This window comes from Oncorhynchus tshawytscha, linkage group LG24, assembly GCF_018296145.1.
Source record: "Oncorhynchus tshawytscha isolate Ot180627B linkage group LG24, Otsh_v2.0, whole genome shotgun sequence".
Lineage (NCBI taxonomy): Eukaryota > Metazoa > Chordata > Actinopteri > Salmoniformes > Salmonidae > Oncorhynchus > Oncorhynchus tshawytscha.
This window is the reverse complement of record NC_056452.1, coordinates 8,228,520-8,300,608: the sequence shown is the minus strand read 5'-3', so window position 1 is coordinate 8,300,608 and position 72,089 is coordinate 8,228,520. Positions and strand designations below refer to the sequence as shown.

Genomic DNA, 72,089 nt, shown 5'->3' with positions numbered 1-72,089 from the left:
GTCAGCAGATTGCCACCAACCGAGTAATTTACTTGTTGCACTGTGACAGCTCCATGTTGGTTAATGCCCCTTTGCCCTTCATCTGAGTCAGGTGTATGGAGTTGCTGATCAGAGATGCTGGAGTTAGCTAGAAGTTAGCTAGAAGCTTTAGGGTTAACATTAGGGTTGAATGTTGTCCGGTGTACCACACATCAAAGAAACAGATGATATTTGAAATTGTACTTAGTTTCACCAATAGTTCTATTTAAGTGTTTTGTTCCTATTTATCATCGATTATTTTCACATTAACCCAGCTTTAGAGTCATTATGGCTAAAATGATCGAATAGCCTAATGGACAGTATAGTATGACTTTGGTCCGTGTTTCGTCCGTTCATTAAATTATTGTTTTATCCAGAGAACAAAAAAATGCTAGCTAGCTACTTACTTGTTCCGGTGGTGCTTGGCTTTCCTCCGGTGGCTGTTCGTCTGTTCAGGTGCAATCAAGTAGGTGTTGAAGGTGGTTTCTCTTTACATGATGGAAGGAATTGTACACTCTAAATACCTCAGTGCATCCGTAAATACCACAGAGCAAGCAGAAATCAGGGCTGCGACTGTGCAAACTATTGATATGGCTCAATAACAGTTTCAATGAAAAAGTAATAAAAACGCAGCAGATAACGCACCGTCAAAGCATCTTGAACGTTACTAAAAGCAAACGCAAGTAAAATGCTCACACTGCTTCCGATGAAAAGGGCGGAAAGAAATGAAAATGATGTTCACAAGTATTTATAATACAACCAGTAATTTGATTGGAGTAGAGAACAACAGCACTGGGACTTTTAACTATACATGTATCACTCCGCTGTACAGGTATTCTAATAACCGTAAATTACATTAACGATCGTTATCTATCTTAAATTGTAACAAACTTCGCACAGCAAAGATGAACATATTTCCACAAATAACATTTGAGTTAAATTATGAATGGTCGCAGGAGAGGACGGTAACGTCTAGACCTACACAAAGTAGCATTAGCAAGCTAGTGTGTAGGAAAATGTATATGTGGTGCTTGGCAACAATCCAGTCCCAGACCAGTTGGGGAACTATGTGTGTTGGCGGAGCCAAATAAATGATTAAATAAATAAACAAATCATAATCTGTTGTCGCTTATTACTGTTAACCAATAAATTGTGCCTGTAGAACTGTTGTATAAAAGCAATATCACACTCGAGGTCGTGCTGTTATACTGAATATTATTATCTACCTACGACCGAATCACAGCCTTGTTGATATTCAGCTCTCATGTGATATTGCTGAACTGACGTACGTTCATCCCATTATCTAGCTAAATAAGGGAGGCCTAAAAAACTCAAATACGGTCCAAATCTTTGAGTCATCTAGCAACACCATGAATGAAGATGGAATGGATGACACATATCCAGGCATGGACCATATATCAACCGCAGTATTAAAAGGTAGTGTTCATTTGTTTATACCCATCTACCTTTCTCCTTAGCAAGTTAACGTTAATTTGAATTGGAAAGTTGTCAAACCAAGTTAGCATGCTAATTTTAACAAGGTAACGTTGACTTTTAGCAGTTAATAACTGCACGAACGGCCAATCTTTGAAAAAACTTGAACTTTGGGTAGATTGAGAGTGCTTTTTTTGCCAGAAATAGTGTTAATGAGGTGTAAATGTGCCCTAATGACTGACACCGTAGATGATTTAGCTTCGCAGTCTTTGGCGCCCTTTCTATTGACAATAGAAAATAAATAGAAATGGCGCCAAGGACAGCGAAGCTAAATTATCGATGGTGTCAGTAGGCAATCTAGGCAAGTAAAGATTAACTAAGATTTTCAATATGGGAGACAATTTAGCGTTAATTTTAGTTTCATTAGTTTGCAGTATCTTTTGGTTTAAAGTAATTGATGTCAACGATATACTGGTAGTGATGTCAACGATATACTGTTAATTATATACTGGTAGTCTAATGTTGTTAGCTAACATTAGCTAGCTAGGTAAATCATTCCTGCATTAACTGGAAAGGGAAGACAGTATGCTAATGTCTCATAACCTATATCAACCTGACACTGCATCTATAAACTATGATTTAGTTGCTAATTACTTTCAGCTGCTAATATAAGCACAGACATGCTGCCCAGCCTCTCTACAGAGGATTTACGTGATCTCTTTCCTGGGCCAGAGCACTTCTTCAGAAGGAGAACCATTTTGAGATGTACTCATGGTGAAAATGAGGTAATGTTAGGTTTTGACATTTGGGAGACATTTAATCTAACCATGCAGACAGTGTGTCCTGTTATCAAAGTAGCATTTCCTGGCCATCATTACAATCAATATATGTATCTGTAGATGTACTTGTTTTGGTGTTTGCTGTTAGGTTGGTTTTATAGTGTGTTGTTCTTTGCCTTTATAATTACTATTGAATAAATGTATGTCTTTATACAGGGTCAAGAATCAGACCTGTGTAGACCAGGCACCTCCTCTGGGACCTGTGATTTCAATGGCGAGACAGCTCTGCAACCAGTGGAGCTGAGTGGGTAAGTCACTACTCAGGTATTCAACACATGCACCCAAATGCAGCACTGTTGGATACCTGGCAGCCAAAGTGCAAACATCTGACACTCAAAATAGGAGGGATGTGCTTCATCCAGATCAATCAGGGCAACATGTGTCTGCTTGTATCGTTTCATTTCTGGATTCGATATTTTTTAATGTGATTTATAACACAAACAATTAGTTGTTTATTAGGAGTCTGTGAAGAAACAGCTTTTGAAAAGGATTCAGAATGTGACAACCCCCAAAAAGAAGCAGGGAGCGACCCCTTCAAGAAAGAGGCCATGAAGCCTTAGATTTCAGAGCAGCCAGGAAATGTCCACTGATGAGACTGACGAATCCACCTTCTCAACCCTGATCTTGGAGAGATCCCCACTATCTAGATGCAGCACCCCAGTTGGGTGGTAAGTACACAAATTCAAATAGTGGATAGTGTTTAGGGAAACATGCTAGTTCTACTACTACTCTAAATGAGGGACTAGAAACAAAGTGACTATTTAGTCTTCAGTGTTTCCTGTGGAATGAGAGGTTTGGGGGGGTAGTACCAGCGGAATCACTGGTCTTAATTTCAGTCTACATTTTTAAACGTTAATTGGTCGGGTGTGTTATGTTTTCTGGCATCAGAAACTACTGAGAGCCTACAGAACCAGTCGAGACATAATACAACTCTACAGGAGATGTACAACACCAAGGCGAGACCCAACCAGAAGGATGTTTCCCAGCTCCTTGAGCTTGAATTCCAAGCAAGACGGGCCTTCATCGACTCTGAAGCTACTAAGGAGCAGGACAGGCCTACCAAGATGCTTCAGAGAACTGGATCATGTAAGCAAATGTATTCATTCTAAGTAGGCCAATGCTTCTTTAGCCTGGTTAACACCAGACCGAATCTCAAATGAGATACGGTGTGGGAACTGAGCAGCATGAGAAGCCATAGCAGGGACGGGGGTAAACTACTGCGGGCAAATGTAAAACAGTGAGCTCGCGACAATTCAGTCTGGTAGTAACCAGGCTAATGCTTCCTACGCCTCCAGCTAGACAGACAGAGTTTTACACTGTCTGTCTGTCTGTCAGGTTATGGATGAATTCCGGTGGATCCTCAATCGAGGGAACTCCTGCTTCATACCTGAACTAAAAACAACAAGGCACACAGTTTTATGGAGTGTTCAAAAAGATCATGAAGCCACCGCTGCTGGACAAAGGTAATTACTGGCTCTGTAGACAGTGGAGAATCCCATGAACAGATTCATTTTTGTTTAAATAACTGGCTGCAGTAAATCAAATAAAACGTCTTTTTTTTAACGGTGAAGCACTCAATTGCTATGATGAAGGCTTTACCAGATATATTCCCATCACCTGTGGCTCCACCGATTAAGTTAGGACATGTAAGTGAGGCTATGCTTCACATCCTTGAGGTAAGAAATGTGTGCATGTATTAGAATTTTCATTGCTTAACCATAACATATAAAAAGTGTGAATTGTCTTTGTGGTCATATTTGTTTTTCTCTTTTTGTTTGTGTCAGTCTGCAGAAGACCCCAACACCTTTCTTCAGGCGAGACCACTCTTCAGCCCTCTCGTGATTGCCTGTGAAACCAACTGCTTACTGGCTATTGGAACGATGCCTGTGATGACCTTCCCAAAAGAGGACATCTATGCCAGCGTGACGTATCTCAAGGCATGTTATTACGCCTTTCACCTTACATATCCCAAGTGCATTGTTACACTCTCTGTGCTTGTGCATTGTTACACTCCTCTCTGTGCTGCAGACAGAAGTCCTCTCGGACGCCATCCACGACCGGGACATGACTTCTTCATATAAAAAGGCTATGGCCAAGTGGAAAAAGTTACTGACTAGGGTTGCACAATAAAAAAATAAAAATTCCAATCCCGATTACAGAACTGTGTGTATTGGCCCATCCGAGAACCGATCCGATAACCTTTAATAAATCGGCAGGGTGTTTGTCGTTTATTATAAGAAGGTTTAAAGTACTGTTATGTTTGTTATCTTCCCATTGGTATTACATTTTCACCTTGACCACCAATGGCCTTTGTTGTTGTTTATGCATCCTTTGTTCTGCCCATATCAGCCTCTGGATATACTGAGTCCTCAATAAAGTAGTGAAAATAAATTAGATTAATTCTTTCTTTAACCAAGCCAATCTTGTTTCTAGTAGTATTACAAGTACATTTATCTATTTTAAGCACAATATGGTATTTTTCTGTAAATTCCTGGGCATATTGCCTAATTTCAAGATGATTGCAATAGCATTGGATTCTAAATTTAAGCACATTTTCCAACATATTGAGAAAATGATTCTTAAATATTTTCTTTGTATCCAGACAAATTACTTGTTTTTAGTCTGAACGCACTAGGTTTAAGATATCTGTGCGTTCTTTGAGACTAGATATTTTTACTTGTTTAAAAAATCTTGGCGAGTAAAATTTTCTTTTCTGTTGGCAGATAATTTGGCTTATTTTAAGTAACATTTCCCTAATTGTATTGCTTTTTTTTCTTGATTTTCAGAGCAGACTTTTTGCAGTGTATATGTTGATTTGTTTAACACTTTTTGGGTTACTACATGATTCCAAATGTGTTATTTCATAGTTTTGATGTGTAGACTATTATTCTACAATGTAGAAAATAGTTTAAAAAAAGAAAAGCCCTTGAATGAGTAGTGTGTCCAAATTTTTACCTGGTTCTGTGTGTGTATCTACCTATCTATCTATTAGGGGATTGGAAATGATGCAGACAATTACATTGATGGAATCCACAATCTATATGCAATATCAAAGCTGATCTACCCCCTAAAAAACAAATAAACATCTCACTTCGGTGCCTTTATCTCTCTCCATCAGGCCTTCTTCCGCCGCTACCTGGCCAACCGCAAGGAGGAGCGCATCAACGTGCTGCAGCTGGCCCAAGACCCCTTCCTCATGCCCCCCTTCCGCAAGGCCCTGGCCACCGGACCTGGGCCGTTGGTGTCGGGCTCCACTCCCTCCAGCGCATACAACAGCAGTGCCTCGAACTGAAGTGCCCAACATCAACCCAAAGGGACACTGTGGGGGCCACATTACTCTAACGCCCTCCCTTCTGGATAGGGGGATGGGGGAAGGAAGATGGGAGGGGCTAAAAACAGACTAAATGATGGAGGAGTAATATCTGAAGTGCCCTCCCTATCCTCACCCCTCCTAAGACATGAATTGGCAATGACAGTTTATGTCTTGTCTGTAGGACCCAATGGCTGCATGTACATGTACACACACACACCCCTACCACAAAGAAGAGAAAGACCTTGCTTGGCCTGTCCAGTGGGCTGCATCACAGGGTCAAAGGAAAACGGACTAAAGTCACAATGTGTTGTGTTGTGTGTGTGCATTCCTGTTTTCGGGAAAACCAAACAGCTCAAATTGTATTTGTCACATATGTGTTTAGCAGATGTTGTTTTTAATTTAATTTTTATTTTACCTTTATTTAACCAGGTAGGCTAGTTGAGAACAAGTTCTCATTTACAACTGCGACCTGGCCAAGATAAAGCGTAGCAGTGTGGACAGACAACACAGAGTTACACATGGAGTAAACAATTAACAAGTCAATTACACAGTAAAAAAAAAAGATAGTCTATATACATTGTGTGCAAAAGGCATGAGGATGTAGGTGAATAATTACAATTTTGCAGATTAACACTGGAGTGATAAATGATCAGATGGTCATGTACAGGTAGAGATACTGGTGTGTAAAAGAGCAGAAAAGTAAATAAATATAAACAGTATGGGGATGAGGTAGGTAAATTGGGTGGGCTATTTACCGATAGACTATGTACAGCTGCAGCGATCGGTTAGCTGCTCAGATAGCAGATGTTTGAAGTTGGTGAGGGAGATAAAAGTCTCCAACTTCAGCGATTTTTGGAATTCGTTCCAGTCACAGGCTGCAGAGAACTGGAACGAAAAGCGGCCAAATGAGGTGTTGGCTTTAGGGATGATCAGTGAGATACACCTGCTGGAGCGCGTGCTACAAGTGGGTGTTGCCATCGTGACCAGTGAACTGAGATAAGGCAGAGCTTTACCTAGCATGGACTTGTAGATGACCTGGAGCCAGTGGGTCTGGTGACAAATATGTAGCGAGGGCCAGCCGACTAGAGCATACAGGTCGCAGTGGTGGGTGGTATAAGGTGCTTTAGTAACAAAACGGATGGCACTGTGATAAACTGCATCCAGTTTGCTGAGTAGAGTATTGGAAGCTATTTTGTAGATGACATCACCGAAGTCGAGGATCGGCAGGATAGTCAGTTTTACTAGGGTAAGTTTGGCGGCGTGAGTGAAGGAGGCTTTGTTGCGGAATAGAAAGCCGACTCTAGATTTGATTTTAGATTGGAGATGTTTGATATGAGTCTGGAAGGAGAGTTTAGTCTAGCCAGACACCTAGGTACTTATAGATGTCCACATATTCTAGGTCGGAACCATCCAGGGTGGTGATGCTAGTCGGGCGTGCGGGTGCAGGCAGCGAACGGTTGAAAAGCATGCATTTGGTTTTTACTAGCGTTTAAGAGCAGTTGGAGGCCACGGAAGGAGTGTTGTATGGCATTGAAACTCGTTTGGAGGTTAGATAGCACAGTGTCCAAGGAAGGGCCGGAAGTATACAGAATGGTGTCGTCTGCGTAGAGGTGGATCAGGGAATCGCCTGCAGCAAGAGCAACATCATTGATATATACAGAGAAAAGAGGCAGCCCGAGAATTGAACCCTGTGGCACCCCCATAGAGACTGCCAGAGGACCGGACAACATGCCCTCCGATTTGACACACTGAACTCTGTCTGCAAAGCAGTTGGTGAACCAGGCAAGGCAGTCATTAGAAAAACCGAGGCTACTGAGTCTGCCGATAAGAATATGGTGATTGACAGAGTCGAAGCCTTGGCCAGGTCGATGAAGACGGCTGCACAGTACTGTCTTTTATCGATGGCGGTTATGATATCGTTTAGTACCTTGAGCGTGGCTGAGGTGCACCCGTGACCGGCTTGGAAACCAGATTGCACAGCGGAGAAGGTACGGTGGGATTCGAGATGGTCAGTGACCTGTTTGTTGACTTGGCTTTCGAAGACCTTAGATAGGCAGGGCAGGATTGATATAGGTCTATAACAGTTTGGGTCCAGGGTGTCTCCCCCTTTGAAGAGGGGGATGACTGCGGCAGCTTTCCAATCCTTGGGGGATCTCAGACGATATGAAAGAGAGGTTGAACAGGCTGGTAATAGGGGTTGCGACAATGGCGGCGGATAGTTTCAGAAATAGAGGGTCCAGATTGTCAAGCCCAGCTGATTTGTACGGGTCCAGGTTTTGCAGCTCTTTCAGAACATCTGCTATCTGGATTTGGGTAAAGGAGAACCTGGAGAGGCTTGGGCGAGTAGCTGCGGGTGGGGGGCGGAGCTGTTGGCCGAGGTTGGAGTAGCCAGGAGGAAGGCATGGCCAGCCATTGAGAAATGCTTGTTGAAGTTTTCGATAATCATGGATTTATCGGTGGTGACCGTGTTACCTAGCCTCAGTGCAGTGGGCAGCTGGGAGGAGGTGCTCTTGTTCTCCATGGACTTTACAGTGTCCCAGAACTTTTTGGAGTTAGAGCTACAGGATGCAAATTTCTGCCTGAAAACCTGGCCGTGGCTTTCCTGACTGACTGCGTGTATTGGTTCCTGACTTCCCTGAACAGTTGCATATCGCGGGGACTATTTGATGCTATTGCAGTCCGCCACAGGATGTTTTTGTGCTGGTCGAGGGCAGTCAGGTCTGGAGTGAACCAAGGGCTATATCTGTTCTTAGTTCTGCATTTTTTGAACGGAGCATGCTTATCTAAAATGGTGAGGAAGCTACGTTAAGTTTCTCGGGCCGCCTCTTTTCTCTGTATATATCCTTCCAGGATACTCGGGCCAGGTCGATTAGGGTGTAGCGAAATTCTTGTAAGCTAGAAGCATGGCAGCCCTATCTGTCAGCACCATTTTCCTACATATCCATTCCATTAGATGTTTTGAGAGAAAGGCTTTTTTATAAATTCTTGCTTGAGTTGTATCATCAGTTGAACTCTATATATTTCCCAATAACATAATCAATTGCCTCCCCCCTTGGAAGGGCTAAAATGAAGGGGGAGTATCTATTTTTGATGACCAAAGTTGAAGGCATGCCTGGCTGATACATCACTGTTACGTTTTATACACGTCTAACTGTCACGTGAATGAAATAAGTATTTTTCACTTAGGATCATCACTTTTGACTGATTTGATCAGATTTAAATATTTTCTTGGATATTGGACTGGGAGTTTACTTTGTTATTTGGATGGTTGACCATATGTTTTCATGAGGCTTTCCCCCAAAATGGAGAGGGAGACAGACTTAATAGAGATGCATAGAAACCATTCACCGACTTTTGGTATGACTTTGTGTTTTGTTAGCAAGGAGTTACGTCAAAGATCATTCTCATTCATTGCAAATTGTGCAGTATAAAAATCCTAAAGTCTTCAGACTAAGCTGTTTTGGCTCTGGGAGTGTATTGTCCACAGGTGAACATGTCATGGAAAGTCATAGAAAATGCAAGAACAGAAAGACAGCGTATTGAAAGAAGGTGAACATTAAAGCATCGCTTTAATGGGTACATTTCCCCAGAGAACCAGGCCTTCATTCCAAATGATACAGTCAACGAAATCTGAACTAGGCATCCCCTCCAAAAGATATATTGTACAAGACCTCGTGGTGCAAAGGTAGTGCATCTGACTCCAGATCAGAAGGTTGCGTGTTCAAATCATGTTGTGGTTAGGGTTCTTCACACAGGAATATCAATGAATCGTCACAAGTACCAATCATGCACAAAAACAACCAAACCAATGCTTAAGATGACAATTGTCTCTCACAAAAGCCTGGCACAATGCAAATTCCTAAATCAGATGAAGCTGTGTGATTGACAGACTTAAATCAGTCTTCAAACAGGGTTTTGGACTTCTTATGGCTTGGAGGCAGTATTTTGACGTCTGGATGAGCAGCTTGCCCAAAGTAAACTGCCTGTTACTCAGGCCCAGAAGCTAGGATTTGCATATAATTGGTGGATTTGGATATAAAACACTCTAACTACTCTCGCAATAACATCTGCTAAACACATATCTGTGACAAATACAATTTTTATGAGGTGTTTGGTTGTCCCGAAAACAGGTATGCACACACACACAACACACTGTGACTTCAGTCCGTTTTCTTATGACCCTGTGATGCAGCCCAATGGACAGGCAAAGTGTAACAGGGTTATACTGGTGATTCTCCTTGTCACTTTATTGTTAAGCCAATGGGTTTTTGATTTTATTTTTTGTCTTGCCTTCACCTACTCATGATTGCATCTTATTGGCTGGTTTGCATAGCTCGCTTACGAGGGAGGATGTTTCAGTTAGAATCGTCCCAGTGAACAAGTAAGTAACAAGTAAGTTGTTGGTTACAAAGCACTGTATGTCAAAAGTGATTTTTATACACCCAAGTAATGATTTAAATATACAATTTATATCCATTTGTTTGTAAACGTTATTAGAACACCACACATAAGATGCAGCGTTTTTTGGTGAATATTTGTTGTGCATTTTATTGTAGAGAATTCCAGCTAATACTAACTAGCAACTTACTGTGTCTGGTGGGGGGGTTCGTATATTTTGTACAGTGCGTGAGTGCAGAGTTGGACGGTGAGTCGTGCAATGCATGACGTGCAATTATGTGCTGTTCCTATCAGAATAAATCTTCACGACAGGTGCTACAAATTGGAGTTCGTGTCGATGATTGATTGTACACAACGCAAGCAGAGTACTGTTACACATGCAAGGTCTTTCTCTTCTTTGTGGCAGGGGTGTGTGTATATGTACGTGGACAGCCATTGGGTCTTACAGACAAGCCATAGACTGGCACTGCCCCTTCATGTCTTAGGAGGGGTGGGGATAGGGAGGGCACTTCAGATATTAAGTAAAATGTTTAAATGTTTCTTTAGTAACACGATTGCAACGTTGTTTATAGACACATTACTACTCTCAACTAAACTTTCCAAAATGTTCTTTGGATATTCAGAATGTAGTCTGACATTCTGTACATTTGAGGAACTTTTTGGGAACATAACAAATACTACTACAATGTCACCAAAGTGTCCTGATATTAAGAACCTCCAAAGTACTTACTGAAAACGTAACTAATATCCATATGTAGTCAGATATACCCCCACTTGACATACTGAAAATATTCCATGTCTATGTATAATTCTCTCTGCAACTTCAGATGTTACTATGCATGGCTCTATGCCAAATGCTCTGAATTGTAATATCCCAACATTGACCTGACATTTAGAAAATTGAAAGGACTAACTGGGAATGTTGTGAAGGTTCCCAAAATGTCACCAAAATCATCATATTGTTAAGTAATTTTAGAATTTGAATATTTAACATTTAGGTACATATAAGTGTCTTATATTGGTTGAAAGCTTAAATTCTTGCTAATCTAACTGCACTGTCCGATTTCCAGTAACTATTTCAGCGAAAACATGCAATGCGATTGTTTGAAGACGGCACCCCACATCAAAATATTTTTCCACCGGCACAGGTTTACGTACTTTTTGAAAATCTTCCTCTGATTTGTCATCCAAAGGGTCCCAGCTACAACATGTAGTGTTGTTTTGTTAGATAACATTCTTCTTTTATTTCCTAAAAGGTCAGTTTAGTTGGCGCCATCGATTTGAGTAATCCACTCGTTCAACTTTTTTAATTTAATTTTATTTCACCTTTATTAACCAGGTAGGCTAGTTGAGAACAAGTTCTCATTTGCAACTGCGACCTGGCCAAGATAAAGCATAGCAGTGTGAACAGACAACACAGAGTTACACATGGAGTAAACAATTAACAAGTCAATAACACAGTAGAAAAAAGGGAGTCTATATACATTGTGTGCAAAAGGCATGAAGAGGTAGGCGAATAATTTCAATTTTGCAGATTAACACTGGAGTGATAAATGATCAGATGGTCATGTACAGGTAGAGAGATATTGGTGTGCAAAAGAGCAGAAAAGTAAATAAATATAAACAGTATGGGGATGAGGTAGGTAAAAATGGGTGGGCTATTTACCGATAGACTATGTACAGCTGCAGCGATCGGTTAGCTGCTCAGATAGCAGATGTTTGAAGTTGGTGAGGGAGATAAAAGTCTCCAACTTCAGCGATTTTTGCAATTCATTCCAGTCACAGGCAGCAGAGAACTGGATCGAAAGGCAGCCAACTTGCAGAGAAAGGAATCCAAAAATCTACCCCTAAACTTTGTTTCAAGTCAAAATGTGTTTATATTTACTCCTCAGATACCCTAAAATGTAATGAAACTATAATATTTCTTAGAGAAAGAAGTATGTTGAATAGGAAACCAATTTTAGCAGGTGCATTCTGTCTTCATGGCGCACGCAAACAAGAATTTCCAAGATGTGTCTCTGTACTAAAACTGATATTTCTTATTCATTTTGGAAGTGACAAGCGCGAAACCTTGAACATAGACTGCTGACAGCCTGTGGAAGCCATGGAAATTGCATCCTGGGAGCTAATTTTCAGTATGCCCGTATACTATCCATTGTAAGAGCATTGTCTCTCAAAACAAATACAATACTGGATGGTTTTATTTTGGATCGTCTGCTACCATATCTATTGTGTTATATTCTCCTACATTATTTTAACATTTCTACAAACTTCAAACTGTTTTCTTTCCAATGGTACCAATTATATGCATATCCTGGCTTCAGGGCCTGAGCAACAGGCAGTTTACTTCGGGCACTTCATTCAGGCGGAAATTGAGATAAAAAGGGGCTTAGCCCTAAGAAGAAAAAACACATTTCTAATGTCCCCTTATGCTCAGAAAGAAAATGTGACATATAGATCTCTAAGGGACATGCTACAAATAAATATTTTCCTAAGTACTTTTGAGTAAAACAAATGCAATGTTGTTTGTAGACACACCAGGGCTCTCAAAGGAACATTCCTAAATGTTCTTTGAATATCCCAAAAGTGATCTGACATTCACTGGACTCATTGGGAATGTTATGTAGAATATTGCCAAAGTGACCTGACAATCAGTACATTTCAGGAACCTTCTGTGAACGTTACAAATACTATTAAAATGTCACCAAATTGTCCTGACATTCATTACCTTCAAAGTACATACTGAAAATGTAACTGACACTCATATGTAGTCAGAAATACAGCGTTACAAGTACACCACCACTTGACTAACTGACAATGATCCATAATGTCTATTTATAATTGTCATTGTAATGTCAAATAACTACACACGGCTCTTAAGCAAACATTCTGAAATTATATATGAAAACATTATTTTTAGGTCAACCTACAAACGTTACTAAATGTCAAAGTACATTGAGAGCCCCACAAAATGCAGTTTCTGGTAACCACTGGGAACGTAACTTTCGTCAGTGGGTACCTACAGTACCAATAAGGCATGTAACAGTGTGCACATTCAGGGAAGATTCAAGGACATCTCTTATGACGTTATTGAACAACAATATTCAGCTATTCAGGGTCCCCCACATGTCAATGTCCTGAAGAGACTTGGGACGTAACTTTTGTCAACTGATACCACAGGTACATCTAGGAGATGTTTCATGAATACATTATTTTTATGTCAACTGCATAACGTTACTAAACGTCAGAAAGTACATTGAGAGCCCCACAAAATGCAGTTTCTGCTATCCACTGGGAACGTAACTTTCATCGGTGGGTTCCTGCAGTAGCAATGAGGTACGTAACGGTGTGCAGGTTCAGGGAAGATTCAAGGACATCTCTTGTAACGTTACTAAATAGCGTCATTTAGCTATTTAAGTTCCATGAAAAGACTTGGGTTGTAACTTTTGTCAGTTGACTCCACAGCTACGTACAAGGCACATTTCGCAATAACGCTCTCATGACTTATGTGGGGACTAAAATAACTTTGTGGTCACGTCCTCAAACATAATTTTCTTAGCTGGGTAACAATGATATCCCAAAATTGACCTGACATTTAGGGATCTGACATTCACAACATCTACTAGACTCATTGGGAACGTTATGTAAAATATTGCCAAAGTGACCAGACATTCAGTACATTTCAGGAACCTTCTGTGAACCTTACAAATACTACTACAATGTCACCAAAGTGTCCTGACATTCAGTACTTATTTTGAACATAACAAATGATCCTACACACTTAGAAAAACAAGGTTACAAGTGTACCACCACTTGACTGACAGACAACATTCTAAAATGTATTTCTATCATTCGATTGTAACGTTATATGAAGACAAACCATAGCTCTAAATATAACATAATGAAATGTTCCTAGGATTTCTCCAAAATAACATGATATTCAGAACCTTTCATGGACTACCAAGGAATGTTTTTAATGTTCCCATGATGTCTGTAAAGCGACCGGATGTTTATAACCTCTATAATACTTATTGGAAACATTATGAATGTGCCTATAATGTTCCAAACGGGCTATGACATTCAGTACCTTTAGAAGACTTAAGGGGAACGTTACAAATGTCTCAGATATGTTCCTTGTTAGCAGGGAAACTATTACATATAAGACTTCCACACAGGCCAGTGCAATAGCCTACACATGGAGAGGAACCTAAAGGCACATACAGTACCAACCAATATTACTCACCCGACTGACAGGGTAAGTGTGGACCAGTGCTGCCTTGGCTGCAGTCTTCTGGTTGCTCCCTTCTTAGCACCCACCGCCTTGGTATCAGTCGACAAGCAGACAGATAGGGCTGCCATGCTTCTAGCTTACAAGCATTTAGCTACACCCGCAATAACATCTGCTAAACACGTATATATGACAAATACAATTTGATTTGAGTTGTTTGGTTTTCCCGAAAACAGGTATGCACACACACAACACACTGTGACTTTAGTCTGTTTTCCTATGACCCTGTGATGCAGCCCACTGGACAGGCCAAGCAAGGTCTTTCTCTTCTTTGTGGCAGGGGTGTGTACATGTATGTGGTCAGCCATTGGGTCCTACAGACAAGCCATAGACTGGCACTGCCCCTTCATGTCTTGGCAGGGGTGGGGATAGGAAGGTCACTTCAGATAATCCTCCTCCATCCTTTAGTCTGTTTTTACCCCCTCCATCCTCCTTCGCCCTATCCAGAAGGGAGGGCGTTTGAGTAATGTGGCCCTCTGGGGTGGCATTGGGCACCTCAGTTCGAGGCACTGCTGTTGTATGCGCTGGAGGTGGAGGGCGTGGACCCCGATGCCAACGGCCCAGGTCCGGTGGCCAGGGCCTTGCGGAAGGGGGGCATGAGGAAGGGGTCTTGGGCCAACTGCAGCATGTCGATGCGCTCCTCCTTGTGGTATTCACCTGGAATGCATTTAATTAACAGGTGTACCTTGTTAATAGTTCATTTGTGGAACTTCTTTTCTTCTTAATGTGTTTGAGCCAATCAGTTGTGTTGTGACAAGGTAGGGGTGGTATACAGAAGATAGCCCTATTTGGTAAAATACCAAGTGGGGTGGCAGGAAGCCAAGTGGGTAGAGCATTGAGCTAGTAACAGAAAGGTTGCTGGCTCGAATCCTTGAGCTGACGATAAATATTTCTCATTTGGCTGCTGAATAAGGCAATTAACTCACTGTTCCACGTTAGGCTGTCATTGTAAGTAACAATTTGTCCGTAACTGACTTGCCTTGTTAAATAAAGGTTTTTAAAAAACAATTATGGCAAGAACAGTTCAATTAAGGAAAGAGAAACAACGGTCCATCATTACTTTTAGACACTAAAGTCAGTCAGTACAGAACATTCAAAGTTTCTTGAAGTGCAGTCGCAAAACCCATCAAGTTCTATGATGAAACTGGCTCTTATGAGGATCCCCACAGGAAAGGAAGAGTTACTTCTGCTGCACAGGATAAGTTCATTAGAGTAAACTGCACCTCATATAGCAGCCCAAATAAATGCTTCACAGAGTTCAAGTAACAGACACATCTTAACATCAACTGTTCAGAGGAGACTGTGTGAATCATGCCTTCATGGTCGAATTGCTGCAAAGAAACCACTACTAAAGGACACCAATAAGAAGAAGAGACTTGCTTGGGCCAAGAAACACGAGCAACGGACATTAGTCCTTCTGTCTGATGAGTCCAAATTTGAGATTTGGTTGCAACTGCCGTGTCTTTGTGAGACGCAGAGTAGGTGAACGAATGATCTCCGCATGTGTGGTTCCCACCGTGAAGAATGGATGAAGAGGCGTGATGGTTGTTACCAACAAGTGAGGTCTCGAACTAAAACGTACAGTACATGAACACACTTACCGCTGGCTACTATATGGAGACAAACAACAAATATTTTTTAATTAGCTTTTATTTTCCAATGCTCATTAGACTGGCCCAAGCCAACCCTAGTGAATAGGCCATGTTGTATATGGTACATTCCACTCTCTCTTTAGTCTTGTGTGTAGGAGCTACCACTGTACTGTATAAGGGGCTTGCGCTTCTTCTGGGACAACAAGTTTGATCATGCCATGGTGGCCTTCCTGGACTGTAACTGAATTATAATTGTAATCATCTATGGATTATTCCGAGACACCAAGGATTAAGCTGTCAAAAGCTGACCAAGTTCAGTTATTTGTGTAAATAAGTTATACAACAAAATTAATTAGTTTCTTTCTTCATTTATCCAATTCATTTTTTTAAAATCCCTCCTTTTCATATTCAGTTTTGACAAATACTTTCCCTTGTTTCTTAATATTTCATTTATTCTACTTTCCTGCACTTGTAACACATCTGACAGAATGACATAGATGAGTGTTTGTATTTTATTTCATTGAGGTGTTTTATACAGGTGTTTCTGTAGATTTGAGGAACTGCTGAACACTGTTCGTTTAGACCTTTCTGGATAAAATATTGCCTCCTAGTAGTACTGCCTCTTATTGGAACCCTCACAGATTCCAAGGTAGAAGTCCTAATTTGGGCAGCAGGTGGTTTAGCAGTCAGTGTATGTCTGTCTGTTCAATCCAAAATCCAATATAGAGACAGACTCAGGTCCCTTGGTGCATCACACCACAGATCGCTTCACGTAGCCAGCCAGTACAGTGCCTTTGAGCCGGTGCTTGGTACAGTCATAAACCCCCCGTCTAGAGCAATTGGAGGAAAGCTTGGCACAGATCTCACTGTGTTTCTCCAGGCGACTAATATCAAAGCACCGGCCACAGTGCTCACACTGCTTCAGCTTGGAGTTGGCTGCACTCATCCCAAATCGACGTTTCAACACCACCTGAATGAATGGATGTTATCAGATAGGCCAAATAATGGTCAGCTGGGCAACAAAGACAAGATATACAATATGTACAAACCAGATGAGGCTGGTGGGAGGAGCTCATTGTAATGGGCTCATTGTAATGGCTGGAATAGAATAAAAGGAACGGTATCACACATATCAGTCACATCAATCACAATCACATTCAAGCCATTACAACATTCCAGCCTCCTACAACTCCTCCCATCAGCCTCCTCTGATACAAACGCACGTGATCACCAACACTACACCAGATCAACAGTTAGCATGGCTTTGGAATGTCAAGCTACTTTACCTGTCTGTCCTCCTTTTTCTCTTCAATGTTCAAACCCTTCTTGACTTCCTTTGGCTTGCTCACAGTGTATCTCTTGGCTGTCTGCTTTGGCTTACTTGCCACACTGCTTTCTTCTCCATTTCTCCTCACATCTTTGCTCCTTTCTTCCTCTTCTTCATTATCTCTTATCATCTCCCATAGGTCAGAATCCACCTTCATCAGGCAGATCTCCTGGATGAACTTCTCCATCTTTTTTCTCAACCGTTCTTTTGCGTTTTTCTCCTCCAAAGCCTGAGCATCCATCTTGGCCCCACTCTTAATCAGTTTCAATTCTTGGGTGACACTGATCAGCTTGGCCTTCATATATGCCATCACCTGCTCAGCCTCTGAGTTAAAGACGTCCCATACCATCTCATCGGGGCATGGTGGTAGATCCTGTACAGTTACGGTCTGAGTCTTGAACTGAACATGTTTCTTCACAACCTGCCTTCTGTACTTTGAAGCAGCAGGACGAGGGCTGCCCTCTGGTCTCACTGGCTGGAATGGCTTCTTCTTGGCATCATTGTTTGACACAGTGACTCTGGCTCTAATGGGAGGCAGTGGCATCTTGGCGACTATATTGGCTCCATGGACTGCCTTCAATGGCTTGGCACAATGGAGGTAGATGTCTTTCACCACGCAGGTTTGATCCCTCTTGGTCCGGATGGGTTGCAGTGGCTTCCGGATGGGAGGAACAGTAGCCTTCCCTGACTGCTGAGATGTTGGAGCTACATGCAGTCCTTGACTCTTCCCATTGCAGATGGACCTCTTTTTCTGCAGTACTGGGATTCTGGAGGGAGGATGTGGTTTCTTTTCCACAGCCTTCAAACTGGCAAGTCGCTGCAGAGCACCCTTTCTTTCTTCAGTCAACTCCAGTACTGGGATTCTGGAGGTGTTAAAACTGTTTTGTTTGAGCGCTGGAAGCTTCTCAGTGGCCTTGAGTTGAGATGGCAGGGCATGCTGAATGGAGTTGCTACTGGCAGCTCCAAGGTTCCCTGTTAAAGTATTATCTTCCTGTAGCGGCTGCAAGAATCTCCTCATCGTCAAGGAGATTGACAGTTATATTTTTCTAACCTCGTTCTGCAACTAAATTTTCGTCTAGTAGCACTTTCTGTATTTTATGGTGGTCTACTTTGTTAACTATATCTCAGGAGGAATTTGCTAGATTGTCTTGGAAACTAGTGTTCTATTTTCAGCAATCAGACGCCAGACTGTTCAAACAGAACATTTGGAATTTATTGATCAGTTGTGACATCATAATTGGTTCACAAATAATGCGACTTCTAGAATCTCACACACTTATGTGGATGTGATGTCATAATAGACCATAATATGCTGTCCAAAATGGTGAATGTGACCTACCTGTGTTGAACTGCTTGCCCTCATCTCATATTTAACCATGCCACTTTAACCATGCCACTCTCTGAATTGTCAATTTAAAGGCATTTTGCCTATTAATTCATGACTAAATTTAGCTAACATAGTTAATTCAGAGATTCTTACCTTTGCCTCAGCAGTCTCGTCCAGATCATCATGGCGTTTGTAGTTCTTTACGATAGCCACATTAACAGCTTATTTGCATTTTATTTTGGGGGCTAAATACAGGCAAATATATAGTCACCTTGTCCTACAGATATTTACATGGTTATTGAAAAGTCACACAAGGGTATGCCTACATGAAACACATCCCTTATTTTAAGTGTTTCTAAAATTCTCTATGGGGAAAAATGAATGGTGGAAAAACGGTTGGAACCATTTCCTTGTTTGACCGCTATGTTTTATGGTTATTATGACTAATGACTATACTGGCCTTAGATTAAAAATGTTTTTGGGTTGTTAGCAGCTGTAGATGTTGCAGTTTCTTTCATAGCCCTCAAGAAATAAACACTTGGGGGTTTGAGTTTTAACGCACCTTTTTCTGTTATGGGTCAGGATGGATGTCGAGAAGGGCAAGATTGAGGACACGGGAGGCAGCGGCGGCTCCTACTCCATCAAGACCCAGTTCAACTCAGAGGAGCAGTGGACCAAGGCGCTCAAGTTCATGTTGACCAACCTCAAGTGGGGTCTGGCGTGGGTGTCGTCTCAGTTTTACAACCGATAGAGGAGGAAAATGAGGACTCACCCTGGGTGTTCCCTTTGACCCTTCTAAAACCACCATTTCGTCACAATGTATGACTCTCTAAAGTTCTTCTTCTACAATGCTCTCCTTGCTTCCCTGTGATGTTTTGAGAGGGTGGGGAGAAGACTGGAGGAAGGACTTTTGAGATTCACCACTGGTGTGAGTTCCAATCCAATAAGCCTTGTTTCCTTGTTTGATTTCTATATTGACCATTTGAAAGGACAAGATAAAAACTGTTAAATTGTACACATTCAAATCCATCTAGAGTCGTAGGTGTTATGAAGGGAGCTATCTGAGACTTTTGGAGCACTTTCCAGGATGGAGTCCTAATAGTAGGTAAGTGGCATCTGATTGTGTATTTTCCTTCAAATGCACATATCTTATGACACTGGATAAGTGAAAGCTGTTGTTTCCAACTGACCTGTTCAATTCTTATAGATCAGGACACATGAAGGGAAGGAGAGAAGGACACATTGAACTACTGAGATGCAGCACTGTAATGGGTTCTTATGTATCACATGCTTCTTACTGTGCTCCAGAAGCAATACTGGAGAGTCACGTATCTGGTTTTGTGCCTATTTTTCTTCAATTGGTTTGTGTCTTTCTGGTTCAACTCCACTAGCCCCAGAAAAATGTAGATTTATTATGTTTTAATAGTTTTTCTCTTACTGTACTGACAAGGTAAAGATGGTTTAATTTCACCATGCGTTGGAACAGCATTGGATCGTTTGCACCAAGTGTCTACCGAAAGCTTTGGCGTCGAGATTATGCTGGCTTTTGTTCATTGGCAAATTCAACAAGGCAATCCTTTTACTACAAGTGACTTCTTGGTGTAGATTTAAATGTAGACAAGGAGGGTTGTGGCAGTATTTAATGCCCATATCACTATATGATTTGGTTTTTCAGGTTCATTACACATATGAAAATGCCAATAATGGACCCACACAGAACGCCTTATGTAAAAGGATGTTTCTAATTCTAACATTTGTATAAAAACAGGTAATCAAAATGTAGAGACAGATTGATTGATTGTTTACGTAAGTATTCAACCTCCTGAGTCAATACATGTTAAAATCACCCATGGCAGCGATGACAGCTGAGAGTCTTTCTGGGTAAGTCTCGAAATGCTTTGCACACCAGGATTGCATGATAGTCTTCAAGCTCTGTCAAGTTGGTTGTTGATCATTGCTACAAAGCCACTTATGTCTTGCCATAGAATTTCAAGCCAATTTAACTTTTTTGGGATAAGGGGCAGCATTCGGAATTTTGGATGAAAAGCGTGCGCAAAGTAAACTGCCTGCTACTCAGGCCCAGAAGCTAGGATATGCATATAATTGGTAGATGTGGATAGAAAACACTCTAAAGTTTCCAAAACTGTTCAAATAATATCTGTGGGCATTTCAGAACTGAAATGGCAGGCAAAAATCGGAGGAAAATCCATCCGGTAAGTGCTACTATTTTGAAATGGGTGTTTTTCCATTGAAAGCCTATCCACCATTTAAAGGGATATGACCCAGATTCCATTCCTTATGGCTTCCACTAGCTGTGAACAGTCTTTAGACATTGTCTCAGGCCTTTATTCTGAAAAATTTGGGAAAATGAGCAGTTTCAATGAGAGGCCAACGAGAGCTCTCCAACCTGTTTGGTGCACATTCCCGAGAGCGTGCCTTAATTGTTTTTCTTTTATGTTGACGACGCTATTGTCCGGTTGAAATATGATCGATTATTTGGGCTACAAACAACCTGAGGATTGATTATAAACATTGTTTGACATGTTTCTACGAACTTTACGGATACTATTTGGAATTTTCGTCTGCCTCTTGTGACTGCATTTCAGCCATTGAATTACAGAACAAAACGCGCCAACAAAATTGAGTTTTTTGGCTATAAAGAGGAACTTTATTGAACAAAACAAACATTTATTGTGTAACTGGGAGTCTTGTGAGTGCAACCATATGAAGATCATCAAAGGTAAGTGATTAATTTTATTGCTATTTCAGACTTTTGTGACTAATCTACTTGGCTGCAAACTGTTTGCAATTGTTTTGTGTGCTGAGCACTGTCATCAGATAATCGCATGGTTTGCCCACATTGGTTCTTGTGCTGATTCATTGACTTCGCTGTGTAAAGAAGGCAGAGATTGCACACATAAAATCCCTGACGACGACGTGATTTGAACACGCAACCTTCTGATCTGGAGTCAGATGTGCTACCTTTGCCCCACAAGGTCTTGTACAATGTGTTTTTTGGAGGGGATGCCTAGTTCAGATTTTGTTGACTGTATCATTTGGAATGAAGACCTGGTTCTCTGGGGAACTGTACCATCTGACAATGCCCCCTCATCAGCACGTGCCTCTGCCCGGCAGGTTAGGTGTATGAAAATAAGCAAAAGCAGAGCCCGGATAGCTCAGTCGGTAGAGCATCAGACTTTTAATCTGAGTGTCCAGGGTTCAAGTCCTTGTTCAGGCAATACTTTAATGTTCACATTTCTTCACTACGCTGTCTGTCTGAACTTGCATTTTCCATGACATGTTCGACCTGTGGACAAAACACTCCCAGAGCCAAAACAGCTTAGTCTGAAGACATCCTCATAGTACCGATAAAGTTTGTCGAAACATGTCAAACGATGTTAAAATAAATCCTCAGGTTGTCGATTGTCTTAATAATCAATCATATTTCAACCAGACAATAGCGTATTCAATAGAAAGGAAAAACAACGAAGGGTGCGCACTCGGTCACGCTCGCAAACCAGCACTGCATGCTTCCGAAGCACTGACAGAAAGGTCTCGTTCTTCTTAATTTTTCAGAAAAGAAGCCTGAAACAATGTCTAAAGACTGTTGACATCTAGTGGAAGCCATAGGAACTGCAATCTGGGTCCGAACCCATTAGAAACTCAATAGGCATTCAATTGAAAACGACCCACATCAAAAAAAAATCCCACTTCCTGGATTGATTTTCCATACATTAAGGGAACATTTTGACATTTCGTGTATAGTTAGTGAGAAAGTCCATATTGGAAATGTACGGTCCCTTACTAGACGTCCGAAAACGTTTGTAAAATTGGCGGACGGCGTCGGGCCGAGCGGCAGGGCTGGACCTACCGCGAAGTCATCAAATGAACTTTGTCGGACATTCGGTTTCCGTTTTATAAAATAATCAAATTTTGGTCATTTTTCCGCTGTACCGGAAAATCCCACAAGAGGGCATAAGCAATCATATTGCTATTGGACAAAACATCACGAATCACGACGGGGCCTTATCTCGAAAACGGAAAATATTTCGAAGCCGAAACTCGGTGAGCGTAGGTTTGGCATAATGGGCAGTTGGCCCCGAACAAGATGGCGTCTAGGCCTCAACGGTTTTTGAGTTATGGCCATTTTTCTGGGATTAAAGGTCCAAAATGAAAATAGAGAAATTATTTTTCCACTTCACGTCAAAGTCAAGGAGCCTCCGGTGTCAATAAAAAAAGAACCAGCCATTTATCTATCGTCTTTTAAGAGAAATCGTACAATGACAGATCGGTGATGTTCAAAGATAGGTGGGGTTTTTTTTCAACGGTTACAGATCCAGTTGCAGGGTGTTCATACGTATCTTTTTAAATTGTGCTGCGGAGCTCTGCGAGATTTCTGTGATTTTCTATGATTTTCTGAAATAACACACACTCACTAAACCCTCCGTAAATAACTCAGTTCTTAACGTAAAGACTTAAAACTCAGGATTCTGTAAAGGCATACCCCAATCAGGATATGAGTTTATTTATAGCTTCCTGTGCCAACCGGAAGTGCCTTAAATGGTGTCATAGTGGCAGTTTCCAAGGGTTAAAAAGGTCAGATCTTTTCAAAACTTCATATGTGTGATTAGGCAACCCCCATAAACTGTTAGTCAGTCATTTCTCCCAACAGATGTCAAAGAAAAGCTCTCACACACACACACAGCAAGGATGGAGTGACAAAGTGCGGTGCTTAAAGACACAGAGAGCAGGCAATGGCATTACCATAATCCCTAGGCCGTGCCGAGTTCAACGAGATATCCCGCTTGACCGTAGCTCGCTCGGTCTGAGCGCAGCGACCATTAGAAAAGTAGGCCCAAAATGAAGCCTGCCCCACAACGTCATTTGCTTTTGGGTGACAGCGGCAGAACCGTTAGGTTTAGAAGGAAAATTCAACCACAGGAATGTTCCTAAGGTCCTTCCGATCCGTGCAAGCCTAACCTTGACCGTGTGGCATTAACCCTTAACAGTTAAAAGAAGGTGTTTACATCAAACAGTTTGCATTGACTTCTCTCCCCATAGGAATACATTGCCTGCACCCCTAAATTCAACCTGAAGCCTATATGGGTTATGAATGCCGTATGAACCTGTCTTTGGTAACAGTCCATCAGGCCACTATGAGGTCTACCTGTGTTGATTCTAAGCTTCCTGGACCAACCGGAAGTGGTTAAAATCACCCTAAAAGTGTATATCCATACCCTGCCTGCAGTTTGATAGACATAGTGCATTCAACCCTGTGTAAATCAGTCAATTCTTAACGTAACGACTTAAAACTCAGGATTCTATAAAAGCATATCACAATGAGGATATGTGTTGATTTATAGCTTCCTGTGCCAACCGGAAGTGCCATAATTGGTGTCTCAGGGGCTGTTTCGAAGGGTTAAAAAAGTCAGATCTGTCCAAAACTTCATATATGTGATTAGGCAACCCCCATGAACTGTAAATCAGTCATTTTTCCCATAAAATTTCAAAGGAAAACTAAATCACACTAAAACACAACTTGGAAGGAGGGACGTGTTGGGGTGCGTAGAGACAGACAGTGGCTGCAATAGTTAGCTTTGTTCGAGCTAAAAAAGAACCTTCAGACCTAGAGTTCCGAAACTTTAGAAACCTGTTCTAGACCTACGGTCGATAGTGCGTGGTGAGTTAGGTGGCTCTAGAAGGTTCTCGGACCGAGAAACAGCCTCGTACATTTGCAATGATTTCAATTCATTTTGACCATTACGAAAATGACGACATTTAGAAAAGTCTCAGAGACACAAGACTAGGTGCATTGAAACCGGCTCGGCCCATAGAGACGGACCCCAACGTTTCTGTCCGATAGCTCATTCAAGGACCCCATAGCAAGGCATGGAAAAAAGTGGATTTTCAGCACCAATTAGGGTTTTACTCGGGCACCGAATGACCTATCGAGCCGAAACTCGGGATTCGGGGTCGCCTCACATAGACCTACACATAATGTCCGAACTGGACCCGCAGCTAGAACGTAACTATGTGTTTTATGTTTTTATTATGTTTTAAACTAAAGGCGCTGTTAATTATGGGCCTGCTCTGACATATGTGATAGTTGGCTTCTAAATTAGTTGGAAAAAGTGGGTTTGGTGTCAATTGGTATCAGTTTGGTGTCAGAATCACATCTAATTGACTGATGGACACTGACTTGCTAGTTGACTTTTGTACATTTGCAATATGTTTAAACGGAGAGGGACCATCACCAAAATGGCATTCTGAAATCAACACAAAAAATGGCATCACCATAGTCTCCAGACTGTGCCGAGTTCAACGAGACGCCCCGCTTGACCGTAGCTCGTTCTGAGTGCAGCGACCTTGAAAAAAGAAGGCCCAAAATGCAGCCTGCCCCACAATGTCATTTGATTTTGGGTGGCAGTGAGAGAACCGTTAGGGTGAGAAGCACAATTCGACCTCAGGTACGTTCCTGAGGTCCTCCCGATCCATGCAAGCCTAACCTTGACTATGTGGCATTAACCCTTAACAGTTAAAATAAGGTGTTTACTTCAAACAGTTTGCATTGACTTCTCTCCCCATAGGAATACATTGCCTGCACCTCTACATTCAACCTGAAGCCTATGTGGGTTATGAATGCCTTATGAACCTGTCTTCTATGACAGTCAATCAGACCACTATGAGGTCTACCTGTGTCAATTCTAAGCTTCCTGAAGCAACCGGAAGTGGTTAAAATCACCCTAAAAGTGTTTTGAAAAACATAACCTGTCATTATGAAAATCACTGTATTCAAACCTGTGTAGATCAGTCAATTCTTAACTTAAAGACTTAAAACTCAGGATTCTGTAAGTGGCTATGTCAATTAAGACATGTGTTTACTTATAGCTTCCTGTGCCAACCGGAAGTGCCATAATTGGTGTCTCAGGGGCTATTTCGAGGGGTTAAAAAAGTCTGATCTCTCCAAAATTTCATATGTGTGACTAGGTAACCCTCCTGAACTGTAAATCAGTCATTTCTCCCAACAGATGTCAAAGAAAACCTCTCACACACACACACACACAGCAAGGATGGAGTGAAAAAGTGCGGTGCTTAGACACAGAGAGCAGGCAATGGCATTACCATAATCTCTAGGCCGTGCCGAGTTCAACGAGATATCCCGCTTGACCGTAGCTCGCTCGGTCTAAGCGCAGCGACCATTAGAAAAGTAGGCCCAAAATGAAGCCTGCACCACAACATCATTTGCTTTTGGGTGACAGCGGCGGAACCGTTAGGTTTAGAAGGACAATTCAACCACAGGAATGTTCCTAAGGTCCTCCCGATCTTTGCAAGCCTAACCTTGACCGTGTGGCATTAACCCTTAACAGTAAAACAGGGTTTTTGATCTCACAGATTACAATGACTTCTCTCCCCATAGGAATACATTGCCTGCACCCCTAATTTCAACCTCAGGCCTATGTGGGTTATGAATGCCTTATGAACCTGTCTTCGATAACAGTCCATCAGGCCACTATGAGGTCTACCTGTGTCGATTCTAAGCTTCCTGGAGCAACCGGAAGTGGTTAAAATCACCCTAAAAGTGTATACCCATACCCTGCCTGCAGTTTGATAGACATAGTGCATTCAACCCTGTGTAAATCAGTCAGTTCTTAACATAAGGACTTAAAACTCAGGATTCTGTAAAAGCATACCCCAATGAGGATATGTGTTGATTTATAGCTTCCTGTGCCAACCGGAAGTGCCATAATTGGTGTCTCAGGGGCTGTTTCAAGGGGTTAAAAAAGTCAGATCTTTCCAAAACTTCATATATGTGATTAGGCAACCCCCATGAACTGTAAATCAGTCATTTTTCCCATAACATTTCAAAGGAAAAATAAATCACACTAAAACACAACTTGGATGGAGGGACGTATTGGGATGCGTAGAGACAGACAGTGACTGCAATAGTTAGCTTTGTTGGAGCTAAAAAGAACCGTCAGACCTAGAGTTCGAAACTTTAGAATCCTGTTCTAGACCTCCGGTCGATAGTGCGTGGTGAGTTACGTGGCTCTAGAAGGTTCTCGGACCGAGAAACAGCCTCGTACATTTGCAATGACTTCAATTCATTTTGACCATTACGTAAAAAATGACGACATTTAGAAAAGTCTCAGAGACACAAGACTAGGTGCATTGCGACCGTCTCGGCCCATAGAGACGGACCCCAACGTTTCTGTCCGATAGCTCATTCAAGGACCCCGTAGCAAGTCATGAAAAAAAAAGTGGATTTTCAGCACCAATTAGGGTTTTGCTCGGACACCAAATGACCGATCGAGCCGAAACTTGGGATTCGGGGTCGCCTCAGCTAGGCCTACACATAACATAAGAAATGGACCCGCAGCTAGAACGTAACTACGTGTTTTATGTTTTTTTATGGTTTGAACCGAAGGCGTTGTGAATTTTGGGCCAGCTCTGAAGTATGTGATAGTTGGCTACTAAACGAGTTGGAAAAAGTGGGTTTGGTGTCAGTTTGTATCAGTTTGGTGTCAGAATGATATCTAATTGACTGATGGACGGTGACTTGCTGGTGACTCTTGTCCATTTGCAATATGTTTAAACATATTACCATCACCAAAGTGACATTCTGAAATCAACCCTAACGAGCGACTGAGATGAACCAGAATCACTGCCCAGCCATCCCGAGTTCATCGGGCCAGTCAATTTCCCATTCCTGCAGGATTTTTATAGCATGACAAATTCGTGATGGTACCTGCCCATTGAACCATATTGCAAATGCACAGTGACTTTGCAAAAGTAAGAAAACATAAACAAATGGACATAATGAAATCACCATATTTTTATTTTTGGGTTACCAGGTGCCTATTTTAAACAGTCCATAAGTGAAAAAACATCACCAAATGGACATGGATGACAAAGTAGTCAACTCCCATAGCGGGCATGGAATAGGACCAGTAAATCATTTACAAGCCATTTTTTGGGTTACCATCGGGCACAGTCAATGCACGTGCATTTGCAATATGATTCTTTATAGCATGACAAAATGGTAAGCATGACAAATGCACAGTGATGTAACATAAACAAATGAACCATATTGCAAATGCACAGTGACTTTGCAAAAGTAAGTGAAAACATAAACAAATGGACATAATGAAATCACCATATTTTTATTTTTGGGTTACCAGGTGCCTATTTTAAACAGTCCATAAAGCACTCAGGCCCGGCCCCCATCCTGTAGGGTACTCCCATAGCGGGCATGGACAATGGAGACCGGTAAATGCATTTACAACCATATTTTTATTTTTGGGTTACCAGTTGCCAAAATGCACGTGCATTTGCAATATGATTCTATAGTGAAAAAACATCACAAAATGGACATGATGAATCAACACAACGAGCGATGGAAAGGAGCAACTATCACTGCCAGGCCATCCTGTGTTCATCAGGCCAGTCAATTTTGCATTTCTGCAGGATTTTTGAGCATGTCAAATTTCTTATGGTAAATGCCCATTGAACCATATTGCAAATGTACATGCACTTGCAATATGATTCTATAGTGAAAAAACATCACCAAATGGACATGATGAAATCAACACAACGAGTGATGGAAAGGAACAACTATCACTGCCCGGCCATCCCGAGTTCATCAGGCCAGTCAATTTTGCATTTCTGCAGGATTTTTGAGCATGTCAAATTTCTTATGGTATTTGGCCCCAAAAAAGTGACTTTTGACTTTGACTTTTGACTTCCTATGAAATCATATTGCAAATGGACAAATCATATTCCTTATGCACAAGTAAAAAAAAATTATGATAATACAATTTTACAAATGTATATTCATACAGTTCTTACACATTATGAATTGACATAAAATCGAAACAATTTCGAAAAACGGTCCAGAAAGCACTTTTTTATGAGGGTGATAAGTTTTTAAAAAAGTTCACATTTTCGACTTTTGACTTCCTATGAAATCATATTGCAAATGGAAAAAACATATGCCTTATGCACAAGTAAAAAAAAAAAAAAAAAAAAAATTATGATATTAAAATATGACTAAAGTATGTTGATACAGTTCTTATACATGTGTAATTGACACAAGAATGGAAAGAATTTTGAAAAACGGTCCAAAAAGCACTTTTTTAAGGGTGTGTGAAGTTTTTTACAAAATTTTGACATTTTTGACTTTTGACTTCCTATGAAATCATATTGCAAATGGACAAAACATATTTCTTATGCACATGTAAAAAAATAATAATAATGCTAATAAAATTGGACAAAAGTATATTCATACAGTTCTTACACATGTGTAATTGACAAAAAAATCGAAAGAATTTCGAAAAACGGTCCAGAAAGCACTTTTTAAGGGGTGATAAGTTTTTGACAAAAAAATCATTTTTTCAAAATTTTGCTTTTGGATGTTGACTTGAGTTCCATTTCCAAAATGAAAAACCACGGTGGAGCGCACTCGCCCCCTGTTGGATTTTTGAAGTGTTACAACTGGCAATTGCCATATGGCATTTGCAATAAACTTTGCATGAATCAACGCCGAATTGGGTGGTATTGGACATCGTGTATATGGTTTGTCCAATGTCAATGATTTGCCATTAATTTTTGTCCATTTCAGGGGGGTCTTCCCTTACTCAGGTTTTCGCCTGCCGTATCAGTTCTGTTATACTCACAGACAGGATTTTAACAGTTTTGGAAACTTTAGAGTGTTTTATATCCACATCTACCAATTATATGCATATCCGAGCTTCTGGGCCTGAGTAACAGGGCACGCTTCTCAACCATATGCCGAAATACTGCCTCCAAGCCAAAAGATGTTGAACTCCTTGTTCAAAGACTGATTTAAGTCTGTCAATCACATAGCATCATCTGATTTAGGAATTTGCAGTGTGCCATGCTTCTGTGAGAGACAATTGTCATCTTAAGCAGCATTGGTTTGGTGGTTTCTGTAAAGCCACATTGGTTCTTGTGCTGATTCATTGACTTCGCTGTGTAAAGAAGGCAGAGATTGCACACATAAAATCCTGGACCACAACGTGATTTGAACACGCAACCTTCTGATCTGGAGTCAGACGCACTACCTTTGCACCACAAGGTCTTGTACAATGTGTATTTTGGAGGGGATGACTAGTTCAGATTTCATTGACTGTATCATTTGGAATGAAGACCTGGTTCTCTGGGGAACTGTACCATCTGACAATGCCCCCTCGTCAGCACGTGCCTCTGCCCGGCAGGTTAGGTGTATGAAAATAAGCAGAAGTAGAGCCCGGATAGCTCAGTCGGTATAGCATCAGACTTTTAATCTGAGGGTCCAGGGTTCAAGTACCTCTTCAGGCAATGCTTTAATGTTCACATTTCTTCACTACGCTGTCTTTCTGAACTTGCATTTTCCTTGACTTTCCATGACATGTTCGACCTGTGGACAAAACACTCCCAGAGCCAAAACAGCTTAGTCTGAAGACATCCTCATAGTACCGATAAAGTTTGTCGAAACATGTCAAATGATGTTGAAATGAATCCCCAGGTTGTCGATTGTCTTAATAATCGATAATATTTCAACCGGACAATAGCGTATTCAATAGACAGGCAAAACAACGAAGGGTGCACACTCGGTCACGCTCGCAAACCAGCACTGCATGCTTCCTAAGCACTGACAGAAAGGTCTCGTTCTTCTTAATTTTTCAGAAAAGAAGCCTGAAACAATGTCTAAAGACTGTTGACATCTAGTGGAAGCCATAGGAACTGCAATCTGGGTCCGAACCCATTAGAAACTCAATAGGCATTCAATTGAAAACTACCCACATCAAAAAAAAATCCCACTTCCTGGATTGATTTTCCTCAGGTTTTCGCCTGCCGTATCAGTGCTGTAATACTCACAGACAAGATTTTAACAGTTTTGGAAACTTTAGAGTGTTTTATATCCACATCTACCAATTATATGCATATCCGAGCTTCTGGGCCTGAGTAACAGGGCACGCTTCCCATCCATATGCCGAAATACTGCCACCAAGCCAAAAGAAGTTCAACTCCTTGTTCGAAGACTGATTTAAGTCTGTCAATCACACAGCATCATCTGATTTAGGAATTTGCAGTGTGCCATGCTTCTGTGAGAGACAATTGTCATCTTAAGCAGCATTGGTTTGGTGGTTTCTGTAAAGCCACATTGGTTCTTGTGCTGATTCATTGACTTCGCTGTGTAAAGAAGGCAGATATTGCACACATAAAATCCCTGACCACGACGTGATTTGAACACGCAACCTTCTGATCTGGAGTCAGACGCGCTACCTTTGCCCCACAAGGTCTTGTACAATGTGTTTTTTGGAGGGGATGCCTAGTTCAGATTTTGTTGACTGTATCATTTGGAATGAAGACCTGGTTCTCTGGGGAACTGTACCATCTGACAATGCCCCCTCGTCAGCACGTGCCTCTGCCCGGCAGGTTAGGTGTATGAAAATAAGCAAAAGCAGAGCCCGGATAGCTCAGTCGGTAGAGCATCAGACTTTTAATCTGAGGGTCCAGGGTTCAAGTCCCTGTTCGGGCGATGCTTTAATGTTCACAATTCTTCACTACGCTGTCTTTCTGAACTTGCATTTTCCTTGACTTTCCATGACATGTTCGACCTGTGGACAAAACACTCCCAGAGCCAAAACAGCTTAGTCTGAAGACATCCTCATAGTACTTGAGTTGTATTTTGAAACATGACCTTGAGACTCCCAAGACTGGTGCACATCTAGTGGAACTTCATTTTTAGAAAAGAATCTCAGTGCTAAAGACTGTTGACATCTAGTCACTACAACCCCTGGGTAGAAACTCAATAGGCATTCAATTGTACCCACATCAAAAAAAAATCCCACTTCCTGGATTGATTTTTCTCAGGTTTTAGCTCACTGTATCAGTTCTAATATATACTATAACAGACAGGATTTTTTAACAGTTTTGGAAACTAGAGTGTTTTATATCACATCTACCAATTATATGCATATCTATTAGCTTCTGGGTCTGAGTAACAGAGCATTAGCTTGTCATCCATATGCTGAAATACTGCCTTATGACTCCCAAGCCAAAAGCAGTTGGCACTGCATCTCAGTGTTAGAGGCTTCACTGGCTGATTTGGGAGTCCCTGTGCAATCCACAATTGCATCAGCGCTGATCTGAGTTTGGTGGTGTAGGCCATCATTGGTTAAAGAAGGCAGATTTGTAAATAATAATTTGTTCTTAAATGACTTGCCCAGTTAAATAAATAAAACATATGACCATGGTTTGTGTATTTGGTCTATTCAGCATAGCTCTGTTCTGCCCTGCCTTGCCCCCCCTTGTGGAACAAAGTTAGTTTCTTACTGTTATAACTCAAATTTTGTTGATTTTATCATTTGGAATGAAACTGGTTTTTGGGGAACTGTACCATTGACAATGCTTATTTGTCAGTATTGTTTTATTGCTCTGCCCGGCAGGTTAGGTGTATGAAAATGCAAAAGCAGAGCCCTTTAGCTCTGTACTTTCAGAAAGCATCAAACAGTTTTAATCTGAGGGTCCAGGGTTCAATCCCTTTGGAGCTGAAGCTTTAATGAGGCACAGCTTTTGAACTTGCATTAACCTTGACTTTCCATGACATGTTGTACCTGTGGACAAAACACAGCAAGAGCCAAAACAGCTTAGTGTGATAGACATCTATTTTATTGATAAAGTTTGGTCAAACCATGGTTGAAACAATTGTCTTAAATTCGATAATATTTTAATAGCGTATTCAATAGAAAGGAAAACAACTGCGCACTTCCGCAAACCACTAGGGAGGAAAAAAACTGAATATGCATAACCCATATTTAATATCCAGCAGTGACTGAACAACAACTATAGCACTGACCAGAAAGGCATAGTATCTGCACCTTCAGGTTCAGTTTTTCAGAAAGATGTGCCTGAAACAATGTCTAAAGACTGTTGACATCTAGTGGAAGCATGGTGAACTGCAATCCTGTGTCCAACCCATTAGAAACTCAATAGGCATATTCAATTGAAAACTGGCGCCACAGGCAAAAAAGTCCCACTTCCTGGACCTTGAGCAGATTTTTCAGGACTTTTCAGGGAAAATGCCGTATCAGTTCTAGGTGATACTCACAGACAGGACCCCCAGTTTGGGAAACTAGGGTGTTTTATATCCACATCTACCAATTATAGCAGCTTCTGGGTCTCATAACAGAGGCTTCTCATCTGTATTTTTGGTAAATACTGTAAGCCTTTACCTATGAGGCATCATCTGGGGAGGATGAGGATGATGAGGCAGTGGGTAGGTGGGTGAGATATTGTCACTATAATTGCATAATGGATTTGTATGTGAACTGTACATCCAATTACAAAAAACCTTGTTCAGTAATCATTAAGATTTTGTTGACTGTATCATTTGGAATGAAGACCAGTGTTCTCAGGGGAACTGTATCATCTGACAATGTCCTTTTCAGCACGTGCATTCCCAAAGCAGGTTAGGTGTCTGAAAATAGCAAAAGCAGAGCCCGGATTTCAGGTAATAAGCATCAGACTTTTAATCTGAGGTCCAAGGTTCAAGTCCCTGTTGGTCGATGCTTTAATGTTCACAGTCTTCTGAACTTGCATTGAAGCACTTTCCTCAGTTGGACCTGTGGACAAAACACTCCAGAGCCAAAGGAGCTTAGTCTGAAGACATCCTCATAGTACCATAAAGGTGAAATGACTGGTGGCCTTCAGCTACCACATTAGGAAACTGAACTTCATCCACTGTCGGTCTGCCTTCACCACAGAAAGGTCTGAAGACCACCAGCATCTTCAAAGGGACCTGAAAATATTTCAGTGGACAAGGGACGATTCAGGGTTCTCAATGGCTGCAAGGAAAAACAACGAAGGGTGCGCAGCTCCCCACTGTCACTGTCAAACCTGATTGCTGACTTTAAGCACTGACAGAAATTGTCAGAATTTTAAAAAAAAAAGCCAGAAACAATTTGTAAAGACTGTTGTCATCTTTTGAAAGACATTGCTAACTGCAATCCTTAGCTCACTAACAGTGTGGGAAAACTCTTTAGGCAGGGATTGAAAGTCCGTGTGCCCACAGCCCAAAAAAAATCACTTCCTGGATTGATTTGCTGGAGTTTTCAAAATACCGTATCAGTTCTGAAAACCTTGTGAAGACTCACAGAAAACATTTGACCTCTGTCATTGGAAACAAAGGGTTATAACATATTGAGATTAAATTTTGTTGAGCTTCTCAAATACATATTTTCCACCATGGTTTTGCAAATAAATTCATAAAAATCCTACAATGTGATTTTCTGGATATTTTTTCCCTCATTTTGTCTGTCATAGTTGAAGTGCCTATGATGAAAATTACACTCCTTGTTCAAGACTGATTTTAAGTCTGTCAAACACACAGCATCATCTATTTACTAAATTTGCAGTAAATGCTTCTTGGAGGATGTCTAGTTCAGATTTTGTTGACTGTATCATTTGGAATGAAGACCTGGTTCTCTGGGGAACTGTACCATCTGACAATGCCCCCTCGTCAGCACGTGCCTCTGCCCGGCAGGTTAGGTGTATGAAAATAAGCAAAAGCAGAGCCCGGATAGCTCAGTCCAACATGGGGACCTGCACCGATATATACCATAATGGCTCAGAGTCCTAGACTGCCATGTAGTTAGAGACCCCATTTGGTCTACATAATACTCCATTGAGACATCCTTCCCAACCTCTACTCTAACTTCCTGTCTACCCAGATCTAGGGATCTCTTATGCTTGTTTGGAACAAAATCCTCATCGTCTAAACCATGGGTCAAATGACCACTCTCCGCATTCTCAGGTGGGACGTGGTGTATCAGGAATATTGCTCCTACGATAAGACAGCTCAGACCAAACAGCACTCCGGTGAAGCCCCACCCTTTTCCGGAAAACATATCAGCAGCCAGAGGCCAGACCATACTTCCACTTCTATGAACAAGCACAGGGATGGAATGACGGGGTCAGGGAGTCTTCTTCAGAGAGATGGCCCCCAGATCCTATTGATTCCAGTTGTCCTCTCCTAGCACTGTGATTGTTCGACAGTGTCAGTGTGTCTTACCATTTTGCAATGTGTGATATGAATCCAGGTAGTTATTTCAGCTATTCTCACAGCCAAGGCTGTCACCAGGAGTACTTGGTATAGTCTCTCCCACCGTGGCTGCTTCCAGTCTATTCTCCTCAGGGACTGGATTGAGTGAATCACCTTGTCCTGTAATTCACATGTAGAGCATAAAATCTTGGACATCTTGGACATTTTATCTTGGACATTTTATCTTGGACAAACAGTCTTCTATTTGTTCTATCTAATCATGTCCGCCAAGTAAATTGGGAACACTATATAAAAAAATCCCATCCCATCCTCGCTTTGATACATGGCTTCGCCACTGTATCAATATATATCTACTTTAAGAATGACCTGTGCTGTTTTCTATGGGCCTGGACATATATGGGCTTGTCTATGTAATAAGTTATCGTTCTCTTCTTTTTTATTTCACATGCCCTAGTCAAAGCAACTATTTCGGCCTGTTGTGCCGAATACTTTCCGGGCAACGCTTCCGCAGATAACACCTTATTTCCAGAAACCAACTAAGCTTTCATTCCCCGTTTTGTCTCCCCACAGTAACTTATCTACTCCCCTTCTAAACCTTCTCCTATCTGCTCTCAAACCTACAAGGTCTCAGCAGCGTAACTGTGGATTGTTTAAAAAAAACATGTCCATGGTGGCAATTTCTAAATCCTCACATAGGTTAATTAGGTCATCTCGATCCTATCAATAATCCTGAATCACCACAGATCTCATATATCCCTGTCCACTTTATACTATTTAAATAATAATCATCTACTGATAAAATGAAACCAAAACGAACACTACCCATATCACATGCTGTCTGTACTAATAGACTCCTCCTTCGGGAGTCCATTGTATTTTATCTGACAATAACATGGGTTAACCTTTAAATCAGTCACATCAATAATTTAATATATGTTGCATAGTGTGGGATACATTATCTACAGCAATTTACCATCCCTAAGAACCGCAACTTATTTATTTTCATAAATAATCTTAATGCTTATAAAATCAATATTTTTCAATGTATTTTCCTGCCCTGTTTGCTTAAAATAATTGCTGTCCCTAGTGAACTGTTTATCTCTCCACCTCTTCTAGCTCGACTGCTCACCCACACCCTACTAAGTTCTGTTTAATGGGACGGCTTATCTCGGGACGCATTCCACTGAGGAAAGCAATTTTTAATTGTTGACTATATGGGGCCTTGATGAGTGCCTCCACTGCCAGGGATTCTTCTAACCCAATATTCTCCCGGAGTGATATATATATATATATATAAAACATACTACTACTGGTCAAAAGATAAAACTACAGTTTCAAATAACATGACCAGATCACAGTTACTACTCTGGAACCCTCCACCAAGAGAACTTATTGTACCCTTATGTCCATCGGAGGAGAGACTCAAGAAAGTCTGCCCTTAGCCCAAGGCTATGCCATTTCTTTCTTTTCATTGGTTCAAATTACACTATGTCAAGGAACTATAAACTCGTAAATAATTATCAGTTACTCAATAAAATCAGTATCACAAATGACCACAAATTCATTACCCAAATGGCCCCCCCATGAGGCTGGTCATACTATATTAGACAAATTAAAGAACCCTTTATCTAAAGAGGTCACATGTTTAGTGAAAAACTCAGAAAACAAGACTTCTAATATTCTATATGTGAATGTATCCCTTTAACTCAGAAAACAAAACTTCTAATATTCTATATGTGAGTGTATCCCTTTAAGATATCTTGTCGCTGGGCTGTACTAATGCTATTCCCTCACACTCAAACGTTTACCACAAACAAAACCTAATAATTATAATAATTATATTGTACTCCCTCAAATCATTAGTTTTAAATTTCCTTAATGGTTATATCTAAAACCCATTCAGTCTCTCTTCAAACAGTCTCCCCAAAATGCTTGATAGGAATACCCTGCCATTAGACACACAACTGTGATAGACGTGCACTGTCCCTTTAAAATAAAACCAGCTCCACTGGCATGTTAGTATACCTTAACTTTCTGTTCAATTTCACTGGTGTTACCTAAACAATTAAACAATTACTAAAAATTAATAAAGAGCTATCACAAAAATCTAATGATTCTTCTATTAATGAGTAATTTAAATACGACTCCAGTCTCAATACATTATTCCAGCAGATCATTTGGAAAACACAACGTATTACATCGAAATTGCCTCGCTATTATTTAGAATGAATTAGTCTCTCAATTCAACCTAAACAAACTATTAAAACGTTCAGTTTATATCTTAAAAAAGCACTAATAACCATATCTTTCCTGGCAAACCCTATAAATAGTTGAATCATGATCATAATGATTATTAGTCCATCGGTGCCAAGGCTGAGATACGAACCCGAGTCTCCCACGCTATAGGCAAATACTTTACCACTAAACCACCAACACTATGGAACTCATTTAGACAAAAATAGCCCTACTTTAAATGTCCAAGAGTTTCCCCAGCGAGGATTCTCCCTACTCTCACTTTCCTTGTCTTTGCCTCTCTTTCTCTCCCGATTGTCATCTATCTCCCCCTTTCTTCTGACTGTCTCTATCCACTTTTCTCGACTTTCTATCCACTTTTCTCGACTTTCTCAATAAGTTTGCTGAATCCTGTCCTAGTTCGGTTAAATATTTTCTGACTTTCCCTAGGGCAGATAGCCCTATCCTTTTCTCCTCCTGCTCTACCCCTCCCTCGGCTCCAGGAGGTTCCCCATAAGGGAGTGGTGGGGGTGGGACGGGAAGCCCTGGCTGCCGTCGTCTCACCACCACGATTTCATCATCGGGATTCTCTCTCCACGCCTGATCAATCAGGGTTGGGTACAATTCAGGCTTATGAGAGACCTCCAGAGGAGCCGTGGGAATTATGGTTCCTCTTTCCCCTGCATCCTGTCGCCTGTTCATCCTACCTCCTATTTCCTGGCTACTTACATCTTCCCTCTTTTTTTACTTCCTTTTTCTTTTCTCTTTCTGCTCTCTTCCTCGCTTCGGCTAACCATACCCTCGCTGTGTCTAGCCCCTCTGCCTGCTGCTTATCTGTCTTGTCTCCACATGTCTTACGCATTCGCCGTATCATCAGTTCCAACTTTTCTACGTCCAATCTCCCTTCAAATTCCGGAACCTCCATTGAGGATTTACTACTCATGTTTAGTAGAACCTTGTGGTTTCTATGCTTATTCTCTAGGTGTATCTATTTCTATGATCTGTGTGTGCTTTTTACCATTGTCCAAGTACTATAGGAGCTCTCCTGAACCTATGTTGAGAAATACCCCTTTAATCTTTCCTAGAATTTTACAATAATTAACTGTATGTATCCTGATACATTATTTAGATCATACACTTTATACAACTATAAGTTCTCCTTATGACTTTTGACTGATAAATATATCTATCTTCTTCTTCTATGTGTGTGTAAAACTCTGATCTCTTATTTCACTACTCCCTATGTGTGTGCTCACAACACTCAATGTGTATTTTGCTATATCTTAATTAACCTCTGTTTTTTTGTGTTTTTTTTCCTTTCTTGAAACTTTATCTGTAGAGGTGTCGATTGGACATTAGGCCTCACCCGTATACAACTATAAGCTATTTTCCAGGGGTCGTAAATCCCTAGTCAGCAGCCTATTTTTCTGTTGTTGCTTGTTCTTTTGACGTTAATACCTCACTCCGCTATATTAGGTTTCTCTTCTCTCTTCTTTAGTTTATACAGGTAGTGCAGTGTCCACAGACAGTCTTGGTGTCGCTAGTACCTCGCGTCATTTACAGTGGGGCAAAAAAGTATTTAGTCAGCCACCAATTGTGCAAGTTCTCCCACTTAAATGTAATTTTCATCATAGGTACACTTCAACTATGACAGACAAAATGAGAAAAAAAAATCTAGGATTTTTAATGAACTTATACACACGTATTATAATAATCTATTGATTCAAATTAATTTCATACAATCACATGGTATCAGACCTATGGTTTCAGGACTGTAACATTCTAATCATTTATTAAAACACATTTCCTTATCAGCTATTCATCATAAACATTCTTGCTGATGACAGGCATACCTATAACATGATGCAGCCACCACCATGCTTGAAAATATGGAGTGGTACCCAGTTATTTGTTGGATTTGCTCCAAACATAATGCTTTTTGTATTCAGGACATAAAGTATATTTCTTTGCCACATTTTTTTGCAGTATTACTTTAGTGCTTATTGCAAACAGGATGCATGTTTTGTTATATTTTTCACTCTGTGATCTAGGTTCGTTTTGTGGAGTAACTACAGTGTAGTTGATCCATCCTCAGTTTTCTATCACAGCCTTTCAACTGTTTTAAAGTCACCATTGGCCTCTGTGAAATCCCTGAGCGGTTTCCTTCCTCTCCAGCAAATGAGTTAGGAAAGACGCCTGTATCTTTGTAGTGACTGGGTATATTGATACACCATTGTTACGTTCCCCAGTGTCTGTGTTGTGGGTTTGTATGTGTGTATTTCAGGAAATGGCTTCCTGGATTCCCATAAGCAGCTGATTGGTCGGCCCCATTGATGATTGGAGCTGGTTGTTGGTTGTTGCTCAGAGAAAGCTTCTTGGTATGTCCTGTGTTGTTCAGAGAGAGCTTATTGGTATGTCCTGTGTTGGTGGTTGTTCAGAGATAGCTTCTTGGTATGTCCTGTGTTTCGTTGTTGGTCTGTATAATTTGTAAAGTATTTTGTAGCCGGTACTGCTGATGTTTGTGTATGCCATAGGACTGTTGTTTTGGTAAGTGAAATTGTTCACTTTACGGTTGTAATTCTGTTTCATTTGTTCCCTGGGGGGAAGGCACCTTAGGAGTGTTTTAGGCAAGAGGCCTGCGGGAATACATATACCCGTACTATGTCTATGCACACTAGGTAAGACATGGGCAGACCATCCCGTATTTTGGTTAGTGCGCCAGTTGGTGCTAGTTAGGTAAGTTGTGGGTAGGTAGGACAGGGGGCTCTAACTTTTTACTTTCTTTGCTTTGGTTCCGTCCAGACCCTTTTTCCCCAAATTACCTTGTGAAGGAATAAATAAATTTCCTGTTAATGGTAATATATTCAGCCTGTTATCCTTACCCGCACCTAGTCACATGCCTCTCTCACTCCACGGGCGTGCGCAGCAACCATCCAAGTGTAATTATCAACTTCACCATGCTTAAAATGGTCTTCACTGTCTTTATTTACCCACCTATCAATAGGTGCCCTTCTTTGCAAGGCATTGGAAACCCTCCCTGGTCTTTGTGGTTGAATCTGTTTGAAATTCACTGCTCAACTGAGGGACCTTACAATTACCTACATGTTTGGGGTACAGGGATGTGGTAATAATTCAAAAATCCTGTTAACCCTCCTGTTGTGTTCCCAGTCGAGTTGAACCGATTTACAAGTTCTCTCTGAAAATGTAGTTCTTTTAATCTGATTGTCATAAGGTTCCATGACTTTGTCCACACAGGGCATCTGAACACACAAAATACATTGAGATTTTTTATACATTTTGGGTGTTTATTCTAACTTCTGTACACCTGTGGTGTTTCCGGTCAAAAATGACCAGTCATTAGGAATGTGTGGGTGAGACTACAATTAGTGTAGAAAATTGAGTACAGGCACATGCCAATTCATCAGATGGACACACTCCCTCTCCCAGACCTCCACCTGGATGTGTGTTTGAGTGCACACACACACATCACTCCCCTTCTTTGCTTCCATGGCAACCTGACAGGGACCTTTCCCCCATGGGAACTAGAACTGTTGGCATTCTCACAAACAATTGCAACATTGTTTCAATAATATACAGTACTTTTCTCATAGCTCTGGTATATACAGTGCCTTGTGAAAGTATTCGGCCCCCTTGAACTTTGCGACCTTTTGCCACATTTCAGGCTTCAAACAAAGATATAAAACTGTATTTTTTTGTGAAGAATCAACAACAAGTGGGACACAATCATGAAGTGGAACGACATTTATTGGATATTTCAAACTTTTTTTACAAATCAAAAACTGAAAAATTGGGCGTGCAAAATTATTCAGCCCCTTTGCTTTCAGTGCAGCAAACTCTCTCCAGAAGTTCAGTGAGGATCTCTGAATGATCCAATGTTGACCTAAATGACTAATGATGATAAATACAATCCACCTGTGTGTAATCAAGTCTCCGTATAAATGCACCTGCACTGTGATAGTCTCAGAGGTCCGTTAAAAGTGCAGAGAGCATCATGAAGAACAAGGAACACACCAGGCAGGTCCGAGATACTGTTGTGAAGAAGTTTAAAGCCGGATTTGGATACAAAAAGATTTCCCAAGTTTTAAACATCCCAAGGAGCACTGTGCAAGCGATAATATTGAAATGGAAGGAGTATCAGACCACTGCAAATCTACCAAGACCTGGCCGTCCCTCTAAACTTTCAGCTCATACAAGGAGAAGACTGATCAGAGATGCAGCCAAGAGGCCCATGATCACTCTGGATGAACTGCAGACATCTACAGCTGAGGTGGGAGACTCTGTCCATAGGACAACAATCAGTCGTATATTGCACAAATCTGGCCTTTATGGAAGAGTGGCAAGAAGAAAGCCATTTCTTAAAGATATCCATAAAGTGTTGTTTAAAGTTTGCCACAAGCCACCTGGGAGACACACCAAACATGTGGAAGAAGGTGCTCTGGTCAGATGAAACCAAAATTGAACTTTTTGGCAACAATGCAAAACGTTATGTTTGGCGTAAAAGCAACACAGCTCATCACCCTGAACACCCCGTTCCCCCCTGTGAAACATGGTGGTGGCAGCATCATGGTTTGGGCCTGCTTTTCTTCAGCAGGGACAGGGAAGATGGTTAAAATTGATGGGAAGATGGATGGAGCCAAATACAGGACCATTCTGGAAGAAAACCTGATGGAGTCTGCAAAAGACCTGAGACTGGGACGGAGATTTGTCTTCCAACAAGACAATGATCCAAAACATAAAGCAAAATCTACAATGGAATGGTTAAAAAATAAACATATCCAGGTGTTAGAATGGCCAAGTCAAAGTCCAGACCTGAATCCAATCGAGAATCTGTGGAAAGAACTGAAAACTGCTGTTCACAAATGCTCTCCATCCAACCTCACTGAGCTCGAGCTGTTTTGCAAGGAGGAATGGGAAAAAATGTCAGTCTCTCGATGTGCAAAACTGAGAGACATACCCCAAGCGACTTACAGCTGTAATCGCAGAAAAAGGTGGCGCTACAAAGTATTAACTTAAGGGGGCTGAATAATTTTGCACGCCCAATTTTTCAGTTTTTGATTTGTTAAAAAAGTTAAATATCCAATAAATGTCGTTCCACTTCATGATTGTGTCCCACTTGTTGTTGATTCTTCACAAAAAAAATACAGTTTTATATCTTTATGTTTGAAGCCTGAAATGTGGCAAAAGGTCGCAAAGTTCAAGGGGGCCGAATACTTTTGCAAGGCATTGTAAAGCTTTTGAGGCCTTGTTCACAATTCATTCTGTGGCAGCACAATAACAATGATGTACTGTATGTGAGGCTCTTGATCATGACAATGGGGAGGAGAGAGTCCAGGAAACTGACAGTGAGGTAGTCTGATAAATAGCACAATTTCATCTGACTATTTGTTAGTCAAAAGAATCCATATATTGTGCTGTTTTTTTACTCAAAGATGATTTGTATGAGTTCAGGTCAATGAGGCCTCCAGGCCATAAATAGCAAATAGAAGTTCAAATCTTGTAATATTCACAAGAACTTAAGTTGATAAGATCTAACAGGTGATATGTATTTATAATCAGCTATAATAGGGAGGTCATTTTGGACCGGGAACACAATTAATTAACATGAAATGAACACAACAGGAGGGTTAAACACGTACTGCAGAGTCCATGCAATTTGTTACTTAAGCACGTTCACTCCTGAACTTCATGCTTGCCATAGAAGGGATTGAATACTTAGACGCAAGACTTCATTTGTAAAAATCTCTAGAAACATAATTCCACTTTCACATTATGGGGGATTGTGTGTGTAGGCAATTCAATTTAATCCATACAACAAAATGTGGAAAAAGTCAAGTGGCGTGAATACTTTCTGAATGCACTTTGAGATTGGCTCTTCAGGCAGTCGTTGGGTTGCTAGCCTTGTAAGTAGCACGTAGCTAGCTCTGTATGGCTGTGAATATTTGAGTATTACCAGTTAGGCTATTCTGCTTTCCTCTGGTAAACAACACACCTATGCTCAAGCTGAAATCATGTTTCACAATATACTAAAATAAACTTGGCTATTATTTAAGTCATGTTGGAATTTAGATTGTTATACTGCACAATTTGCAATGAATGAGAATTCTCTTTGTCGTAACTCCTTGCTAACAAACCACAAAGTCATACCAAAAGTTGGTGTAATGGTTTATATGCATTTCTATTAAGTCCGTCCCTCTCCATTTTGAGGGAAAGCCTCATGAAAAAAATAAAGTAAATTCCCAATCCAATATCCAAGAATATATTTAAATCTGCTCAAATCAGTCATAAGTGACAATCCTAGTGAAAATTACCGCTTTCTTTAACTTGTCAGTGTAAACCTAACAGTGATGTATCAGCCAGGCATGCTTTCAACTTAGGTCATCAGAAATAGAAACTCCCCCATCATTTGAGCCTGTCAAAAAAGTTCATGGCTCACCATTGGGGGGTGGGGGTGGTGTAATGGATTATATTATTGGGAAATATAGAGTTCAACTTACAATACAACTCAAGCAAAAAAAAAAAAAAAAGCTTCCCTCTCTCAAATTAAATGGAATGGATATGTAGGAAAATGGTGCCAACAGATAGGGCTTCCATGCTTCTAGCTTACAAGCATTTCGCTACACCCGCAATAACATCTGCTAAACACATGTGACAAATACAAATTGATTTGAGCTGTTTGGTTTTCCCGAAAACATGTATGCACACAACACACACACTAACTTCAGTCCATTTTCCTATAGCCCTCTGAAGCAGCCCACTGGTCAGAGCAAGGTCTTTCTCTTATTTGTGGCAGGTGTGTGTGTGTGTGTACATGTACAGCCACTGTGTCCTACAGAAAAGCCATAGACTGGCACTGCCCCTTCATGTCTTAGTAGGGGTGGGGATAGGGAGGGCACTTCAGATATTACTCCATCATTTAGTCTGTTTTTACCCCCTCCATCCTCCTTCCCCCATCCCACTATCCAGAAGGGAGGGCGTTTGAGTAATGTGGCCCCCAAAGGGGTCTTCTGGGGTGGCGTTGGGTGCCTCAGTTCGAGGCACTGCTGTTGTAGGCGCTGGAGGTGGAGGGCGTGGAGCCCGACACCAACGGCCCGGCTCCAGTGGCCAGGGCCTTGCGGAAGGGGGGCATGAGGAAGGGGTCTTGGGCCAGCTGCAGCACGTCGATGCGCTCCTCCTTGCGGTAGGCCAGGCAGCGGCGGATGAAGGCCTGATGGAAAGAGATAAAAAGGCACCGAAGTGAGACTTTTATTTGTATTTTTAGAAGGTAGATCAGCTTTAATATTGCATATAGATTGTGGCATCCATCAATGTAATTGTCTGGATCATTTCCAAATCCCCCCATAGATACACACACATAACCAGCCAAAAATGTACACACTACTCATTCAGGGTTTCTATTTATTTTTACTATTTTCTACATTGTAGAATAATAGTGAAGATAAACTATGAAATAACATATGGAATCATGTAGTAACCCAAAAAGTGTTAAACAAATCAAAATATATTTTAGATTCTTCAAAGTAGCCACACTTTGCCTTGATGACAGCATTGCATTCTCTCAACCAGCTTCATGAGTTAGTCACCTGGAATGCATTTAAATTAACAGGTGCGCCTTGTTAAGTTACATTTGTGGAATTTCTTGCCATCTTAATACGTTTGAGCCAATCAGTTGTGTTGAGAGAAGGTAGGGGTGGTATACAGAAGATAGCCCTATTTGGTAAAAGACCAAGTCCATATTATGGCAAGAACAGCAAAAATAAGCAAAGAGAAATGACAATCCATCATTACTTTAAGACATGAAGGTCAGTCAATATGGAACATTTCAAGAACTTTTTCAAGTGCAGTCGCAAAAACCAAGCGCTATGACGACACTGGCTCTTATGAGGACCGCCACAGGAAAGGAAGAGTTACTTCTGCTGCACAGGATGAGTTCATTAGAGTTAACTGCACCTCAGATTTCAGCCAAAATAAATGCTTCACAGAGTTCAAGAAACAGACACAGCTCAACATCAAGTGTGTGAATCGGGCCTTCATGGTCGAATTGCTGCAAAGAAACCACTACTACAAGGACACCAATAAGAAGAAGACTTGATTGGGCAAGAAACACAAGCAATGGACATTAGACCAGTGGAAATCTGTCCTTTGGTCTGACGAGTCCAAATTTGAGATTTCTGGTTCCAACCACTGTCTTTGTGAGATGCGGTGTGGGTGAACGGATGATCTCCGCATGTGTGGTTCTCTCCGTGAGGTGTGATGGTTTGGGGTGCTTTGCTGGTGAATTCAAGGCACACTTAACCAGCATGGCTACCACAGCGATACGCCATCCCATCTGGTTTGTGCTTAGTGGGACTATCAATTGTTTTTCAACAGCACAATGGCCCAAAACAAAACTCCAGGCTGTGTAAGGGCTATTTGACCAAGAAGGAGAGTGATGGTGCTGCATCAGGTGACCTGGTCTCCACAATCACCTAACCTCAACTCAATTCAAATGGTTTGGGATGAGTTGGACCACAGAGTGAAGGAAAAGCAGCCAACAAGTGCTCAGCAACTTTGAAGAAGTAGCCAATTTGTTTAACACTTTTTTGGTTGCTACATGAATCCATATGTTATTTCATAGTTTTGATGTCTTCACTATTATTCTACAATGTAGAAAACAAAGATAAAGAAACCCTTAAATGAGTAGGTGTGTCCAAACTTTTGACTGGTACTGTGTGTGTGAGATATATATAAAAGAAAAGACAAAAATAAATGGGGAGATTTGATTATCCAAAGTCAAGTCCTAGCTGATGGAGATCACATACACCCTCCTACCCTGAAACACACACGCTGGTCCCCCTTTGTGACCAAACCTTTTGAATATTTTGTGACAAGTTAAAGGAATGGTGGATGGTTCACTCAAGATACAATTCAATCTGGGTAAATGACTGTAAAGGGATGGGAGGTTGATTCCATGGTTTAGCTGACTTTGAGAGTGAGTGTGTGTGCATGGAGAGAGAATGTTTGTGTGCATGCAAACGTATGTGTGTGTGTGTTTACAAATGTATGTTGCGTACCTTGGCTTCTGTGGTGACCACAGGTTTGGGGGGAAACTGCACCTCTTTGGCTTTCAGTATGGTGTTCTCCTGCAAGATGTCCTGCTGGGACTGATTGTGTCCAAATGGCTGGAGAGAGGAATAAAATGAAAGAGATTTACAGAGGGAGACAAAAGCAATAGAGGGGGGAAAAGAGGCAGGACTTTTGAAAGACTACAAACTCCAAGACTTTCAAGATCATTGTTGCTTGAGAAGGACAAAAGGAGAACGGTCGAAGGGACTAGCAAATAAATACTTCAATGTGTAAAGTTTCAGTAGCCTCGCTAGAACAGCTGGTTCTAGAGTAACGTTTCAGACGGTGACGTTTGTCAGGAACGATGTTAGCAAGACATCGCAAGGACGCACAGCGTTGCGAAGGGGAATCCATTCAAGCGTTCTACTTGAGCGTGGTGTGTTTACCTTGCGTCCGTAGAGGCTCTGGTAGAAGATGACCCCCACCGACCACACATCCACCTTGTTGGAGATCTTGGGGGGTTCCTTGCCGACCACAAAACACTCTGGGGGCAGGTACCTGCAGAGGGGGCATTATAAATTAGTAATGTATACTAAACAAATATTTAAAACGCAACATATAAAGTGTTGGTCTCGTGTTTCACGAGCGGATTTAAAAAGAACCCAGAAATGTTCCATGCGCAAACTGTTAGAAACCGTGTCAGGGAAAGACATCAGTGTGCTCCTCTTGATCCTCATTAGGGTCTTGACCTTATTGCAGTTTGGCGTCGTAAACGACTTCAGTGGGCATATCCTCGCCTTCGAATGCCACTGGCTCCCTGGAGAAGTGTGCACTTCGAGGATGAATCCCAGGTTTCAACTGTACCAGACAGATGTCAGTATAGCGTCGTGTGGGTGAGAGGTTTGCTGACGTCAACACTGTGAACAGAGCGCCCAATGGTGGCAGTGGGGTTTTGCTATGGGCAGGAATAAGCTACGGACAACGAACACAATTGCATTTTATCGATGGCAATTTAAATGCACAGAGATACCGTGATAAGATCCTGAGGCCCATTGTCGTGCCATTCATCCACCGCCATGTCGGCCCTGTGTCGCAATGATCTGTACACAATTCCTGGAAGCTGAAAATGTCCCAGCTCTTCCCCCATTGAGCTTGTTTGGGATGCTCTGGATCGACAGCGCGTTCCAGTTCCTGCCAATATCCAGCAACTTTGTACAGCGGGACAACATTCCACAGGCCACAATCAACAGCCTGAACAACTCTATGCGAAGGAGCTGTGTAAAGCAAATGGTGGTCACATCAGACACTGACTGACTGGTTTACTGATCCACGCACCTACCTTCACATTTTTAAATTTTTTTTTTTTTAAAAGGTACAGTATCTGTGACCTACAGATGCATCTGTATTTCCGGTCATGTGAAATCCATAGATTACAGCCTAATGAACTTCAATTGACTGATTTCCCAATATGAACTGTAACTCAGTAAAAGTCTTTTGAAATGGTTGCATATGTCGTTTAATTTTTTATTTATTTATCCATTGTAGATTGAGTGTGTGAATGTTAAAAAGTTTCCAATGCTGGCTGTTGTATGTGTGTTTTTGCTTGTGCACGCTTGCAAGTGTGTTTAAAGTGCGTACCAGTAAGTCCCTGCTCCCTGGGAGGTCAGCTCCATCCCGTCCACAGAGTTGTAGCTGTCGTCATCCATGATCTTGGACAGGCCGAAGTCGGTGATCTTGATCTCACCGCACGCCGTGCCGTTCACCAAGAGGATGTTGCCTATGGAGAGAGAGAGATGGGAAATGTAGTGAAACGCATAACACACATTGTGATTAATCTTTTGATTGAGGTTATTTGTGGTAAGCAGTTAATTGTATTTCAGCGCGTAGTAGCCCCGAAATACAGTATTAGCCCACGGAGAGAAGCAAGAGATTAATCAACTTTCTAAAAGGTCAGAGTTTTCCCTGTTAGTTAAACAATATCAACGTTTCCCTTTACTGATGCAGTTGTGATCAAATCAACAATATTTGCCACTTTCAACACAACATACCGAAACAAAAACAAACTATGCAAGACGTATTAGTATGCAAAACTAACTAGGCAAGAGATTTTGTTGTAGGCAGAACACATTGGAATAGGATTCTATTGCATTGACATGCACAACTCAGCACGTACTGTACATAGACCAGAGCGGCATAACCAATCAGAGCTGCAGTGGGCCTACATGCAAATAAACCATTGTATGAATCTGTGCCACTTACTTTGAACTGGACTGTTTACACCATGAGCGGTTGTGAGTAGATGCGCTTGTTTTGAGATCAAAGCAGGAAATGCATGTAGCCACGTGCACATTTGGTTAATATTCTTTGCTAGTTAGGGTGTTATTAGCCCAGTTATAGATGATTTGTAGTCAGCAATAAGGGAGTGTACATTTCTAGCCATCATTTCTAGCCATCAAATCGAGTCAGCTTTTGTCTTAAATGGACCTCACTGAATTAAGGTTAGGGTTATCGGGGGCAGGTTAGAGTAAGGGTTGTCAGGAGCTGACCGTGGCCTGACTGACCTGGCTTGAGGTCATAGTGGATGATGGGCGGACGGATCTCGTTGAGGTATTTGAGGGCGTTGACGATCTGCATGATGATGGAGCGGCCCTCCTTCTCAGACATCAGCTTGTGCTGCTTCAGGTAGAAGTCCAGGTCGTTGCCCTCGCAGAACTCCAGCACTGTGCAGAACCTGGGGAAGAGAACACAGAGTGAAGCCGTATAAAATTAGGAGAAAAAAACTAGAATAATGGAAGTCACCATACAGACACTGAACTAAGGGCTAAATTGATTGACTATGAATAAAAGCATGGATGAAAGTTCCTATCCATCCATGGGTTAGTGATGGAGTGACTTACGAGTCTGTGTCCAGTGAGAAGTAGTCATACAGTTTGACTATTCGGGGATGGTCCAGTTCCTTGTGGATCCTGTACTCTCTGCAGGCATGCCTGAAACAAACATGGATGCACTACGGTCAAACACTGTAGTGACTCAACACAGCACACACACACAGTAGAGTCTACAGTGTCGGACCTAAGCATTCACATGAAGACACACAGCCGAGAACATCTTGGAAAATCCCTACAACCGGATAATGGATGTACAGATTAAGGGGGTATTACATCAACCATCCAAGGAGTTTGTGTGTGATTTAAGTTCAAATAATAGTTTATGGGCTGATTAAAATATTTAAAACACTGCCAACGACTGAGGTAGCGGAGTTGGAGGCAACATTTTCTATACGCAAAACAACTGATTTAATCTTTGAATTTCTCTTGGATGATATCTATGAGAAGGCAGCAATTATTTACTCAAATCTAAAGTAAAAAGCGAGAAACTGTGTTGTATATGATACAAACGGCAATAGCAGCACATCAAACTTGTTTTCCATAAAATGCTTTCCAGTCTACTTCAAATTATTATTCTGTGTGCCGAGGCAGCTGTTTGGCGGACACAAAATGACAGTCCAGCCGCAGGTTTCCTTACTTGTGGTAGTTCTCCTTCTTCTCGTCCCTCCAGTTCTTGTTGAGCTGGTGGATCTTAACCGCCACGTATCTTTGCTCCGTTAGGTCAAAGGCCTAGGGATGAACACAGAGTCAGACCAAAACAATGTTATAGAGCAATATTCAGTTCATTACATGTATGGATGCCTTTCGTAAATTGCCTCCAGTGTTACAGAGTGCGCTCTAGGTCGTTCGTAAATTCAGAGCGTTGTCAGATTGTCCGTTCACTCGGAGCGCATAGAGGGCACACTGGACGCTCTGGCCAAGGAGTAGGGTTAATCTGAGGGTTCTCAAGTTAACTGGCTTAAATTGGCTAGTTTGCTAGCTACTTCCAGAAACAAAATGAGAACACCTCACTCTGACCATTTTACTCATCCTAGCAGAGCTGGTTAGACTGTTCTCATGTTATATAGGTTCAGTGACAAAGCTGTTTGCCGACGTTTACTGACACCAAGACTAAAAAGTGGTCACCTTGTAAACTTCACTGAAGCCACCTCGTCCCAGTAGATATAATAGCAGATATCGATCGTTCAACGTGGGGTGGTCCTTAAATCTGATGAGAGGGGGAGACCACTGGTCAGTTTCTGAATGAGGATTGAGCAAAGGAACAGGTACATGCTACATTCCAGGAGGATAAACATACAACAGGACAGTCCACTCCAAAATGTTCTGTACTCTTGCTGGTCCTAGAGAGCTACAGGATGTGCTGGCTTTTGCTCCACTAACCCACTAGATTCAAATAATCAAGGTCTTCAATCTGCGGGTTGGCATTTATTGTCATGAATCTTGCCCTGGAGGCAGCTCTGCAGTGGTCACTACCTGGCGTAGCCAAAAAGTCAACAAATCGAATTTTAACCCCAACCACACTGCCAATTCTGATGCTTAACCCTAACCTTAAATTATGGTTACATTTTTGTTTTCATGAAATTTTACAATATAGCCAATTATGACTTTACAGCTGGCCCAGCTAGCGGAAATCTCTCAGTTCTGCCTCCAGGGCAAGATTCATGACAAACATCAACCTGCCTTCAATCTTCAGGACCATGATAAGATAAATCTACTTTGTAGTGAGAACGAGTTTGGTAATTGGAATGGAATGCAGAAAAAGAGAGGAAGGCCAAGGGGAGCATACGTGGAGTTGTCCTCGTTGTGGATCCTCTTCAACTCCCGGATGTGGAGGTTCCTGACACGCTCCAACCTCTCCAGCTCTGCCTGGATCTCTGCCTCCTCCTACAGGAGACACACACACACACACACACTTGTTAGTCACTCAGTATCACACACTCTTCATATAACAATCATGTCTAATGACAGTACTGTTTGGATTTATTGTGTATTGCATTTCCCCTGTTTCTTTTCAGCGGAGACGGACAGTACCTTCTTTAGATGCCCAAGCCGGAGTTTGAAAATCTCCTCCTGCTCGTGATATTCTGCAAGCGACAACCTGTGTGGTTCAAAGACAAAAGGGGCAACTATAAAACAAAGTAATCTTCATTCGGTTTTCGTCCCTATTGAAGACTGCCTCAGGCGCTTAATCAACGGACCAGCTACACCTGTGTGGAAGCTTGCTGTTCAGCACCTGAACAACTTGGATGTGCATATTTGACGCTTGTTGGATTCTAGCTTGAAATATCTTTATTCATGCTACCTTACTAGAACTTATTGATTACTTTCCATGTATAATGAATGTATAGGTTTGTGTCAGTGGAGGGTGGATAAGAACTAGGTGTATGGAAAGTTACTGAGTGAGACAAATGGGGAGGAGGCAGGACGTTTACAGTCGGTCAAACATGTTATTGTTAAATCTCATGGATCCTATGGAGGAAGGCAAAGGGCAACAGTCTGGTTTTAGTTACTGATAAAGGTAGGACAGCCATGGAGTAGGGAGGAGTGAGGAATTTGGGCCGAGGTCAGGACAGATGAAGTGAGAAGGAACAGTTCTGTTACACACATATACACCCACCAAGGTTCTAGCAGGGAGGCGTGGCCATGACTACACCAGTGAGAGGAACCAATTAAGTTCCTGACTAGCAATCGAGAAGTACTGGGTGTCTAGATGTGCAAGTAGTTGACTCTGCCTAGTAGGAGGGTATAAATATATGTGCTTGTGTAAAAATGTCTTGGTCTTTACAGCTATATGACCCAGTGGGTGAATAAACTTGATTTGAGCTTTTCCTAGTCATCCGTTTTGAACTTTGTTAAGAACCTAACACCCTCTTCATTAATGGCTCTCCCACACGGTGATTTTTTTGTAAAGGCTAATGTATTTTGATATCCTCCACTGTAAGAGAGAAAGAACAGCTGGTACATTTTGAAGATTTGCTATCAGAAGAGTGCTCACACTTTGCGACTCAGCTGCTGTGACGCTGTTCGTGTCATTTCCACTATTATGAATAAAGTTAGATTTTATTTCATCATTCAAAATAACAGATTCAAACAAAATGAATGGCTTATTTCTCAAATCTGTCATAATGTATACGTTCTAGTCGGCGAACAATGGCTATGTTAATAAAGGGCAGTCCAATTCGGATCTTTTGCCACTAACTAGTATTTTGACCAAATCAGATTAGTGCTTTGCCAATAATTGGACAAAAGATCAGAGTGGCATACTACATTAGAAGCTAAATCCACTTAGGGTTTTCAAAAGCTAGCCAGCTTCAGTTAGTGTCACATTCCAGCTCAGGATTCATCCGTATTACGACGGTGGATATTGTCGCAGATCATCCATTCTGTTGACCAGATACTCAAGCGGCCGCTCTAACAATTAAATGAAATGTCTTCAAAAACGGAAGGCAGTCGGGAGGAAAGATCAGGTGGGAGTTGGACCATTCTAGCCAATGAGAGGGCAGATACGCATGTGAATAGACAACTCTGATATAAAGTGTTTTTTTCCCCCTCAAAGTTGCAGGGATGTCATGGGTCTTACTTATATCAATACACTAGTAACAATCTAAACATTACAAAACATATATTTATTCAAATAAGCCTCACGCAGCAAATAAGCCATTGCAATTTTCTGGGACCAAATTTGACACGCTCTCAATGACCTCCATATATAAAAAGTCTTGCTTGGTTAGTGGGAAAAAATGAAATAAGATGCACCACCTTCTTGAGAAGATTTTGGGCCCAGTTATCCCACTCGGTTCGCCTTAGTAGTCTTCCTCAAATGACGCAATCTTTGCAAAAGGTAGGAAATCTGATTTCATTGGTCCTCAACTCACAGCTCAGACACTTCATTCAGGATAAATGGAGTTAGCCTGCCCCAGAGCAGGTTAGTTTCGAAGGTTTCTTTGCCATAGACATTTACCTGGCTAAAAGGTGAGACATTTTCATGGTACCGGTTAGCCCAAGTACTCAGAGTTGAACAAAGTTACCTTGCCAACTCCTGCAGAACTGTGACAGAAAATTCAGACATTTGGTGTTGTCCGGAGCTCACAAGTGCAATAAATTGGATGTCGTTGAACCTGCCATACTGTGACTCATGAGCTCCCGTTTTTCACAAACGATCTAAAGATCATGAAAAACAGCTGCGACACATGAATCGTGCCACTATCGTTCCAAACTCTTACTGTGGGGGCTTGGCATAAGTCAACGACACTGGCCAAATCGACCCCTAGACCCTCTGCACTTGTGGAGATCTGAGAGGATTTAACAGGTGTAAGCAATATCGTAATAGCTTCAACTTGTCCTCTAATAAGCTAGGTGGAAGTTTCACCATATTGCCTATATAAATCAAATCGTCTAAAATTCCTAAAAAGGGCATTGGGACACCCTTTCCCTATATCTGTGTCATGTTCATAAGGATACTCAAGGGTAAACATTTTGCAATAGAAAATGAGAAGGAGCCTTTCTTATTGGACAAGTTCATGTAGTCCCTCCCCGTTTTCCTTTGTTTTATTCCATTTTGTTCCTAATGAACATGACCCACAAAGATAAGCCAGAGGTACAAATCGTCCTTACGCTTCGTTGTCTTGTCCGTTGGTCTTGCTCTTGCGTTTGTTGGTACCGGAGCTGTTGGGGGCGGTTGGAGGCTCCATGGTGTTGGGGGTGGTGAGGAGGGTGAGGCTCTGGGCCGTTGTGGTGGTGGTGGTAGAAGGCTTCCTCTTACCCAGCAGCTTCCTCTGTCTCTCTATGTCCTCCCTCTGAGAGTTTATCCTCTCCTGCTGCCTGGGAACACACAGAGGCAGACACAATGAGGGGCAATGAGGATGGCACAGTGCTGGGCCATTGAAATCATAGTCCTATTTATTTCTATGCATTAGGTGTAAAGTGTATGTGTGTGTGACTCTAAGCTGTGTGTGTGTTCACTTGAAGAGGTTGTGTATGTGTGTGTGTACTGACTTGATGAGGTTCTGGAAGGCATATCCGTCGGTCCACTGCTCGGTGAAGGAGGCTCCGTGTCTCACGGTGGTGAAGTGGCCCAGTCGCAGGCGGTCCTGCATGCTTTTGTCCCGGCACGTCCTCTTCTCCTGCTTCGACTGGACACACACCGCTGATTACAATTATTTACTTCTAATCAGGGTCTGATTTTGACCTATGACACCAGGTGAGTAGAATCTCCGGCCAATTAATTAAAATGGCAATTCCGCCACTTTTCAACCTCAATCATTATCTCCAGCACCATATCAGTGTCTACACATGTGAAAACAGCGTGTTTCTATGATCTATGGTAAAAAATAAAAATAAAGAGTTCCTAAAAAAATGGTTCTGTGAAGTAAAGAAAAACATTGTTTTTCAAAACCTGCAATATGTTTCTAGCCAGAAGGAGGATATTTTCTTTCTCTCCACATCTCTGTGAAACTCATGTTTGAAAATCACTGTTTTAACTTTTGATGATATCATCGGGTAGAACTTAACTTTATATATTTTCTCCCTACAAAACATAGAAATGCACCTTTTTACATATGTAGACACTGGTATTGTGCTGGAGATAACGAACATGAGATTGTAAAGTGGTGGAATTGCCATTTAACTACCAGGTAGCTTGTACTCTGGACCTCCAAGGGTTAGAATTTACCTTGAGCCAGGTTGTGCTTCTTCTGCGGTGTGAACACACAGACCCTTATGCCACTCGGTATCGATTTTGCACTAAGTACTGCTCGTTTTTAAGTTGAACCATATCAGTTTGTTATTTTGGACATTTAGAACCAAGGGTGTCCATGGAAATACAGACACTCACCTTCTCGATAAGCAGCTTTTTGCTCATGGTCACACACTTGTTGAGGCGCTCCTTGTACCGCTCCAGCGCCCTCTGCTGCTCGTCTATCTGGCGCCGCAGGTCACAGTTAGCCTAAAAAAAAAAGAACCCTGTTAGGAATTTTATGAATAATGACTAAACAATATCTACATTTGAAATAGAACTATAACTAAATAAACTCTACTCTGTTTTATTATATCTGATTAATAATATTAATTCATAAGGAAGGGATTGTGTAGATTGAAACAGGAGGTAATTAAACATAATTAATACCATTCCAGCTAGGTTGGGGAGGAAATGGATTGTGGGTTTTAAGTAAGCAGAAAGGATCGTTAACCTATGGTTGAACCCACTCAACTTAGCTCTGGGATGTTTAGATAAGGCAGCGAGTGTTTTCCTGGGTTTTCCATTATCTGGAACGGTCTTCTAAATAGTGATGGATGAAGGTGAAGATTCCAGAAGTGAATCTTGATAAGTGTGTGTCTGGAGTGAGCGAGCGGGTTGGAATAAACTTTTGAACCTGTTTTGTCCTGGTCGATAGGAGGAAGGACATTTTATAACCTATGACGTCATATTTTGTATATAAACTGTTGTTTTTGGTTCCATGGCAGAGAGCTCAGAGAATAAATACTATTATCTAATTTTGGTAAGACTGGTCTCTGTCTATTTTATGCAAATAGGAATCTTACAAATTTAATTAATGAATGTACACATTTAGGAATTATGAAATTCAGATGACACCGGTGTTTGTATACAGTAGTAATTTTGCCTCTAGTTATCAGACACCTACAGCTACTATCACAGTAACTACCCAACATCATTCGACAATTACTTTGAGATGTATATAGATTATTATATATATATTTTTTAAAGGTAAACTCAGATGATGTGCAAATAAACAAGCAACGTTTTGGTCACATGAAACATTTTGGATTCTCCTACAGTTTTTCTTCTAACGGGTAACTCCAATGCCGTATAAAGAGATAAAGATGTGAAACAATGTCTTACCCTCAATAAGTCGTCTATCCGTCCTTCCTTCTTCTCTAGGTCAGAGTTCTTGTTGTTCTCTAATGCTGTCAGCTTCTCAAGCGTCAAGTCAGACTGGGTTGTGTGTGAGAGTGAGTGAGTGGGAGGAGAGAGAGAGGAAAAGAGAGGGAGAGAGAAAAAGAAATGGGAAAAGAGAGGGAGGAGAGAGATTAGTACAAAAGGCACTAATGACAGAAGGGACAATCCATCCATCAATAGGGTTGATTAATCAACAAATGCGTAGTTAGGCTGGTGGTCAATAACCAGCTTTCCAATTATTTCCAAGTTAAGGATAGGATTACTTCAACTGCCTAGTATGGAGTGGCACAACAACAGTAGGTTCTAATATGGCAGAAGTGGATGTGAGCTGTGCCAAGGAGAGACAACTGTCTAGCCATGCCAGGTAAGGTGGGAGGCCAGGCAGGGTTGTTTACCTGAGTAGATTTGTGGAAGGATGAGGAGGAGTGGAGGAGAACAGGCTTCAGGGAGCTGGAGGAGGAGGAGAAGGGCTCGGCGGGAGCTGCTGAGCCTGTGGACGACGGACTGCCCTGCTGCACCTAATGAGATAGAAGGGGGGGGGAAGAAATATTTCAGACTGTTCCCATCGATCTACACTGAGAGTCATGTTAGTCGTTAAGTGAGGGACCATAAAGAGGGCTGGTGCTCACCGCCACTGGGGGGTTAGAGTGTGAGTGTTGACAGGAGGAGCGCACCAGGGGAGGGATGCCCCGCGCCAGACTGGTGGCAGGGCAACTACCACCAGCAAACTGAGTCAAAGCATGTGCGCATGAGAGAAACAGAGAGAAATGATTGAGCCATTGAAGGATGAAAGTACAAGCACAGACAAAGAGCCTGAAGAAACGCTGTATTTCAATTCAAGCGTGTTAAAGTGCTTCGCGTGTGAAGGTAATGAGATATCAATATGTTAGAAAGAAAGCTACGCACATCATGAATTTCTCACTCACCTCAAAATAATCGCTAATTTTGTGACTTCTGGCGCCTCCCTTATCATACTGCTCTCCTTTCCTCTTCCTGGTTCTCTGATCACTGGGCTTCTTCTCTGGTGTCTAAGCAACCGAATCACACAGTACACACCATTGGAGGAAAGACAACTACAGAATAACTTGGGTCCATATTTTCTGGGTTACCTAATTTCCATTGATCATGTGTATGTGTGTGTAACTATACTTGTGGGGACACCAGAATAGTAAACAGAAAAATGTACCAACTGGGGACATTTTGTTAGTCCCCACAAGGTCATATGCTATTTCTAGGGGGTTTAGGGTTAATGTTAGAATTAGGTTAAGGAGCTAGGTTTAGGTTTTTGGGTTAAGGTTAGGGAAAATAGTATTTTTGAATGGGACTGAATTGTGTGTCCCCACAAGGTTAGATAAGCAAGACTGTGTGTGTGTGTACACACACACGCCAGTGGAAGCTCCTAAGAGGAGGAAGGGGAGGACCATCCGCAGTGAATTTTTATATATATATATATATATATATATATATATATATTTTTTTAAAGTTAACTTTATTTTATTTGATTTATCCTTCTTAGATAAAACTATAAGAAATATATTCACGTTAGCAAATTAATTGAATAAAACACACTGCTTTGCAATGAAGGTCAACAGTAGCCTCAACAGCACTCTGTAGGGTAGTACTATGGTGTAGCCGGAGAACAGCTGGCTTTCGTCCCCCTCTGGGTACATTGACTTCCTTGCAAACTGTTTGACTAATGATTAGGCCCTAGACCAGCTAGATGCAGGGAAGAGTGTGCAAGGTGGTATTGAATGTTTCTCTCTACCTGTTGTAGGGACCTCATGATGGGTATAGGGAACACTTGAGTATCATGTAGTAGCCTAAACTTATCGACGTTACATTGAGCTGGGTGAATGGAACATGAATGACAGTCAGCCAATCTGCTGTACTAGAAAAAAGGCCGCTCCTGGCACACGCATATAGTCATACTGACCTCCAGCTCCTTGTCGCTCAGAGAGCCCACGCTGCACAGGCTCTGGTTAGACGACTCATTTATTCCCGAACCCTGGAGGAAACAATACATTGGTCAACAAGAAAATGGATGTTAAACCCTTCTGTCCTGCAATACCTTCAGAAAGTATTCAGGCCCCTTTACTTTAGCCACAGCTTGTTGTGGTAGACTGAAGTTTTAAATGTATTTCTTATTTATTTTATAACCTTTTCATCCTGAATACAAAACATTATGTTTGGGGCAAATCCAAACCAACACTTCATTGAGTACCACTGGTCATATTTTCAAGCATGGTGTTGGCTGAATAATGCTATGGGTATGCTTGTCATCGGCAAGGAAGAGTTTTTTAGGATGAAAATAACAGAACATAGCTATAAGCACAGGCAAAATCCTACATGAAAACCTGGTTCAGTCAGCTTTCCACGAGACACTGGGAAATTAATTCACCTTTCAACAGCACAATAACCTAAATGCAAGACGAAATCTACACAAGTTGCTTTACAAAAAAAACAGTAAATGTTCCTGAATAGTCTAGTTACAGGTTAGACTCAAATCTACTTAAAACTATCACAAGACCTGAAAAATGGTCATCTAGCAAAAACCAACAACCAATTTGTCAGGGCTTGAAGAATTTTTAAGAGAATAATGGGCAAATATTGTATAATCCACATGAGCACAGCTCTTAGAGATTAACCTAAAAAGACAGCTGTAATTGTTGCCAGGTGCTTCTACAGTGTATTGACTCGGGGGTGTGAATACTTATGTAATTGAGATATTTATGCATTTCACTTTCAATACATTTGCTAAAATGTCTTTCTGAAGGCACTGTGTGTAAGACAGGTTAACTAAATGAGTATCACACAATAAAGTATTTAAACCACACACAAATACATAAGTCAGAAGTTTACATACACCTTAGCCAAATACATTTAAACTCAGTTTTTCACAATTCCTGACATTTAATCAGAGTAAAAATTCCCTGTCTTAGGTCAGTTAGGATCACCACTTTATTTTAAGAATGTGAAATGTCAGAATAATAGTAGAGAGAATGATTTATTTCAGCATTTTTCCCCCCCCCATCACATTCCCAGTGGGTCAGAAGTTTACATACACTCAATTAGTATTTGGTAGCATTGCCTTTAAATTGTTTAACTTGGGTCAAACGTGTCGGGTAGCTTCCCACAAGCTTCCCACAATAAGTTGGGTGATTTTTGGCCTTCTTCCTGACAGAGCTGGTGTAACCGAGTCAGGTTTGTAGGCCTCCTTGCTCGCACACGCTTTTTCAGTTCTGCCCACACATTTTCTATGGGACTGAGGTCAGTGCTTTGTGATGGCCAGTCCAATACCTTGACATTGTTGTCCTTAAGCCATTTTGCCACAACTTTGGAAGTATGCTTGGGGGTCATTGTCCATTTGGAAGACCCATTTGTGATGAAGCTTTAACTTCCTGACCGATGTCTTGAGACATTGATTCAATATATCCACATAATTTCCCCTCATGATGCCATCCATTTTGTTAAGTGCACCAGTCCCTCCTGCAGCAAAGCACCCCCACAACATGATGCTGCCACCCCCGTGCTTCACGGTTGGGATGGTGTTCTTCAGCTTGCAAGCCTCCCCATTTTTCCGCCAAACATTATGGTAATTATGGCCAAACCAATTCTTGTTCCATCAGACCAGGGCACATTTCTCCAAAAAGTACAATCTTTGTCCCCATGTGCAGTTGCAAACCGTAGTCTGGCTTTTTTATGGTGGCTTTGGAGCAGTGGCTTCTTCCTTGATGAGCGGCCTTTCAGGTTATGTCGATATAGGACTTGTTTTACTGTGGATATAGATACTTCTGTACCTGTTTCCACCAGTATCTTCACAAGATCCTTTGATGTTGTTCTGGGATTGATTTGCACTTTTCGTGCCAAAGTACGTTCATCTCTAGGAGACAGAACACGTCTCCTTCCTGAGCGGTGTGACGGCTGCGTGGTTTATACTTGCGTACTATTGTTTGTACAGACGAACGTGGTACCTTCAGGCATTTGGAAATTGCTCGTAAGGATGAACCAGACTTGTGGAGGTCTACAATTTTTTTTCTGAGGTCTTGGCTGATTTCTTTAGATTTTCCCATGATGTCAAGCAAAGAGGCACAGAGTTCGAAGGTTGGCCATGAAATACATCCACAGGTACACCTCCAATTACCTCAAATGTTGTCAATTAGACTTTCAGAAGCTTCTAAAGACATTACTTCCGGCGCCGACAGAGATGGCCGCCTCGCTTCGCGTTCCTAGGAAACTATGCAGTTTTTTGTTTTTTTTACGTGTTATTTCTTACACTAGTACCCCAGGTCATCTTAGGTTTCATTACATACAGCCGAGAAGACCTACTGAATATAAGATCAGCGTCAACTCACCATCAGTACGACCAAGAATATGTTTTTCGCGACGCGGATCCTGTGTTCTGCCTTTACAACCAGGACAACGGAGTGGATACATGCAGCGACCCAGAAAAAACGACTCAGAAAAAGAGGGAAACGAAGCGGTCTTCTGGTCAGACTCCGGAGACGGGCACACCGTGCACCACTCACTAGCATTCTTCTTGCCAATGTCCAGTCTCTTGACAACAAGGTTGATGAAATCCGAGCAAGGGTAGCATTCCAGAGGGACATCAGAGACTGTAACGTTCTCTGCTTCACGGAAACATGGCTAACTGGAGAGACGCTATCCGAAGCGGTGCAGCCAGCGGGTTTCTCCACGCATCGCGCCGACAGAAACAAACATCTTTCTGGTAAGAAGAGGGGTGGGGGCGTATGCCTCATGGCCAACGTGACATGGTGTGATGAAAGAAACATACAGGAACTCAAATCCTTCTGTTCACCTGATTTAGAATTCCTCACAATCAAATGTCGACCGCATTATCTACCAAGAGAATTCTCTTCGATTATAATCACAGCCGTATATATCCCCCCCCCAAGCAGACATATCGATGGCTCTGAACGAACTTTATTTAACTCTCTACAAACTGGAAACGATTTATCCGGAGGCTGCATTCATTGTAGCTGGGGATTTTAACAAGGCTAATCTGAAAACAAGACTCCCTAAATTTTATCAGCATATCGATTGCGCAACCAGGGGTGGAAAGACCCTGGATCATTGTTACTCTAACTTCCGCGACGCATATAAGGCCCTGCCCCGCCCCCTTTCGGAAAAGCTGACCACGACTCCATTTTGTTGATCCCTGCCTACAGACAGAAACTAAAACAAGAGGCTCCCACGCTGAGGTCTGTCCAACGCTGGTCCGACCAAGCTGACTCCACACTCCAAGACTGCTTCCATCACGTGGACTGGGAGATGTTTCGTATTGCGTCAGACAACAACATTGACGAATACGCTGATTCGGTGTGCGAGTTCATTAGAACGTGCGTTGAAGATGTCGTTCCCATAGCAACGATTAAAACATTCCCTAACCAGAAACCGTGGATTGATGGCAGCATTCGTGTGAAACTGAAGGCGCGAACCACTGCTTTTAATCAGGGCAAGGTGTCTGGTAACATGACTGAATACAAACAGTGCAGCTATTCCCTCCGCAAGGCTATCAAACAAGCTAAGCGCCAGTACAGAGACAAAGTAGAATCTCAATTCAACGGCTCAGACACAAGAGGCATGTGGCAGGGTCTACAGTCAATCACGGACTACAGGAAGAAACCCAGCCCAGTCACGGACCAGGATGTCTTGCTCCCAGGCAGACTAAATAACTTTTTGCCCGCTTTGAGGACAATACAGTGCCACTGACACGGCCTGCAACGAAAACATGCGGTCTCTCCTTCACTGCAGCCGAAGTGAGTAAGACATTTAAACGTGTTAACCCTCGCAAGGCTGCAGGCCCAGACGGCATCATGAAGTGCTTTGAGAGACTAGTCAAGGACCATATCACCTCCACCCTACCTGACAGCCCCCAGCCGCGCCCTCAGAGCATGCGCAGACCAGCTGGCCGGTGTGTTTACGGACATATTCAATCAATCCCTATACCAGTCTGCTGTTCCCACATGCTTCAAGAGGGCCACCATTGTTCCTGTTCCCAAGAAAGCTAAGGTAACTGAGCTAAACGACTACCGCCCCGCAATCTCAACCACAGCACTCACATCCGTCATCATGAAGTGCACAATCGAGAGCATCCTGGCGGGCTGTATCACCGCCTGGTATGGCATCTCCTCCCCACTGCACCGCCCCCCTCAACCGTTAAGGCTCTCCAGAGGGTAGTGAGGTCTCAGGAAAATAACCTCACACAACGCATCACCGGGGGCAAACTACCTGCCCTCCAGGACACCTACACCACCCGATGCTACAGGAAGGTCAAAGATCATCAAGGACATCAACCACCCGAGCCACTGCCTGTTCACCCCGCTGTCATCCAGAAGGCGAGGTCAGTACAGGTGCATCAAAGCTGGGACCGAGAGACTGAAAAACAGCTTCTATCTCAAGGCCATCAGACTGTTAAACAGCCACCACTAACATTGAGTGGCTACTGCCAACACACTGTCAATGACACTACTCCAGCCACTTTAATAATGGGAATTGATGGGAAATGATGTAAATATATCACTAGCCACTTTAAACAATGCTACCTTATATAATGTTACTTACCCTACATTATTCATCTCATATGCATACGTAGATACTGTACTCTATATCATCGACTGCATCCTTATGTAATACATGTATCACTAGCCACTTTAACTATGCCACTTGGTTTACATACTCATCTCATATGTATATACTGTACTCGATATCATCTACTGTATCTTGCCTATGCTGCTCTGTACCATCACTCATTCATATATCCTTATGTATATATTCTTTATCCCCTTACACTGTGTATAAGACAGTAGTTTTTTGGAATTGTTAGTTAGATTACCTGTTCGTTATTACTGCATTGTCGGAACTAGAAGCACAAGCATTTTGCTACACTCGCATTAACATCTGCTAACCATGTGTATGTGACAAATAAAATTTGATTTGATTTGACATAATTTTCTGGAATTTCCAAGCTGTTTAAAGGCACAGTCAACTTAGTGCATGTACACTTCTGACCCACTGGAATTGTGATACAGTGAATTATAAGTGAAATAATCTGTCTGTAAACAACTGTTGGAAAAATTACTTGTCCAAACAGACTTATCAAAACTATAGTTTGTGAACAAGAAATTTTGTAGAGTGGTGGAAAAATGAGTTTTAGTGACTCCAACCAAAGTGTATGTAAACTTCCTATTTCAACTGTACATACATACATACCAGCCAAAAGTTGACACCTACTCAAAGGATTTTTCTTAGTTTTTACTATTTTCTTCACTGTAGAATTATAGTGAAGACATCAAAACTATGAAATAACACATGGATTCATGTAGTAACCAAAAAGTGTTGAACAATTCAAAATATATTTGAGATTCTTCAAAGTAGCCACCCTTTGCCTTGACAGTGTTTCCCACTCTAGGCATTCTCTCAACCAGCTTCAAAAGGTAGTCACCTGGAATTAATTTCAATTAACAGATGTGCCTTGTTAAAAAGTTAATTTGTGGGATTTCTTTACTTCTTAATGTGTTTGAGCCAATCAGTTGTGTTATGACATGGTAGGGGTGGTATACAGAAGATAGCCCTATTTGGTAAAAGTCCAAGTCCATATTATGGCAAGAACAGCTCAAATAAGCAAAGAGAAACAACAGTCCATCATTACTTTAAGACATGAAGGTCAATCAATGCGGGACATTGCAAGAACTTTGAACGCTTCTTCAAGTTCAGTCGCAAAAACTATCAAGCGCTATGATGAAACTGGCTCGCATGAGGACCGCCACAGGAAAGGAAGCCCCAGAGTTACCTCTACTGCAGAGGATAAGTTCATTAGAGTACCCAGCCTCACTAACAGACACATCAACAGTTCAGAGGAGACTGCGTGAATCAGGCCTCCAAAGTCGAATTGCTACAAAGAAACCACTACCAAAGGACATCAATAAGAAGAGGCTTGCTTGGGTCAAGAAACACAGACAATGGACATTATACCGGTGGAAATCTGTCCTTTGGTCTGATGAGTTCAAATTTGAGATTTTTGGTTTAACCGCCATGTCTTTGTGAGACGCAGAGTAGGTGAATGGATGACCTCTGCATGTATGGTTCCCACTGTGAAGCATGGAGGTGGTGGTGTGTTGGTGCTTTGCTGGTGACACTGTCAGTGATTTATTTAGAATTCAAGGCACACTTAACCAGCATGGCTACCACAGCATTATGCCATCCCATCTGGTTTGTGCTTAGTGGGACTATCATTTGTTTTTCAACAGAAAAATGACACAACACACCTCCAGGCTGTGTAAGTAGGAGAGTGATGGTGCTGCATCAGATTACTACTGTCTCCAGATATCACCCGACCGCAACCCAATTCAGATGGTTTGGGATTAGTTGGACCGCAGAGTGAAGGAAAAGCAGCCAACAAGTGCTCAACATATGTGGTTCCTCCTTCAAGACTGTTGGAAAATCATCTCCAGGTGAAGATGGTTGAGAGAATGCCAAGAGTGTGCAAAGCTGTCAAGGCAAAGGGTGGCTACTTCAAAGAATCTCAAATACATTTTGGATTTGTTTAACACTTTATTGGTTACTACATGATTCCTTGTGTTATTTCATAGTTTGGATGTCTTCAGTACTATTCTACAATGTAGAAAATAGTAAATAAAACAAAATAAATTAAAACACAATGAGTAGGTGTGATATGGTACAAGTCTGTCTCCCCTATTAATTTGGGGCTGGAGTGAACTTTAATTAGCAACACTGGCCCTTGGTAACATCAAGCAGTGGGGTCTCCTTGTCTTGCTGACTATTCCATTGGTGGGTGGGTGTGCATGTGTGTGGTGTGTGACCGGTGGAGTGCCTTGCCACAGAGTGCTGCTGAGACAGCTGATGATTGATAAAATGCAAACTGGATGCCAGGGCAGCACTGTCACACACACAGAATGGATGCAGACACAATTGAATGGAGAGACAGACCTTGGCCACTCCGACTCCTGTGAAGCGAGCCTCAAGCAGCTCCTGCCGCCGAGGGTCCAGGCTGTGCAGTTCTTCCATCATGTCTACGGAAAGGACAGAGAATGTGTTAGTTAAAGAGTACAATCTTGGTTTCATCAGACTAGAGAATCTTGGCAAACTCTAAGCAGGCTGTCATGTGCTTTTACTGAGGAGTGGCTTCCGTCTAGCAACTACACAGTTGTCAAAAAAAAAAGACCTACACAGTTGTTCATGAAAAAGACCTTGTAAGTACTAAACTCCCCTATGGGAAAAATGTATTTTGAAAAAACGATTGGACCCATTTCCGCATTTGACCGCTAGGTTTTATGGGTATTATAACGAAAACACTGGTATAAAAGACTGTACAGTATGAAGATAGGCAGAAGCTGCTTCTCCAATATGAATCCCCGATCACACTTGTAGGTGATGTCATGGAGACGTTGGCTTGCTAAGCTCATGCGCAGAAACATGTCTTCGGGTCTAATGGTCGTCTCGTACCGAACTGCGCATGTGCAGGCCATCAATTTAATTGCGCTCATTTGACATGGCCTGATGCCCCAGGTAGCGGAGTTTGTTCATTTTAGAACATTCCATTGGTCCTCCCGGGTCACCAGGCCATGTAAAATGAACTCCACCGTCAGGGTTGCTATGTTAGCAGTTTTCCTGCAAAATTGGGCTACTTTGAAAAATGTATTGGTTATGGGTTTTTGGGCTACTTATAAGTTTCACAGCGCCCACCATGGCATTTCTCAATAATTTAAAATTTTTATATATATATATTTCACTGTGACATGCTGCTGCTGACTATCAGGCGGTGAGGCTGTTGCTGAGTGAATGGTGAGCAGGGCTACCATTTGAAACAATAAAAATGTTGACATGAGTCCTAGCAAATCAATTTGTGCCACTTGTGTAGCCTACCTGGAGCTATCAAACTGATTTAATAAATAGCCTATAACTTGAGTAATATTACATTAGCCTTGTGTTATGCAATTATTAACAACCATGTTTAGTTAATTAAATTGGAAGTTATCAAAGCTCTATCTGCAATTGTTAGAAGGCATTAGATTGACTTAACAGTCCAAATAGGCTACAGGTAAAAAATCTAATCTAAATACTGGCTGTTGTTGACAAGCATATTCAGATCAAACATATCATTAATATTTAATTCAGTGATTGAAATTACAACCCCATCCACAGCCTATTCCAGCAGGCTGCTATTGGGAAACAAGCATCTTACCTCGAAATCGCCAAACTATTAATGTTGAATAAATTAGTCTTAATTTGGACTAAGCAGGCTGATAGCTCATTCAGTTGACATCTTGCCTGGGTTACTGTAGACTGATGTAGGCCTATCAAGGGCTGTATGCTACCTGCATCTATCTAAGCAAACCAAGGCAAAGTTGAATTACAATCATACACCCAGATTTTTGCCTGTAGCCTATGCCTATTGAAATGACACGACAATCTCGCAAAATAGGACATTTATAACTGTTTGTAGTCTCAACATCTGTCACAATTGCCAGAAAATAGCCTAATATTACTATATATATTTTTAAAGTTCATCTGGGTGTTTCTTGCGCCGAAGATTAAGATCCTCTGTACAACTTTCATCACTCAAACTCCCCTGTCGGATTTATCTAGTCATGTACATGCGCAAAAGGGACTTATTTAAGCAATAAGGCCTAGGGGGGTGTGGTATATGTCCAATATACCACGGCTAAGGGCTGTTCTTATGCACGACACAACGTGGAGTGCCTGGATACAGACCTTAGCCGTGGTGTATTTTCCATATATCACAAAACCCTGAGGTGCCTTATTACTATTATCAACTGGTTACCCACTTAATTAGAGCAGTAAAAATAAGTGTGTTGGTAACCAGTTTAAAACAGGGAAAGGGGTTGAAACTGAAATGTGTCTTCTGCATTTGACCCAACCCCTCAGAATGGTGTGGGGGACTGCCATAATTGACATCCACGTCTTCAGCACTGGGGGAACAATGGGTTTCTACCTTGTCAGCTTGGGGATTCGATCCAGCAACCTTTCGGTTACTGGACCAACGCTCTAACCACTAGGCTACGTGCCACCCCCGGGGGTTGTGGGATATGGCCAATATACCACAGCTAACGGCTGTATCCAGGCACACCACATTGCATTATTCTACAATGTAGAAAATAGTAAAAAATAATAATAATAAAGAATAGAACTATATAGTTACCTAGATGGTACTCTCAAACCCAGAACTAAAATATCGTGTTATTGCGTCAGATGCTCGATTGTGTCAGCTAAATGCATCTGTCCACGAGAGAATATGGTAAACTAATCATTATAAGATTGACAAAGCAATGTATGACATTATCGCTACTACATTTTGTCTGAGGATGCTGTCTGGTGTGGCACTCACATAGACTATGCGAGTGCCACACCAGACAGCATGGTGTGGCACTGTGGTGGTCTGCTGTGTATAGCATTTGCCATGTTCTTAGTTAGGCTGGCTAACTAACTAGATCTGAGATTTCAGTTTCCAATGCACGGTTAACCTAACGAACCTCAGCCAGGTCCGTAACTTGTGGGTAAGTTAGTTAAGTTAGCTAACCAAGTCAGTGCTAACTACTCTAGTTACTTTTGGTGTGGCACATAACGTTAGCTAACACCATAATACATAACGTTAGCTAACACCAGCTAGTACAGCCACATATTGATTGTAGGAATGGAAAAAAAGTATTACTACTTAAATTTGGCTACTAGTAGTTATAATTACGTTACTCTGTCTAAAGCACTGCTTTAATAGCTAGCTAGGCTAACTATAGTTAGTTATTGAAGAGGCTGGCTAACGTATGTAGTCAGTCGAAACAACTTTGTTTACCTGTCGCGCTATCGCTTGCAAGGTCCGTGGGGGTCTTTCAGTCCCTCGAGCTCAGGCGATAGCGAAGTTAACTAGCTGCTGATGTCCCGTTGTCTCTCAAAAAGACCCTACACTTAAACACCCCATAAAACGTCCACTTCAGCATTGTCCATCTGTTGACTTCAGGTGACTTCTCTTTCCCTCGGAACACCAGGAGGCCGAGAATCCTCGGGGTTTCCAAGCCCGCCTTGCAGGCTGTAGCCCATGCACAAGCAACTCCCAGCTCGAGGGTTGTTGTTGTAGTTTCTTTGGAAAGGGCCTTTCTTCTTTGGTAAAATTTGTTTTAAAAAGTTTAATATGAAATTTGTTTTGGCGATTGAATGTCGAAATCCTTCATCTGCCGCTGAAATAATAAAACTTTAAATTGTTTATCTTGCGATAAACTGGTTAACATTAGATTGAATTAGCTACACAATTAGCTAGCATTCGCGAGTCATCGATGAAAGACCAGAGATGGGCGGACTAAATCCGTCTGCATGCTCGACAGACAGGGTGTGCTAGCTACCTCGCATCGACAGTCTGCTGCGGACATGACCCCGAACTCCCACCAAATTCAGTCAGATCAATTAGATTCTGAGACTGTTTATGCAATGTAAACAACAAGTGTGATGCAATTTGTTCGGTCTGAATAGAACAGGGAGGGGGAGCCACTGGCTGCGTTAACACAGGCAGCCCAATTCTGATATTTTTTTTCACTAATTGGTCTTTTGACCAATCAGATCAGCTCTGGTAAAAATCCGATTTAATAATGTCTAATGTCATTGCTTAAAATACCAATTAGTGGGGGGAAAAAAATCTAAATTGGTCTGTCTGTGTAAACGCTGCCCAAGAGAACGCACAACCCAAACCTATAGTAGAGTGGTTGCAGTTTGCATTCAAAAAAATGTAAGTTGTAATGGGCCGTACATGGGCTATAGGGTGATTTAATATGCCTGAGCTCTGTCAAAGTGTTCCTGGATTACATAACCATGTCAATAATGATGTTGCTCAATGTTCGCCTGTCCAGACAGAATGGACTATTCCCACTACTGAGCGGCAACCCAGTATTAATAGCACAAACTCATGGCGCGTCGAACTCCATCAATGCCACCCACACCCCTTCTGAATTCCTTAACTCGAAGCTCTCGCAGTTTGCTCTATTAGTTCAAATAAACATAACTGCGAATTTGGACGTAGCTAGCTATTTTACAGTGAAAGCGAGGTAAATTATCGGATAAGACATGACCAATTATTTAGTATTTTCTGTCATTCTAGACTTGTATTGTAATCAGTTATGTTTATTGCATTGTCATCTTCTTCACTGGAAGTGATCTTTATTCACTCTGGACAACGTTGTTGTATGTACTCCTTGAAGCGTGTAGGTGTTTTAGCTACAGTAACAGTTTAAACATATACTCGCTGTTGATATAATTGAGGTAAAATGACAGTCAATAATATCAATCGTGTAAGCACATGGAAATACTTGTTAGCGAAGTATTTATTTCAGACTCAATGACTGAATTGGCGGGTTGTGAGTGACGGACTGTGAAACTCATTTTTCCTTAATATTAATAACGGTGTTGTGCCTATAACCCCCCCCTCTTGTGAACGCGCACGGACTCAATTCTTCATTGCTGCGGATCGCTTGCTCGTTAAGATTTCTGATCACGTTCGGCTGCGTTTCATTTTATTTGTGTCGGTTTGGTCGTTGGGGATGCACTAGTAATGTCTGCAGTTTTCGGTCTGGCTATTGTTTCAAGTGTAGTCTATAAATAAATCTCTTTGCCAAAATTCGTTGTGTCTTCCATGTCTTATTCGACTGGTAATTGTTCTGAAATGTTTATTGCTTGCCTACATTTTACTTCCTCCTCATGTTTAATATAGAAAGTATTTGACTCTGATGTGTGCCACAGAAAGTATTTGACTCTAGCCTCAAAATGAAGGAAAATTAGAAGGAGGAGGATTTCGGCAGGGCTATTTTCACTTTCGAAGTGAACAAGCAATTGCCCAGTTAGTGCCTTCCTAATTATTGTCCACCTTCCCACAGAAGTGGCACAGTTGGCTCAGGTCATCTAGCAAAACATAATGTCAAGTAGTCTATACATCTTTACATGTATTTTTCTGAGCAATTAGGGAACAAGGGAATAGTATAGGTTTCTTGTAACATAATTATTTAAATACATGTGTTTTAGTGGCCATCTAGTCAGAAGTTGGATCAAAGATAACCTTGAAAGATCCATATAAATGTTTTTTATTTTTTTAATCTACAATTATATTAAATTAGAGATGTAACATACCAGTGTTTTGGAGGAGAGTGACTGCTACTACTACAATCGACTACTCCTTCAGAACACATTCAGCAAACTGGGGATAACACTTAAGATTCTAATTCGCAAGTATACCACAACACAGCTATAATATAATATAATGACAATTCTGTTTTGCCTTTTAGTCAGTATACTTTCAGTGGGTTCATTGTACATTACTTATACTCTCATACTTACTTTCAAGGCAAAGACCCCACAAGAAGTAACATCTTGTTGGCATGTGTGAGGAAGGGTACCACACGCCCATCTGGAGATATTACACCCCTTCTCTCTTAGGAATGATCGGAGCATATATGTTAATACAAGTACAGCATTTTGAAACACTTTATTGATAACAGTATAGAGATTAATAACAGAGGGTAATCTGAGAATGCAGGGATTCCAGCAGAGTGTGAGTTGAAGTAATACAAATCTGGAGCTAACAAGGGCTGGAATGTAAATGACATGTGATCATCTCGGATTATCTAAAATCTGAGAATGGGCAGACATTCCCTCGGATGAAGGGCATCTCCGTCTTGCTGATTATGTGCTGTCATCCAGGTGGAAATGTCACCTGCATATCTGATGTAGGAAAAGAGATAAGAGGGAAGTTGAGTGTCCTGTGAATATTTTTTATGTATATGTACTGTACGTGTGTGTGTGTGTGTGTGTGTGTGTGTGTGTGTGTGTGTGTGTGTGTGTGTGTGTGTGTGTGTGTGTGTATGTGTATATATATATATATCTTGGTATATATATTTTTTAATTTAGTTTCTATTTGTTATTATCATTATTGTGTTTTGTGGTTGAGGGGTGGGGGAAGCTTGGATGGGGATGGTGGAGGTGCTGGGGGTGTCCTATTGGGTGCGAAGTGTCATGGATCCCTCTGGAACTTTCATTGCGCACACCTGGCCCCTATTCCCACTGATTGTATTTGTATATATGTGCCCTTTGTTCACCATGGTGGGGTCGATTATTGTTACTATGTCCGTTGGTGCGTGTGAGTACCTATGCTGTGTGGTTTGGGCTTTCGTGCCCTTGTGGATTGTGCAGATTATTATGGGTCTCGTGCGCTTGAGTTATTTATTTGAGGTACTCCTCACTCTTTTGTTTGGGTTTCAACTAGAGGTCGACTGATTAATCGGAACGGCCGATTTTAAGTTTTCATAACAATCGGTAATCTACATTTTTGGATGCCGATTATGGCCGATTTATATTGCAATCCACAAGGAGACTGCGTGGCAGGCTGACCACCTGTTAGGTGAGTGCAGACAGCAAGGAGCCATGGTAAGTTGCTAGCTAGCATTAAACTTCTAATAATAAACAATCAATCTTAAAATATTCACTAGTTAACTACAAATGGTTGATCTTACTAGTTTAATTAGCTTGTCCTGTGTTGCATATAATCAATGCGGTGCCTGAAATTGTCACTTCTCTTGCGTTCAGTGTAAGCACAGTCAGGGTATATTCTGAGATTTCCATACCCAACTATAACATTTTCCGTCAAGATGGAACTGCCAAAGGGGGAGGAGTTAGCCTGCAAAGTAACGTCATACTTTCCAGGTCCATACCCAAACAGTTCGAACTACTAATTTTAAAAATTACTCTCTCCAGAAATAAGTCTCTCACTGTTGCCGCCTGCTATGACCCCCCTCAGCTCCCAGCTGTGCCCTGGTCACCATTTGTGAATTGATCGCCCCCCATCTAGCTTCAGAGTTTGTTCTGTTAGGTGACCTAAACTGGGATATGCTTAACACCCCGGCAGTCTTACAATCTAAGCTAGATGCCCTCAATCTCACACAAATCATCAAGGAACCCACCAGGTACAACCCTAAATCTGTAAACAAGGGCACCCTCATAGACGTCATCCTGACCAACTGGCCCTCCAAATACACCTCCGCTGTCTTCAACCAGGATCTCAGCGATCACTGCCTCATTGCCTGTATCCGCTATGGATCCGCAGTCAAACGACCACCCCTCATCACTGTCAAACACTCCCTAAAACACTTCTGCGAGCAGGCCTTTCTAATCGACCTGGCCTGGGTATCCTGGAAGGATATTGACCTCATCCCGTCAGTTGAGGATGCCTGGTCATTCTTTAAAAGTAACTTCCTCACCATTTTAGATAAGCATGCTCCGTTCAAAAAATGCAGAACTAAGAAAAGATATAGCCCTTGGTTCACTCCAGACCTGACTGCCCTCGACCAGCACAAAAACAT

General features: G+C 41.7%; 1 protein-coding gene and 4 non-coding genes across 6 annotated transcripts; 3 read left to right on the top strand and 2 right to left on the bottom strand.

Annotated features, from left to right (window-relative positions):
- Positions 1-21,701: 21,701 nt before the first annotated feature.
- Positions 21,702-21,774, top strand: trnak-uuu. The gene has a single exon. It is a non-coding gene; the product is annotated as a tRNA-Lys (tRNA).
- An 8,026-nt stretch (positions 21,775-29,800) lies between these two features.
- Positions 29,801-29,873, top strand: trnak-uuu. Its single transcript has one exon. It is a non-coding gene; the product is annotated as a tRNA-Lys (tRNA).
- An 893-nt stretch (positions 29,874-30,766) lies between these two features.
- trnag-ccc lies at positions 30,767-30,838 on the bottom strand. The gene has a single exon. It is a non-coding gene; the product is annotated as a tRNA-Trp (tRNA).
- Positions 30,839-31,004: 166 nt separating this feature from the next.
- Positions 31,005-31,077, top strand: trnak-uuu. Its single transcript has one exon. It is a non-coding gene; the product is annotated as a tRNA-Lys (tRNA).
- Positions 31,078-43,004: 11,927 nt separating this feature from the next.
- On the bottom strand, positions 43,005-68,234 carry LOC112223768 (serine/threonine-protein kinase tousled-like 2). Of its 2 annotated transcripts, XM_024386959.2 has the most exons (20): positions 67,550-68,234; positions 64,669-64,751; positions 57,635-57,706; positions 56,628-56,729; positions 56,331-56,429; positions 56,097-56,219; positions 55,645-55,737; positions 54,619-54,729; positions 53,781-53,917; positions 53,400-53,606; positions 50,817-50,883; positions 50,572-50,669; positions 49,911-49,992; positions 49,423-49,514; positions 48,795-48,884; positions 48,459-48,628; positions 47,536-47,674; positions 46,344-46,455; positions 45,906-46,013; positions 43,005-44,059 (listed from the first exon to the last, which is right to left on the bottom strand). In XM_024386959.2, exons 2-20 carry the CDS (start codon positions 64,747-64,749, stop codon positions 43,880-43,882), a joined length of 2,163 nt encoding a protein of 720 aa, XP_024242727.1. In that variant the 5' UTR covers positions 64,750-64,751; positions 67,550-68,234; the 3' UTR covers positions 43,005-43,879. The 2 variants fall into 2 exon arrangements, with proteins under 2 accessions (XP_024242727.1, XP_024242728.1); XM_024386960.2 differs by lacking the exon at positions 56,331-56,429 and having other exon boundaries at positions 67,550-68,233.
- Between the last annotated feature and the right edge of the window lie 3,855 nt (positions 68,235-72,089).

Excerpts from the sequence above, each read along its gene's own strand:
- LOC112223768 (XM_024386959.2), bottom strand. The coding sequence starts at position 64,749 with ATGATGGAAGAACTGCACAGCCTGGACCCTCGGCGGCAGGAGCTGCTT. Across the intron at positions 57,707-64,668 it reads CAGGAGTCGGAGTGGCCAAG|GGTTCGGGAATAAATGAGTC; the intron begins GTCTGTCTCTCC and ends TGTTTCCTCCAG. Across the intron at positions 53,918-54,618 it reads AAAAGCTGCTTATCGAGAAG|TCGAAGCAGGAGAAGAGGAC; the intron begins GTGAGTGTCTGT and ends GTGTGTGTCCAG.